Genomic DNA, 72,089 nt, shown 5'->3' with positions numbered 1-72,089 from the left:
ATTTTAAAATCCTGTATGTTTATTTTGTTTCTTTAATGGAACTTAGAAATAGCATTACTAGCTCTGAAAAGAATCTGAAATTAATAAATTTTATTAATGTGATTCTACTAAATTTATAAATTCATTTCAGGAAAATTTGCATCTCTATAATACTGCATCTTCTTATTCAAGAAACCGTTACAGCCTTTTGTTTATTCAAGTTCTCACTTGTATGCCTAAATAGAGTTTTTTAAAAAATTATGTAGGTCCTGCATATTTCTTATTAAGCTTTGCGCCTGTTATTATAAGTGCAATGTTTTCTTTACATTATCTCACTTGGTGGCGTCATTCTGGAAAGCTGTTGGGTTTTATGTTAAAGAGGTAACTGGTTACATTAGCAATTTCCCTCCTTTTTTCTAACTGGATTTTAGATGATTGACCCAGGCTGTCCAGAAATACAGTTACTCGCCTCCATTTACAATTTCTATGCCTCTGGTTCTTTCACTTCAAACTGTGTTGGTTGGTACTTCATGAAAATTTTTAAATAAAAGCAGTAATCATGGGCATGGACCTATTGCGTCCCTGGATTCTATTTGCTGATATGTTATATTAGACTTTTATATCAATATTTATAAGCGAGATTTGTATCTTTTCCTTTACTTCTCTATTTCTGCCAGAATTGTTGCCTAAACAGATCACTTTCTTTACGCTCTCTTTGTAAACAATCTCATATTTTAACATAATTAACCCATTGATTCTTTCCTTTTGAGGTTAGTACTATTTATGTCTGCTTCTGAAATATATCTTTGTCCCCAAAACAGAGTCTCCAACATTTTTTCCTAAAAGTTTTAGTTTCGCCTTTCAGATTACATTTTTACTCTACAAGTTCTTTTCTTTCCACATGGATTACTGACCATCTCACGCCCTTTATTAAACGGTTTATCTTTTCTTTATTTATGTTTTTGTCACATGTCCAAGATGCGTGTAGATACCTATCTAGCTCCTCCAGTACATTGTCGAATAGAATCAGTGACAGTGGGTGTCTTTGCCTCGTTCCTGATCTTAAAGGGAATGCTTTTAGTATCATACCATCAAAAATTATGTCTGCCAACAGAATTTTTAAAAACAGAAGATTTGAGGGGTGCCGGGGTGGCTCAGTGGGTTAGGCATCTGACTTTGACTCAGGTCATGATTGCGAGGTCCGTGAGTTCGAGCCCCACGTCGGACTCTGTGCTGACAACTTAGAGCCTTAGAACTCAGATTCTGTGTCTCTCTCTCTCTCTGCCCCTCCCCCCACTCTCTCTCTCTCTCTCTCTCTTTCTCTCTCTCTCTCAAAAGTAAATAAACATTAAAAAAAAGATTTGAATAAATATTTCACCAAAGATACATGAATGACAAATAATCACATAAAAAGATTATCAACATCACAAGTCATCAAGGAAATACAAATCAATACAAAATACGACATCTCTGTATATCCACTAGAATGGCAAATATCTGTCATTCAAATTTGTTACATGATTATATGGAATACTTAGCTTCTGTTATTATTTGTATTATATTTGGACTTATTCTGAAGACAAGAGGGATCCAGTAGAGGTTTTGGCTGAGATGCAACATGACTGTAATTGGTTTTTTTAAAAGATACCCCTGACAGCAATGTGAAGGTTTCTGAAATGAGTTCACCTTAGGGCTACAGAGGATCCAGAGAAGGGAGCTATGAGAAACAGGGCAAAGAAGAGAAAGAAAAACTTGAACCTTGGCATTAAGAAGTGGGGGAACAGATTAAAAAGTCATTACTTAGAGGGGCACCTGGGTGGCTCAGTTGGTTAAGCATCTGACTCGGCTCAGGTCATGATCTCAAGTTTGTGAGTTCCAGCCCCACATCAGGCTCTGCACTGATGGTGTGGAGCCTGCTTGGGATTCTCTCTCTCTCCCTCTCTCTGCCCCTCCCCCACTTGCCCTCTCTTTCCCAAAACAAATGAATAAGCTTTAAAACCAAACAAAAGTTTAAAAAGTCATTATTTAGAGAAAAATTAATAGCACCTGTTATATAATTAGATGCAGGGCATCAGTATTCCAGAATCAACCCATTGGTAGCTTTGTCCTAAAGTATCAGATATCGAAATATATGTTTCAAAATGGCAAAATTGTATAAATCACGTAATTCCCATACTAGGAAAAATATTAATGAGGTTTAGCTCCAATCGGTTTGGAAAATCCTTAAAAGATAATCTTGAAGTTTCCTTGTTTTGTTTTGTTTTATCAAATGGTTAGATAAACATAATTAAATTTATCAACATTTTTTTTCCATTTATAGTATGTACCACACGTGGTTTGGACACACCACACTTACAATCAAAATTGACATGTTGGCTCGGAATAAAATACATGAAGAAAAAGAAATTACAAGAAGCAATTTTTCAGTTCAAACAGATATGTCAGCTGTGTGCAGATACCCTAAAAATGGAATAGAAATTTCATACATTTTGAGCAGGAGGACTGGGTTTGTTTAATGTGTTTAGCATATCTTGGCAAGTTGAAAAAATATATATAAAACGTCTCTCCTTAAATTTAGTCTAAAAGACTAAGCATGTGTTTTCATGAGTCGCAGGGAATCATTTTTTCTTTATCTTGGTCTTCATCTCTGGTTCAAAATGTTTGTTTCTGCTGTTGAGGATGATCTTCTAAACTGAAACAAATCTTCCCAAATGATTGGTTTTTGCTTTTTCTTAATGTCTTCTTTGGTTCTGCATAGGCAAATATCACAGTGAGGAAAAAATTTAGGGCTAATAGAACTTATACATCTTATAAATGTTTACTTGTACAGCTCAACTTGAAATACTTTTGCCCTGATTTATACTCAAAGGGAAAAGCATATTGAATTACAACCAGGATTGCTTACAAACGAAACTGTATATTGGATAAGTTTGTTTAAATGGCGGCTGTCCCAATGCCATTACATAGAGATCGTTGGCAAATTTATCCGTTTGTGTTTTTATTACTAGATAGCACCTACGTCCTTTGGACCCCTGTGCTTCTTCCACCAGAATTAAGTACGAATCATCGAACTACACAACATCTTAGGTCAGCTTCTGGAAAACAGACAGCCTTCCATCTTCCTGGAGAAGGTCAAACTGAGAACCAAATTCCCATAAAAATAATTTCTAGTTGGGGACGTTTCCACCAGGACCCAAAGTCAGCTACGGCAGGGAGTGGTGCATCTCACACAAATACTTTCGCCTCTCCCACTGACTCGCTTCTTACCATCTAACCCATATTTAACGCTGAGGTCAGAGTTGTCACGTTCTCATACTTCCTGTTTTGCAGTTACTGGCTTTCCCAGTGAAAGTTTAAAACTACACCAGCTCAAAGTGGTAGTACCTAATTTGGAAGGAAAAGGAGATTTCTGTCTCTAAAGAAAATAGGCCTAGAAGGTTAAGAGCTGAATTTACAACACCAAGACCTGAATTTCAGCTGATTTTGAACTTGGTTCTGATAGTTATCTTTCCCCCGAGTTGAAGTTTTCTTTTTTTTTTTAAGTTTATTTATTTATTTTAAGAAAGAAACAGAGAAAGCATGCAAAGCAGGGGCAGAGAGAGAAGGCAAGAGAGAATTCCAAGCACTGTCAGCACAGAGCCCAATGTGGGGCTTGAACTCACAAACCCTGAGATCATGACCTGAACCAAAACCAAGAGTCGACACTTAACCAACTGAGCCACCAGGTGCCCCTGAAGTTTCCTCTTTAAATGAGAATTATATTATCCTCTTCCCTCATACAGAGGATTTTTGTGAAAAATAAATTAAAAATTGTGAAAGCCTTTTAGAAATTGTGAAGCATTTATAAAGTCAAGAAATGGTATCAGGAGCACTTCTCCAAAAGCAATGGTGCCTCTTGCCCTTTCAGTCTTCAGATGTGCGACTAGACTGGCTATTGGCATTTGATTCAAATGGATCTCATCACCTTAGAAGGAGAGCCATCAACGGTGGTTCAATCTTACTTCCTGAGGGCTTTCTGTTTTCCAATTTCATCCCATAAAATCATGTGACCGGATAGATAATTTCACAAATAATGTCTCTACATGTACTGTACATGTACTTCTTTAAACATGGGTTAAATTCACACACACACAACTCCAGATGATCCTATTCAGATGAGAAACGTCATTGTCAAGAAAATCCAGTCTAGATCATTTCCATGGCGTGTTCCAAAGGCTCTTTGTGTGCATGCCTGTGCCATATGTTCTCAGAAACTGATGCTGTTGACCACTGACTCTAGTTGAATGTTAATTCCTTCTGCAGAACTTTCAGGTATAAAATTACGTTGCCCTATTTGTACCATCTGAAGTAGAACCCACACCAGGGGAATGACATTCTCCATCCAAGGGTTGGGAGATCCAAAGAAAGCACTGTCCGGGTATTGATTTTATTTTCTAAGGAATTAACTCTGTCCATTTGAAAATTGCCATTATATGAATGCTTGCTTTGGAATTTGGCCAGGATAACGGTTTTCACAATTCGTCATCCTGTTCTTATGAAATCTGACACCTACTTTGTTAATGAATGAAATAGGTCAAAACCTGAGCATTAGCTCAAATCCAAATGCCAGAACTTCCAGTAACTCAGCATATTCTATACACTATTACTCAGGATTGTGCCTCTAGAATTCTCACCATGAGGACATGAGAATATCTATCAAATCAGCACGTGCCACTTTAACTGTAGTAATTTGAGAAAGTAAAATGTCCAGGGATCACAGTCCCATGCTAAACCAGCAAAACCTATGAAGAGTGTAGTATCGAGGTGCTCAGGAAATCAAGGTGGATTAATTGCTTGAAGATTTGAGTCCTAGTCTTAGTTATATGACTGACTTACTTTGTGACGTTTGAAAACCCACTGAAACTTCACTTTCCAGATTTGTAAACTGGAGGACACATCGTCCAACTGCTCCACAGAATGAGGAATGTATCTGAAACCCCTTTGTAAGCAGTAAAGCCCTATCTATCCACAATGCCAGTCTTATTATAAACGGAAGTTCATGGTAAGAGGTACTTTTTGCCGGTTGCCATCTATTTGTGATTGTTACCATGCTGTGGCTTTTTAAAAAGAACATTGGGAAGGGTTTTGTGTCTGCAAATTGCTAGTTGTGATGATTTATCCACATCCTCATTCTTCGCACTCTGCATGAACATTGCTCCTTGTTTCTTCACAAGTTGCAAGACAGACTTTCGGCTCTAAATGTGAAACAGAGTATAGGCTCGGGAGGTTGAACACTACCCTGACTAGCTTCCGCTGCTGTAGCAATATTCGTGTTAGGCTTATCAAACACCTGAATGCATATGCTTTACACTACAAGTTCACTGTAGTGTCTTTTGTTCACTGTTGTGTCTCCAGCATCTAGAACACTGTCTGGCAGAGAGGAGGCAATAAAACTTTCCCAGATCAATTAATTAATATTTCTCGAACCGGTACCGTTGATACATCCACCTTCCAAGTCAAACATTTTCTGCGAGCACCGTTATACAACACAGTAACAATCACAAACAGGTGCCAGCAGGCACAAAACACCTCTTACTTGGTCTTCCATTAACAAAAAAAAACGCCGTTGTGGATAGATAGGGCGTCGCTATTTGCGAAGGACTTTCAGATACCTTCCTCATTCTATGCAGCAGTCGGAAGATGTCACCTCTATCTTATACGTCTGGAAACTGAGGTTTTGACGGGTTTTCAAAGGTCATATAGTAAGTAATTTGTATAACCAGAATTTCTCAAGGGTGTTGAATGTGTAACATCTCATCTCAAGCCTGCTGAAGTTCAGGGTCTCCAAAGGAAGAGCACTGATCACCAATTTGTTGGATAAATGTCACGTATACTTGTACATTTTTATATCATCATATGCATTTTATGTATAGTTATATCATCATTTGGTACTTAGAGGTACTTGGAAATAAAAGCACTTCTATTAGGCGAAACGTTCATGGCATAGAATATCACAGCGTCCAGAAGGTCCTTCTAACAATGATTAAACAGCAAAACCTGTTAATTTCAAGCTTTATCGAGATAATCCTGGTTTGAATTTTATTTTATTTTCTCTCTTTTCATCTCTTTAAGGAAATTATGCTGTAAATATAATGAGATCTTTTGTGTTTGAAAATCTTACAGTTCCTAAAGACTGTCATCTTTTGCCTTTTATTGTGCAGCAGAATGAATATAAATTTGGGTTGATTTTTGTTTCAATCCCGTAATGTACACTATACTTGCTTTTGAGAATAAACCCCCTTCGCTTGTTTTACGCTTTTTTGATCTTGTTTTAATACTAAAACTGTAGGTACAGATAAAAAGAAAAACAAACAACGAAAACCTTTCCTCATTACAGAGACTTCACTGAAATGATTTTAAGTACACGTTTTACGCATTGCATTTTTTACAGCCCCATAACAATTTTTGTTTTCTCTGCACTCCATCTCCTCACAGTACAAACTATAGAGAAAAGAGGTAAAGCTCAAATCTCCCATCCCTGTGTCACCACCGAACTGTTTAGAAGCTTCCGGACTCTCTCATACCAAATTAGTATGACTGTAGCGTATTCTCTGCCCTAGAACAGTCACGACTCTTTATGAACATTCAAAAAAGACAATATGGTTTAGCAACAGAGTAAATATTTGGAATCTTTAGCTGAGGTGTTGCTGCATTTGAAGTAAAGGAAAGCCGCGTATGCCACCCCAGAATATGCCGCTTTGGCATGTTGGTTATTTTGAATTAAAGTAACAAGAATACTCTGACTTTCCTTTGTCCCCCCTCCCCAAGAGCAGGAACTACATCCCTCACATGAGGGTACCTTTCCGCACCAGAGAGGTGGAAGGCATCCTTGTCACCAGAGCTGGGAATTTAAGGCTCTAGAGGGTTTATGCTGACACTGTGGAGTCTCTGAGTGTGAAGGAGCAGGAAAGACGGCCCATGTTTGCAAACCATGGGCCGTGAGGACTTACACCATCTCCAGTGACAGAGGAACCTGGCTTGTATCTGAGACCATCCCGCCGTGCCTAGTGCCGGTGCCTGGCTACACGGTGACAAGATAATTGCGCATAAAAAGAACCCAGAGCACTTGCTCAGAGCTGAGTCATCGCGATCTAAATGCACAGAACTACTTTATGTCGCCTATAGTATTGGATTTTTAACAAAATAAAGCTGAGATTACCCAGCTGGGATGTGGGGACTGTCTTCCACCTGCCCTGCCTTCCTGGGACACATGGGGAATTTCATTTGCTGGGGGAAAGAGGAATGGCTCCGCCCTGGGTTCCCAGCTGGGCTGCGACTCTAGGACTCCTCAATCTTCCTGAACCCTCTTCCAAATAAAACGTGTCATTTTGGAATTGTTTTCATGGCCTTGTGACAAACAGTGAGTTGCCCACGTCAACTGTATTTCTTCCCATCCACCTTCTATCTAAGCAAAATTAACAGCTATCCCCTTTTCCCTTTTCTAACAGTTTGGTTAACGCTTAACAACCCAGATAATTAATTGGTTTGTGAGTCTTTTGCTCCCTGATAAAATGTGAGTGCCTCCAGACCAGGAGCTGTGTGTCTTCATCTCTCATCCCCAGAGAACAGCACCTGCCCCGTGCACAACAGGTTATTAAATGTAACTAGTGTGTGGAACACATATTGGAAATTGGGGGTGGGGATGGGAGATGAGAGGTCGACCTGCACCGGGAACCTGGTCACGTGGGACCCTACAGGCTGTGCTCAGTAAGGCATTTGTGGACTCAAGGAAAATGATCTCAGCTGTTCTTCACATACAACATCTTGTTTAATGTTTTGGTGACACTTTACGGAGGGTATCGTCATTATCCCTTTGTTATCAATGAAGAAGCTGAGCTTCATCAAAATTGTCTTGTCTAGGGGCGCCTGGGTGGCTCAGTCAGTTGAGCGTCCGGCTTCGGCTCAGGTCATGATCTCATGGTTTGTGAGTTCAAGCCCCGCATCGGGCTCTGTGCTGACAGCTCGGAGCCTGGAGCCTGCTTCAGATTCTGTATCTTCCTCTCTCTGCCCCTCCCCCACTCAAGCTCTCTCTCTCCCTCTCAAAAAATAAATAAACATAAAAATTTTTTTAATAAATAAATAAAAAATAAATTACCTTGTCCAAGTTTTCTCATTAAGTAAGTAGCTAGTCAGAACTAGAATGCAGTTCTTTGAGACACCAAGTCCATGCCCTTAATTATTACTGTAGACTCCCATTCCAAAACTTTTAATTCATGTCAAGGTGATGGCAAGCAGGTGAGTTAACTATCCTCACATGTCAGCACGGACATCATTTCCGATCCCACCAAGAACGAGAATTAAGGTCTTCAGTTATAAATCAGTAAGTCTTAGTTGTGTACTTGTTTCCAATTGGATTCTGAAAGCAAGATCGTTAGACAGACTCTAAATGCCTCTTTGTACAAATGGGTCCCAGGGAAGCAGAGGAAGTTCGATTTGTTCCTGCCTCCTTGTACATTTCCCACTGAAAAAGGTATCTCTGACAGAGCCCGTGGGTTGCATTCTGTGTCTATGAGGGGCCATAGCATCTTGCCTGACAGGAACAAAGATACAAAAGCAAAGCTTCCAAAGCCGTTCCCCTTATCCACCTTCTAAAGAAGATCCTGTTCGTGCTGCTATGCTGATAAGTGTAATAGGTTAGAAGAAGGGGGGGGGGGGGGGGGGGGAAGAAATTTGATTCACTAAAACAGAAAGGGCCTGATGTAGAAGGAGAGGAAAGCAGAAGGAGGGGAGGTGTAGGAAATGACCAAGAGCTTTGAGGGAGATATGAAGAAGAGACATTTGGGGAGAACAATTAACACAGTGAGCAAGTTTTTAGCAGTTGAGACATGTAAAGAGAATATTGAAAAATCTTTCATATTGTGTTGAGAAGTATAATTTACCTCATAGCCCCTCAAGGACAAATTTACCACGTTCTTCCATATCGTGAGGGTGGAATCTGTGCCCTTTGTATGTGTCTCCACAGCGATATGGGACTTCAGACAGATGCAAGAATCCAGTCTCCCTGGACTTCACTTACACCTGGCAGGATCTTCGAAATCTCTGTTTTACATTTAGGAAGCAAGTATGGGTAGGTGAAAAAAAAAACCACTCCAAGTCATGTGTATGGTCTGTTGTATCAGTAATATGTGAATGTATGCATAAACAGCCTTCTTTCAAAAGGAAAGTAAGGAAATTCACAGAATGATGTAGAAGTCACAATATAAAAGATAAGTCCATTTCCATTTCCTCATGGTGGGTTAAGTATACTCCACAATCCCTCCCTCCCAGACAAATCCCTCAAAGTAGTAGAAGAAATTTTAAAACAAAAGTGAACTATGTACCCCAAAACTTAAATATATATTTATTTATATATCTAAATAATTTGCAAATTAAATATATGTGTTTGAAACAAGAAGAGGAGCTCATACTGAGTAAGAAATTGAGAGGAATTTTGAAACACAGGAAGAAATAAAGCTGCAAAAAAACACGGCCATATAGGAAAGCTGTCATCCAGGATATGCCACCAGACAAAACAAAACAAAATCTACTTCAAAGAGACAGAAGACACCGTAAGAGTATTCTGCACTTGGGGAGAGGTCAAAATTCAGAGCCGGAAGGGTACCAGACCGAGGATTTGTTGGATTGCTCTAGAGAAAACAGTCATGTGAGTCAACTTCAGGACGCATATCACAACAAGAATGGCTGTCTCCAAGAAGAAACTGTGAGTGCTGTAGCTCGTGTTCAAGAGTCAGGGCAAAGTTTGGGTGGCATGGCCACATAAGAAATGGAAACATGTGACCAGATCATCATAAGCCTGGAGGCACAACCAGTGCCTCTCTCCAGGTCCTGGGAAGAGTACAAGAGATCCAGCCCATCTTTCAAGCTGGCTGTACAGCAAAGCCAGTAGGTAGCCCATACGAATGCCAAACACGATATGGTACCCAACAAGGGTGGTAGCAGCATGAGAGACGAAAAGAAGTAAGTAAGGAAATAGGTAAGAGCAAATTAGAAAAGCAGACAGTAGATAAAGTCAGAAGAAAGGGTAACATAAAAAGAAGGATATTCGATCTTCTGCATCTGCTAGACGTGCTTCGTGAATGTAGCCTTGCAACAACCAGTACAAAATGTACTATTTTTCTAAGGTTATCATAACAAAGTACCACAGATTGGGTGGCTTAAATAACTAACACGTATTTTCTCATTACTTTGGTGGCTAGGAGTCTCATTCAAGGTATCGACAGGATTAGTTTCTTCTGGGGCCTCTTTTTTCGGCTTATAAATGGCTGCCTTCTCTCTCTGTCTTCACATGGTATTCCCTCTGTGCTTTTCGATGTCCTAATTTCCTCTTCTTATAAGGACACTAGTCACAACGGATTAAGGCCCATGCTAATTATCTCATTTTAACCTAATAATCTCTTTAAAGACCCTATCTCCAAATACAGTCACATCCTGAGGTACTGGGAGTTAAGACTTAACATATGAATCATGGTGGGAGAAAGACACAGCTGAGCCCACAACACAAAGACAGAAGTATGATTGATTATATGGTTCTCTATGTCCACACGACAGAAATGAATCAGATGCTCAGGAAAAACAAGCTTATTGCTGCTACCAATGACTGAAAAAGAATACTTCATTCAGATTCTCAAAAAGAGGTTACTGAGTACCAAAGTGAGAAAATTCTTTAACAATATTCTTACAGTAAATACAGTGCATTTCATAACACCGTTTCTTGTAACATTCTTCAATGTAGGTCAATGGCATAATGCTAAAATGCAGTTTATAAACGTATATCTACAGGCATGCAAATTCCCATGATGCTTTGGCTTAACCCCAGAAGAGATTTTAGAGTATCTAACAGAATGAATAAATGGCTGTCTTTATGCAAAGCCTCCATCAATGTTTTTTCTCATCCAACCTTTCAGAAGTCTTGAGAGAAAGGAGTTTTAAAGTTTTACTTCCAAAAAAGAACCGTGGTCTATGTTGCTATTTCAGTGTAGACCCAAATTCAGCCAGGTCATCAGAACTGCAGTGACTCATTCTTCTGAGAAGACAGTTTTGCTTAGTGGCTCTCATCTGCTATTTACTAGAACTGTCACATGAAGCAGATCTCTTCACTGACCCATCCGGTTGTTCCTAGGCTATAAGATGGAGACAACAGCACATGAAGGTACGTAAGCCACTTAGAACAGTTTCTGCCTCACAGTAGCACTCTATTAAGTTGTCCTCATTAAGAAAGCTAAAGATCTTTCAACAATAGCACCTACAAAAAAAAAAGAAAAAAAAAAACCGGCTTGTTACAACTGCTGTGCCTTTGTATATATAATCAATGCCAAAGCAAAGATTAGAGCTCCACTCTCCCGACCATATTGTACTGCAGTGGTTCTCAAAGGGGAGGATTGTTAGTAGAGTCACATGGGAGGCTTGTGAGACTCACATTGTAGGGTCCCTCCTCCCTGGGGTTCCTGAGACAGTAGGCGTGGGATGGGACTCAACACTGTGTATTTTTAAAAGTGCACACACTCCACTGGGGTCATGGCTCCAAATCCAGCTCCACTCCACAGTTGGTGGACCCTGTGAGAGTTATACCGCTTCTCTCAGCCTTGTTTCCTTGTCTGTAAGACAGAGATAAAGACAGTCCGTACCTAACAGCGTGCCTGGGAGGGTTACAGAGCCCCGAACCCAGCGTGGCCACTTCTAGATCATTTCAGACAGCTCCAGTGCACCAAGATGCTGACCTCAGTGTCTGTGTGTAACAGAATATTTTTAATAGGATGTTCTTTCTCTCTCAGTTTTGATTCGAGCCTAGTAAACTGAGCACAGAGTGACAAATGCCAAGTACCATCCCTCCCCCACCCCGACCCATTTGCAAAAGGGGATCCTGGATTAACTCCACATAACTTGTAAAGATGACCAAGCAATTCTTCTAGGGTGACTCTGCACATCAACCCTCTTAAGGGTGTTAATAGCCTTGAGTTGAAAGATCAAGAATCCGATTTCTGAGGATGCCACAAAGCAATCTAGGTGAGAAGGTAGGCATACACATACTGCTCCCATTTAAGTATTCACCAAGATGAGAGAATGTCAACTCCAGATCACGGCAGTACAAGTCAAGGAAGACCTTTGGGGGCCCCATCTCCACCATCTCCAACCCCAGAGGAACCAGAGTCAGTCCCAAGAGGGGCTCGTCACCATGGAGAGAGCAGTGCCAGACAGAGAAATTGGGAAGACCCGCCCAACCCACTCTTCCTCACTGCAGCTTCTCAAACTGGAGGGGGAAACGGCTTTAACCTCCAGTCAAATTGAGTTGTCATGATTACAATAGGCTAGATAAGTTTGCTACTAAAATAAGACTTCTCTTATAATTAGAAGTGCCAGAGGACTTGCTATTGTTTTACAGAATCCAGAAAAACTAATGGATCTTCACTGAATTTCATCCAGGGGCAGGAAAGGCACAATCGATTGGGCAATGGGAATGAAAAACAAGCCGCTTTAAAGTCGCACCCTTAAAGTTTTGGTCTTTTAATATACCACGTACATGCACACACCTATGCATCCCAGGTCACCAAAGCATATTTCTTAGTTCTGAGATTTTGCTTCCTCTCAACACATACCAGATGAGGGAATGTGTTAATTTAATGCCGCTTTCAGAGAAAAGAGACATGATCATTTAGAGCAGCTCTCAGAAGCCCAAATATAGTGTCTTTAAAAATATATATTCTTCAGTGGCTATTTGAAATATTATGCAGACATAAGGAAATAAGCAAAATATGTTCTGTTTATAGTCAATAAATATAAAAAGACCCTCTTTTTTTTTTTTTTTTTGAAGCTCTAAGAAACTTAGCATAGTCCAGATCAGTCAACTACTGTTTTCAAGAAAATGCTTTGCTGCTATTGGCTTGTTGCCCAGCCCAAATCATTACTTGTTTCTATTCGCAATCCTGGAAGATGCACATCTGCCAGAAAACATCTGAACTTTTCAATATACAGAGCAAGATTTATATCCTCCTTATGATTTACAATCACTTTTCCTGCCCATGTGTGACATAGTGTAGGTAGTATCCTGAAGGATTAAGCTATGAGAAGCTAGGATTTAGGCAGTGAAGATCTTCTTGGGAACTGATTGCTACCGCATTATTTCCTGCTTAAGAACATTCTGAACTGCATTTTTTTCATCTGTTTCTCAGAAAATTTTCATTAGAAACCAAACGCTATTTGTCATGTTTAACAAAAAGCACCCATTGTAGCGCTAATTCACCTCCAAACTAAGACACGTTTGTACGAAACATAGCATATGTTTGTCTAATTTCATAATTAAAATAACTGCTTTTCCAATGAGAAGTAGTCCATTTGGACTTCCAAAAACAGTCCAATTAAATTTAAAAAAACAAAACAAAACAAAACGGTTATTCCTAAACTCAACGCATGATTTTGGCAGATTTAACAAACTACATGCGATAAACCTACTTTATCACGTTGTGGAGCCTACCCCGACTCTACATCGGGAGTTATCTGGTCATGAAAAAAATTCAAGGCATTTCTGCTGCCTCAAAACAAGTAAACACTATTTGTTGAAAGGCTCTATCCATCCTCATCCTTTCTCTTTAACTTGGGCCTAATACGACACTCTTCTCCTACCTTACTGAAGCTCAATAAATATGACAGCCTCTTCCTTGACAAACAGCTAGAATAGGGGTTATAGGGTAGAGATAAAAGTAATAGAATTGAAACTAGAATTCCAGTCACTGGTAATGAATTTCGACTGTAGAAATTCACTCCCACAATTATTGAATAGCATAAAAAGACACATAAATATTCCATAACTCTATGTAAAAGTGATTGTAAAATTGCATGAAAAGGTGATACGGTATGTCAAGCCAGGTTCTAATCCTGACCCGACTATCAACCACTTGTAATACCTCGGGTAGATTGCTTATCTCTGCTGAGCTTTAGAGTTAATAATAATAGCTTACCCACCGAGCAAAACTGTTGAGAGAATCCAGCCAGTTGGGAAAGTGTGGGATGATTTAAAAACACAACAAAATCTTCCCTTGGAAACAGTCAGATTTGGTTGAGTTCAAAACCAGGCTGTGACACTTCCAGCTCAGCTCAAGATCCTGGGCAAGTCTTTTGACTTCCCTGTATTTTTTACCTCCTCATCTGAAAAACGGGGCTCGTAGTAATTTAAAGTTTAGAGGGCTCTCAAAGTGGTTAAATGTCCCAATACATATGAAGGATATAATACATAATAGGTGCTCAATAAATAGCCGTTGAATTTACTACTCTTCTATGTGAAAAGGTTTGGGAAATATGAAGGGATTTTATATGCAAGTCATTAATACCATGTCATATATTCATGTAATTAGACAAAGGACATCACTCAGGGTAGCTGTACTCCTACATCTGCTTCTACTTTTCTCTTTTCCCATAAACTCTTTTTAGAAGGTCTATTTCTTACATCTTATAAAAATCCGTGATTCCACTCAGCATTGACCACTAAAACAATAATGTCTGCCTCCTAGCTTAACACCTCCTCTTGCAAACAAAGATAACTATTAATTTAATAGAGTGGGTCATTATAAGCAAACATTTCCTTTCTCTTAGCTGTTTTCCTCATACATTTCCAATTCAGGGAAACCTCACTGTCAAGCCACGCTGTTGCTCATACTGAACTTTGTCTACATCTATAGTGTGACTAACACGGTTTCACGATCATAACACTTAGTTTAAAAATGAATCCCACAGACTTCTAACCTCCAAACCATCCTAAGTAAGAGGATGAATGATAATAATTCCCCAAAACATGCAAGAATGATATGCTGCAAATGATGTTTAGTGGGGACTGGAAAACACAACTCAAGCCAATGCCCTTCTCTGTACTGCCTGTTACAGTACAGACCATTTGCAGGTTTCCCTGTGCCAGTAAAACGTTGGAAGGAGGCAGCTTTTGTAATAGGATCATTGGCTAAAATGAAATGAGTCAATCTGATCAATAGAAATTGCACATGCAGCAGAGAGCTCTTAATGGATCTTAATCTCCATTAGGCTGAGTCGGAGGAAGTTGCCGGGGAAGCTGCATCACATTTCAGCCATTGATAGTAGCATCGTGGTCCGTGAGCAGCTTTCAGGGAATGGGAGCATTCATCCTGGGGTGCCCTGGGACAACCATCAATGGGATGGTAAACTCTTGCATCATCGGTGTCCAGGAAATGCTCTGGGGGATACTCTGGAGAATAGTCTCCAAGGCTTATGAAAATTTTAGCAGGAATTCATGGTGGGTCAACCAGAAGAACATTAGCACATGAAGCTTTTCTGTCATGTGTAATTAAATGTGGTTTAGAATCCCTTAGACATGATTTATAAAACCAAAAGGAGCCGTTCCAAGTTTGTTACCAGAAGCCCATAAAGTCTGTGCTGTGGGGAGAACAACAGAGATCAAGTTTTCCAGAAGTAGGCATACTTTGCACATGACATAGAGATTTAAAAAACAACAACAACAAAAAAAAAAACACATAATGTTTGGATGCCCAGAATGTGAAACTAACTGCCTCTCAATTTAATATATAATAGGGAAAGCTCCATGTGGAAATGCGAAAGAAAAGGAAAATTGCACACAATTTAGAAGACTACCCATTGTACATGCACTTGGAAATTACAGCACAATATCTCCTAATTAATGCTGATTGAGTACTTTGATTTCAAAAATTGAAAAGCATAATACATGGACACTGCATTACACAATCACACATTCTCCTCACAAAGTCCTTGATGTCAGAGACCAAAATAGAAAAGCCAGTAGCAGATTACTTCATTGCTTTTTTTTCTTACTCTAAGTAAAACTTGATGATTATAAATTCAAAAAGTCCAGGATTAATAAAAATGAAACTACTTTGTGCTATGGCACAAATAATTTATCCCAAATGTTCGGGCTACTTAATTGGAAAAGTGAGGGTTGTTTTCTATACCGTATCAATAATTTCAAGTGTAGATGCCTTCTTCCTCTGTGATTCTATGACACGTCACTATTTATTCTATTATTACAACATTCATCATTGTAGACCACGTTCATTTTCATGTCTGATTCTCACCTTGATTGTGCCTGGATGAATGGTGAATTCCTTGAAAATCAGAATGCATCTTTTTATCATGTTATGCTCTCTGCCTAAAACAATGCTAATATAAAATGAACAGACAGTACATTTTTATTGAATAAATGTAAAAACAGCAATATATTGTATATGCCCTAATCTTTCTGTGAAGCATTTAGAAAATGCTACCTACTAATGGTCTGAGAGACCTTCGGAAATGGGTCAAAAGATCATCTTGACAAAATAGGAAAAAAGGCCAGATTCGTATATGTATCTGGACACTTTCACAATAGAGAATAGAATGACATATATGAACTCTTCACGTATGCTACTTATCGTCTTCAGTTATGAATTTTAAAAACTGTCACAAAGTTTTAATGTCTTGGATTTTCCCATCAGTAAGTATTCTGAGAATTATTTAAAAAAAAAAAAAACAACCAAGTAGCCAGATATGTTTTATTCTCTTTATGACTGAAGACAGACAGGAAATAAAGTGCATTATGTAAATCAATTATTGATGTCAGAAAGATGATCTAATAATTTACATTTTTAGTTATCTTACCATTATTATCTATTAATTGCTTCTACTCATGGCACTTTTGAAACAGACGGTCTTATATGAAGTGCCTAGCACATACAGTAGGGACTCAAATATATATTGTTGAAATAATAATGAGTGAATTTCATTCCAAGAAAAAATGGAAAGAAGGGTCCAACTTCCTTATGGTATCATACCATAGTCTCTGGTTACCAACACTTGAGACAACTTTTCTTTCGGTTTGAAAAATATCACTCGAACCGGACCACCTTGGACTATCAGAATGCCTTTACCTGCCTCCAGCAACTTGCAAACATGTTTAATCACCTGGGAGTTGAAGGCACATAGAGAGAATATGCTTTTGATAATGAAATTATTGATGGCATAATACATTTCTAATAATTTTCATTTTAAATTATCTTATTATTTATTACAAAAATATGAAGGCTGAGTCAAGTGAGAATTTTCCAACTCTTTAATTAATCTACTCTACTTGATTTGATAGTACTTAACTCATCCTGTCTTTGGGGAGAAATTTCTTCTCTCTATATAATCTTGATCATAGATAGGCTTAAATCAGCTTTATTATACCATTACTTGGAAAGTGGGAAAAGAGAATTTGCCAGTGTATGTCTTGGCTTCATAAATATTGATTGTCTAAAACCTAACCAATGTAGATTTTATTTGGTATAGCCAAAAGATCCTTTAACCAATAAATTCTTTCAGTTAAAAAAAAAATTGCATCCTGGAGTGCAATAATTACAATAGACCCCAGTGGGAGGTTTTGGGCTCAGCTGTAAGGAGCAATTAAGTGCAGGTTCTGAGACATTGCGTGACTTTTGTGAAAAGAGCGTGGAAATGCCTGTCTCTGTCGATGACGGGGCAAGTCACTTCACTCAGCCAACATGGTCTCTCAGTTTCGTAGGTTCCAGGAACTGGCCCAGCTGGGAGCCTGGAACTCCATCTACTCTAAAATATCTGATCAATCACTCACTATTAGAAAAGATGACCCCAGGAGAAGGTCTCTTATCAAGGAATCTCTTAAGAATTTATCTCAAGTAAACCCAATTTTTAAAAATTATGTACCCTAATTAGCTCTGTGGGCACAATCCCCTTAGGAAAAGTATGAAATCGAGTTTGCCTTGTCTCCCAAAAGAAAAATGCTTTATCTGTTCCATACAATAGGCTTATTGGGCTACCAGACACTCTTTTCAAATAACATGACAGATTAATTCTAAACAAACTTTAGGACCACATTTTTGTCTCCAAACGGAATGACTTTATGAGGAATAAGAGAATGTTAGCCATAATTTTCTTACTGTGATCAATTTTATAGAGTGTTTTATCTCCATGAAATATCAGATCAAAGCAATTTAAGACCATTTATGAAATTCACCAATCTATGACTACAGCAATATTATCTAGTGGTTATGAGCAGAGATTCGGAAGTCAGACTGCCCTGGTTTGAATCCAGGATTCTTCAGTTACCAACTGTGTTAATATCTCCGTTCTTCAGTTTCCCACCTGTAAAATGAGGATAACAGTAAATTATCCTAATAATTTATATTAGGATATTTATATATTTATATTTTATATATATTTATATTATAATATATATTACATATAATATATAACATATTATACATTATAATTATATATTATATATATTATATTATACATAATATAATATACATATAATAGGATATATAATATATAATATGTATAAATTTATATTATATTTATCCTAATATTAATTATTATATATTGTGAACAATAATGCCAATGGGTACCAAATCTAGGGTAGTCATGATATTAGACTCTATTATAATCTTGATCTTAAAGTGAAAGTCAGAATAAACAAAAATATTTTTACAGTACATGTAAATGTCAATGTACATGATGTTAACCATGGTTATGTCCTAATTCCCTCCTTGTCTTACTGATTTACACCAAACACCTTGCTATAGCTAACAGATACACCCAATATATGGCATACCTCTCCCCTGCCACACACACAGGAGACTGTACTTCTTTTAAAAAAATTCTGGTGGTATGTTTTAATTATCATACAAAATCAATTCACTTCCTAGCTACTTTCAGGAAATGCACCTCACTATCAAGCATCAAGCATAAAAGCAAACTCACTGAATTGAAAGGCATTTCCAACATTAATTACATTTCAATTAACTGCACCAATTTTAAGTAACTCCACACAATGCATCAATTCTTTCAACTATAAGGAAACGTCTTTTACAATTAATTTCATTCTGTCTAGTTCATCAAGACGTAGTTCCTTCTCAGACAAGATGGTCTGTTGGTAACAAATGCCTTTAAAATCGTTTCATGCTAAAATGAATTCCTTCATGCTATATGGTGCAGAACTCTAGGATCTCTGCCAACTGGTGGTGCAAGAGCTTGAGAAGATTTAAAGCTCTTCTTTGACCAAACCACTATCTTTACTGCATGTGGCCCTGGAGTCCCTGCCCGTATTCAGGTGGGTAGGCCTTCTGCCTCGGAGAAAATAAGAATTGGGTTTTTAACCAAATGAGAATATCTACTTGGCTGCCTACACATTTAGTATATAAAATATATGGCCCTGGGTTAACCACAGAAGCACAGAACACCTGCTCTACATTTAAAGAAACAGATCATGATCTAACTGTAATTTAGATGGCTTACTCAAGACGTCTGGTATTAAAGAGAATGTTTAAATGGGCATGCCAGTTCTCCACACGACGTTCCCTAAAGTCTATCCCTATATTAATACCGATTATTTTTTTAAAAAATTACTCAGCCCTTCATGATGAATTCAGTATTCTGCGAAGTTACAATTTTATGTTACCACTTAAGCTTTTACAGGTCAAAACAAGAAGCATTCTTTTGAAAAGCGTTTGTGGCTTTTGCAAAATCGTGACTGAAAAAAGTTTTCTGCATGTTATCACAGTGCTTCAGAAAAGTACAACATAACAAACCGTCCCTTTGATTTAGCTCAGGAAAGTGTTGCTTTCTACCCATCAAGGTATATATTTTCTTTCATCAGACAACAGAGTTATGTGCCTCAAGTGTTTCTCTGTGTTCCCTGTTAGGAAACAAAGACATGATTCATGGAAAGTGCCACTGCTGGCCACAGTAAGCACTCCGTTACAGCTAACTCTTATTATTAGCTGTTATTAATAATTACAATATTGTTTTAAGTGTCAAGTGACATCTCTCTGATCTGTTGTTTTAGATGGTGTCTTTTAATTTTATTCTTAATGGTCCTGTTTTGTATTAGTTATTTGTATAAGCCACCTTAAAATAGAAAAAGTGTAAGTTCAAATTAAAGGTTTTTAAACACGTAGGACTTCAACACAGTATGTGTGTTTCCAATAATGGCAGAGGGGTTATTTTAAACTAACAAATTAGGGCTGACGAAAGAAGTATAAATAAGACTGTGATCAAGAAGTATGCTAATTTTCCTACCACCATGAGAATATTTTCCCAAATTCAGCGTGTAACTATAATTTTTGATTTATGGTCAGGCATGGTAAAGCCTCAATAGGTCAAATTAATTTGGGAGTTGTGGAGAAAAGCTAATGCAATGAAAATGAAAGAAGAGTTTAAACCATAAAATACATAAATAATGTAGTTGCATTATTTCAAGAAACATGAGAGCGGCAGCGACCTGGGTGTAAGCAAGGGGTGATGGCCGGCTGAACCAAGGTCGCGGCAGTGGGAGGAAGGAGAGTGCAGAGGAGAGTTCCGGTGAACGGGGCAGGCTGCACAGGGTACAGGAGGCTGAGCGTCCTCGCTTGGAACTCCAGGAGACTGCAGGAAGGTATGCATGAGCACAGGCTGCTTGCAACAGAGATGGAGGTCTTTCCAGATTTCTAGGCTGGGCAGTCCCTATCCCAGCTGCAGTACCACCTTTTAAAGACATTCCACGAACTCTTTCTTATTTTGCTTCCATTCCAGCCACTGCAAACAGTCTTGAAATCATGGGCTGTTGAAGCAGGAAGGAACCCCGTGGACCATACAGCCAGAGCTTTCGTTTTGCTGCTGAAGAAACTGCCATTCAGAAAGGTTATTCGAGGCCACACAGCTGGTCAGTTCAATAGCCCAATCTTCATATCAGGGTTTCTGATTCTCAGTTCAACACTCTACGCTCCGCTGTCCTCCTGTGATAGGATGATATTTGTCTGGGATTATTGTAGTTTTAAAATGGAAAATCTCATATCCTACGAAAAAACCCCTCAGCCTCAAGCAAAACTCATTAGGGTGAGTCAGTCACCCTAATGGAGGTATGAGTTATTATTCATATTTCCCTAATCTTCGAGAATAGTTTTCATGGTTCATCTTGGCAAAAATTCATCATCCAAGAGGTTGGGCAAAACAACTCCAGAATAAAGGGTAGCCTTGACATTGAGGAGTGGTGTCTTTATGTCAACATAGTGTAAAGGAAGAGTAAGAACCCCTTCATTTTCCAACCCACTTGTGATAGCAATTCCACCATCAGTTCCAAGTCATGCTATCAAGACCCCATCTCCATCCCTTTGCCCAATCATATTAAGGGTAGCAGATCACTGGTAAAATTTGCAGAGGGTCTCCTTTTCCCAACACCAATTAAAATCTAAAAAATATTCCAAAAGGTCGGCGAGGAGTGGGATTTGAAACCTGCCAGTTTCGCTCCCCACCATTAATTACTCCAGGAAAACATGGATTGACTTAAAGGGCATCAAGCAAATAGACATACAGACTTTAAAGAAATTAAGCTATCTGCTTCCCTCCAAAACCACCAGAAGCAAAAAGCAAGCCGTCTTGAACATTCCACGTGGAGCAAAATGGAAAGCCTACTACAAGGTCATTTGGGGTTTTTGTTGGGGAGGAAAGACAGGCAGGGGCGCCTGGGTGGCCCAGTCTGTTGAGCATCCGACTTCGGCTCAGGTCACGATCTCGCAACTCATGAGTTCGAGCCCCGCGTCGGGCTCTGTGCTGACAGCTCGGAGCCTGGAGCCTGCTTCGGATTCTGTGTCTCCCTCTCTCTCTGCCCCTAACCCACTCGCATTCTGTCTCTGTCTCTCTCAAAAGTAAATAAACATTTAAAAAAAAAAAAAGAAAAGACACAGGCAACATCTAGAAGTCCTGTGTAACCCAGCAACAAGATGCCTTCAAACAAAAGACTGTGATTTCCATCCCAAAAGTCTTTCCAGCCAGTCACCTTTGATTTGACCCTGTCCTTCCTCATGAGTCATGCTGGCAGGCACTGTCCCCAGGCAGCCCAGCCTCCTCTTCCTCAAAGTCACTGCATCCATCAGAGATTCAGTCCTGGCAGCCACATCCCAGGACAACTCCAAGGATCTGAACATCCACCTCCAACCTTCATGTGGAAGGTATCGGGGATTTTAATTTCCGATTAAGCTGCCCTGACTTTATGAAAAAGAAATGCCTAGTGAGAAGCTAGACAGTAAGAGAAATAGCATGTTGTCCTTGCCCCTGGATTCACACTCTAATAGGAAAACCTTCCTTCTCTGGGGAGATGGATAGGTTGTTTTTCCTTTGCCCCTTCGTCCCCTTTGATTTCATTTCAAAGGAGCTTGTGAAATAAAAGGATGTCTTTTGAATCAATTCCATTCACACTGAAGAAACCACAATATCTTACTTTTCACTTCATTAAAAAAAAAAAAAAACACTCTTTTACTTAGCCTCCATGAAGCTACAGGGTATGGAACCAAGCCTTTTATATGAAAGTTGCTTTTCTTAGAAAAGTTTGTAGTTGCTGGCCATGTGTCAGTAAAGGTGCAGCCCATGCCATGTAGATGCCTTTAAATTTCCTTTTCTGAAAGTCAGTGGGAGCCTGCAAAACACCAAAGGTGTGGATGATCGTGGCTCAAGGTAACATAAATTATAGCTAATGCACTTTCTGTGGATTGGAAAGATGAAATTATAATTTCAATTGGAAGCAGCCTCCGGCTCCATACCCCCAGATCATAGTAAATCTCCCATTTGAACACTCGCACCTCTGAGGCTTCTAGATTGAATCAGAGCCCCAGAGGCCCCCTGCCTTCCCCTGCTTTTGCAGACTGACTTTTCCACTGAACACGTACTGTGATACGCCAACATATCCTCACCCCTATTGGTTTAGTTTTGTGTAGTTGTTCCGTTTTTGTTTCATTCTGTCTTGTTTTAGGAAGTCTCTCCGGAAAGCATGCCTGACTTCAAATTTGAATTTGAGCCCCAGCATACCACTAATTGCCTGGAACTTCAGCAATCTCCTGAGCCTTTCTGCATGTTCGTCTCCTATCTAGAAAATAGCAACAATGACACAATTATACAGGTTTCTGGAAGAATTACCACAGCACGGGTGAAAGCGACTACACACAGTAGGCGCTCAGATATTTATGCAATGCTGCAGAGCAACTATCACCTGGATAGCACACAAGACTGACCTCCAATAGGTCGCAGTCTCATGATAACTACCATCTATCAAGCACCTATTATGTGCCATGTGACGCGCTGGGTATTTTCATAGGCACTGTCTTACTTAATTCTCACAGCAACATTATGAGGTAAATATTCCGTAGATGAGAAAACGAAGATTGGAAAAGCTAAATAAATTTCCTAAAGTCACAAGATTAATGCATGGCAATGCTGAGACTAGGATACAGGCCTGTCTGTCTTCATACAGCCCTCCAGTGCAAGCTGAGAAAGCATTAAACACATGCGCACGCGCACACGCACACACACGCAGAGCTGATCCTCTTCCAGAATATTCCCCACTCTTGTCCAGGACTCGGAGGGTTAAAAAGAAGATGACAAAATAGCATAAACAGCTGGTTCCAAGGTGCTAGTTGCTCTTCTGTGATACCGTTTTGTTTGTGCTTCTGCAGCTGTACCAGAAAGTTTTTGTTCTCTGAAGAAAATACTGAACTGAAAAGATAATTGGAATTCAAGACACACATGTTTTCTACCAGCAAATAAGAAGAAAGCACAACAGGATTCTTGAAGAAGGCTGATTTTTTTGTGTTTTGCAATTCTGCATTTTCAAAAATGACATCTGTTTTGTGAGTGACTAAAAACTCTGGAGGAAGAATTTGTAAAAGGAAATAAAATTGTGTTTCTGAGCATTTTCCTCCTTACTGCCTTCAAATGATGTTTAGTTGGCCCATTTTCCCCAAAACATTGTCAAGGCAGAAGTTTTCTATTTCCTGCTCACATTTCTGACAGGTTTGAAATGATGTTCCAGTGGCAAATGTTTTAAAAGTTTCTTTTAGCACTTTTCCTCCATGTATCAAATCATTCTTTCTTTTGAGCACTCCAAAAAAAAAAAAAACTGTGCCTTCTAGGAGCATAAATGAATATAATGCATCACATTTATATCATGCATTTCTAGAAGGAACTCAGAAGTATTTTACTGTCTTCACTTTTCCAGGCTGTTTATTTTTTGCTGGTGCATCAACAAATACAAAAGTTTAAGGGAGCCATTTCTTATTCATTCCCATCTCTTTGATTTATCACTTCCTGTTCCATAAATTTCCAGTCTCTACTTCACACAAATAAAAAGATGCCGTAACTCATGTAGTTTGTCAGCCAAATCCCAGTTTTAGAGAAGAATGAATATTATCCAAGGTCATCTGAAGAGGTCCCCACTGTAAAAGGTGCGGTGTCAGGTGAACCCCCATTCTCCCAAATCTGCGGGTGGCCACTCCGCAAGAATCACCTTCCTCTTCCAAAAAACATATGAGAGCTTCCAAGCTGTAACTGGCAGAATCAGCACCCTTCAAGGTGAGCAGGAACTTCTAGACTGCAGGTACAAGTCTTTCTCCCTCTGCTTTGCCCAAAATTTATGGAGCCATACATCACAGAGAAATGAAATATAAATGAATCTTTGGGAACTCTCATGAGGCAGAAATCTCCCAAGTTGTCCTGACGATTTAGCTCACATTTATCTAGCCCCATAATTCACAAACCATAAACGCTGTTTGTACAATGCTTCTTTCTCAAAGCTCATATATGTCATGTTTGTTTGTGATATCTTAGTTATGCACACTTGAACTTCCTCTGAATTTTATGCATTGGCTAGCCAAGCACACCCGCCTCAGTGTTTGTTTCCGACACAATCCGTCTGGCCCCTCGCTATGTGTTGACTTCATGTTTCTTCTTCAGAAGTCCTAAAGCAGAAAGTCCCAGACTTCTTCACATATAGGGTGGCTCTATCTCCAAGCCTGGAGAGACCAAAGCTACAGTGAGCCTACCAAGGAAAAAATCATATACCTCATTCTTGGTGTCAAAGGTTTCATCAACCAAGGCCGCACAGAATGCTACTCACAGACAGAGAAATCTAGATACAAATAATAAAAGTAGCATATTGGTCAGGAAACTGAGGTGGAACAAGAGTCTACCATGCCTGATAGTTTGTGATTGGGACCTAGGGTAGGCATCATTCTCTCTCCCTTTGAATAGTTTCTGGTGTCACCAGTGAGACCCTTCACATTGTAAGATAGACTCCACCAGCTCCCCATCCTGAAGACATGCTTCCTCACAGAGTTGTTCTTCTGGAGAAACTCCTGGGATTGGAAGCCCTGGTTCAACCCAAAGGACAGTCCCCATGTGTCCAGTGTAGGGAAAATGGTAGGTACCAGATTCATTTTTAAATCATGATGAAGCACGGGAAAAGTTAAAATGGGCAGAGTGGTCTTACTCATCGTGCACACATGTCACATCATACATAGCTTCCTTCTTTAGACAAGATGCTCTCAGACCATTTAGACAAACTCATGAATTTGAATATTTTCGTTTGTTTTTTGTAGTTCCCACTGCTTACACCCTATTTTTTCCATTTTGTATGACAAAATTATTTTCTTAGATGTTGCCAAGGGTCTCATTTATTTTCCTCCAAAAATTATCTATGTATTCTTCCATACTTATAGAAAGCCACTCTTTTCAATTCACTCATCTTTTTTTTTTTTGTTCACCCTCCATTCTCACTGTGAACTTGGCCTCTTCCATAAACATACTTACTTAAACATTGACTGTGAATGACATAGTCCCTCCTCACCTTTCTAAACTGTATTGGACCCTCAAGGTCTATTTCAAATCCCAGACTTTTCACCTAGGTGTCTAAGATACTAACCAGTGTTGATCTCGTCACGTAGGAGCTGTCCATAGCATCACAGCATGAACCACAACACATGAGTTTGTGTTATATTGCCCCATTGCCCAATCAGAAACCTATGACCTCCTAATAGTAAGCACAGACTTAGGCACAAAACAAGCATGCAATAAACACTTAAACTGAACACAAGTGGCCATAGAAAAATTAGAAATGTGGACACACTCAAGAAATTTTCATTTATTCATATATATATCCAAAAATGTTTATGAAGTCCCTAAACTCCTGTGGTAGGCAGCAGGAAAACAAACACACATAGGTCATAATCACTGTTCTCTAAAGATCTAGTGGGAAGAATACAAATGTGAACAAAGAATGCATTAATGTGCCGCCACATTCTGTGTAGAAATGATTAAAGGGAACAGTAGAAGCACAGTGGAGAGAGTGATCAGTTCCAACCTGACTTGGAATTGAAGCGATATTTAGCTGGATTTTGAAAAAATGACTAAGATGGAGAAGGAGAAAGGGAAAATGTTCTGGATAAAGGGAGAAGTTTGAACAAAGTCAGGCTATAATATTAACAATTGGGGCACCTGGGTGGCTCAGTTAGTTGAGCATCCAACTTTTGATTTCAGCCTAGGTCATGATCCCAGGGTCGTAGGATCGAACCCAACGTCAGGCTCCACACTAAGCATGGAACCTGTTTAGGATTCTCTCTCTTTCTTTCTCTTCCCCTCTGTCCCACTCACGTTTTCTCTCTCCCTCTAAAAAACTTTTTAAAAATATTAACAATCTACAAGGATGTTAATTCAGTAAGTATGATATAGGGTCTAGCAATTACCTTCTTAAACAAGCATCCCCTGGGTAATTCTGATGCAGGCGGACCCAGAACCATACATGGACCCAGAGGAACATCAGTCCACATTCTACTTCGTGAAAAACTTGCTAAGAAACATTTGATAGTGGGTAAACGTCCTCTGTGCCTCATTTGGTGAGAGAGAAGATCCACTCTGGTGTGGACAGGTCTCGCCTCTATATCCCTGCTTGAGTGAACCGTCCAAGATATGAATCTGGATATTACCTCTAGTTTATAATCCTTCAGCGACATCCGCTGACCAAAGACTGCCCAAGGCTTTAGTAGAGCATCCCTGGCCTCACATGAATTGGCCCTTTCCCTGGCCTCGCCTCTAGTCTCACTGCTCAAACTCTACCTTATGATTATATCAAATGTCATGCCTTGTGCTGCTGTTTATCACTGTTATGAAGTCATTAAAATTTAAAACACATATAAAGGGCTTTCTGTGGAGAATATCCAATTAAATAAGATTATTGTCCTTATACAAGTATAGGATCAATTTAAGTGTTAAAAATTAAATACCAGAGCGCTTTCCTTTTGTCTACGGACTGTTAAACTGTCTCATAAATGCAGTGAAACCAAAGGACTTCAAAATTCTGAGAGAAGGTTAAAAGGTATCCCATGAAATAAGAACACAGTCGCCAAAAGTATTCTAATCCCCCATCCTAACAAATGTATGTACACACACACACACATATATGCGTGCACACATACACACACACACAGATGTCTCATACCACTGGAGGGCATCCTGGAATCTGTGCATCACCAAAATATTCAGTGATAAAGACATTTTCTTCCTGGCACATTAGAGAGAGAAACTGAGACCAGACAGCTAGTAAGATAAGACACACTCTCCCTTCAGGAGCACATGCTGCTTTGGCAAACACAAATATCACTCACTCACACACACATGTACTCAAGCCTGCGCATAATTCTCTTGACAACTCCAACTTATAACATTAGCATATGAATGCCGAGGCTTACAGTGATATTCGCCCACCAAATGGAATTTATAATATAAACGCAGTAAAAAGTATCTGAAAGATTACTCTTCGGTCTGAATTGAGTCTGTCAGAGCTTGTATGTAAAATATATGTAATATCTGTATAGAACCCAGTGTAAATATATTCTTCCCGCATACTCCCACAGAGAAAAGCTCCCACAGAGAAAAGCTGAGATGGTTAGGACAATACTAAATTCATACCTCCTTCCCAAATAATGCATAAAATAAATGGCTCCAATTCCCCAGCTTTATGCATGTGTGTCTCCCCATTTCCAATATTTCACATGTATTAGGCCAAATGTGAGTTTTTTCAAAGTCGCTCTGTCTTCATTTTATTTTTGTGAGAGGTCCTTTTCCCAGCTGCCAAGAATTATTCACAACTCCAGGAGGAAGAGTCTACAATTGTATCCATAATCTACTCAAACAAGAGCCAGAAATTATTAGTATACGTGACACGTCTTTCCCAGTGGATTATAAGTTCCTCAAAGGGAATGACACTGACGTGTTTATTTTTAAAGTCATGTCATCTTTTAAGTCCTGTGCCTGAAAAAGCAACAATTTATTATTTCCTGTGATTCTGCATGCTGGCGGGTGGTTCCTGTCGGCCTCTACCTGGACTCACTCAAGCAGTCCCATTCGTCTAGAACGGCTGGGGGGGCCGGCAGTATCTGGCTTCACTCACAGGTCTGGCAGGAAGTGCCACGGGTCAGCTGGGTTTCCTTTGTCCTCTTCCTCATGACCCCTTGTCCTCTGGTTGGCTAGACTTGCTCCCTTACACTGTGCCTCAGAGCAACACCGAAAGGCCCCTGACAGCCTCCTGCAGCAGTCACACACCGTCACTTCCACCAAGCTCTATTGGCCAAAGCAAGTCAGGAGGTAGCCCGGGTACATGGAGGCGGGTGGGGAATAGATACCACCTTGTGGTAGGCGGACTGGCACAGTCACCTGGCAAGGGGGAAGGCCCCCAGACATAAGGGAAGCTTTGGAGCCATCCTTGCAAACAATTTACCACACCAACAGAAACCTGAGACCCACACGGTCGTCAGAGATTTTTTTGTTTAGCTATGCGTTCATTCATCCATCTACCAAATATCAAGAGCCTACAATGTAGCGAGCCCTTGATTTGGTTCTGGAAATAGAGGTGGCAACAAGGAGGAACCAGTTCCTGCTCTTGTGGAATGTATGAACAGAAAATGAAGAAGCAAGAGAAAGAAAAGTGATAGGCAGCTGTGGGGGGCTGGGGGTGGTGGTGGAGGGAGGTCCTTGCAGAGATATGGCTGCAAATTCTCGGCTCCCTTCAGAGTTAAAGGTTTATAAATTTTAAACTGCCTGAATACCTTATTGGAAGTGGGAGACTCAAGCCAGGATACTCTCAAGGGACTCGAGTGACAGTTGCACTCCAAGGGGGTTAGGACTGGGACAGCAAATTTCTATTGAAGTCAGAAGAGTTTGCAGATGCTGGAGGGACCGGCTCAGTTTTCCTTGTGAAAGACTCCGAGACCACTGATCAGTTAAGGTCTGGTAGAAAACAGAAAGCAAACTCAGAGGGAATTTGGGGAGAATTAATGAAGAGACCACATATAGTCATGGGGCAAATTTAAAAGAAACTACAGGAGATACTTAGATACCCAAGGACACACAATGGGAGGAAGATTTTAGCTAGCCCTGAAGCAACAGAAAGAGGAAATGTTTCCTTTTGGTGAGGTTTTTTTTATTTGGACAAATGTATTTGAATTGAGCACTTCAAGATAACAGCAAAATCTTGAGAAATTCCACACCTCAACTACCAGATTCTTTTTATTTGTATCTCTTAGGAGATTTAATTTTTATTTCTTCCACATTATACTTATACATACACGTTTGTTTCTCCCAGTACACAGTGAGCATCCTGAAATCCAAATGCATTTTTAAAAAATTAGTCTCTGAATCTTCACAAAGTTTAGCTCACTAGGTACTAATATTAAATATACATTTGGTTAGAAAATGGTTGACTTTATCCTCACTCTTTCACTAAAAGGGAAAAAAAATTACCTTTAGGATACCTGGAGTCTCAGTCGGTTGACCGTCCGACTCAATTTCAGCTCAGGTCATGATCCCAGGGTCATGGGATCGAGCCTGAAGTTAGGCTCCACACTAAGCATGGAGCCTGTTTAGGATTCTCTCTTTCTCTCTCTCTCTCTCTTTCTCTGCTCCTCTCCCCTGTTCATGTTCTCACTCTCCCTCTAAAAAAATTTTTTTAATATTAACAATCTACAAGGATGTTAATTCAGTAAGTATGATATAGGGTCTGGCAATTACCTTCTTAAACAAGCATCCCCTGGGTAATTCTGATGCAGGCGGACCCAGAACCATACATGGACCCAGAGGAACATCAGTCCACATTCTACTTCGTGAAAAAGTTGCTCAGAAACATTTGATAGTGGGTAAATGTCTTCTGTGCCTCATTTGGTGAGAGAGAAGATCCACTCTGGTGTGGACAGGTCTCGCCTCTACATCCCTGCTTGAGTGAACCGACCAAGATATGAATCTAGATATTACCTCTAGTTTATAATCCTTCAGTGACATCCGCTGACCAAAGACTGCCCAAGGCTTTAGTAGAGCATCCCTGGCCTCACATGAATTGGCCCTTTCCCTGGCCTCGCCTCTAGTCTCACTGCTCAAACTCTACCTTATGATTATATCAAATGTCATGCCTTGTGCTGCTGTTTATCATTGTTATGAAGTCATTAAAATTTAAAACACATATAAAGGGCTTTCTGTGGAGAATATCCAATTAAATAAGATTATTGTCCTTATACAAGTATAGGATCAATTTAAGTGTTAAGAATGAAATACCAGAGCGCTTTCCTTCTGTCTACGGAACGTTAAATTGTCCCATAAATGCAGTGAAACCAAAGGAGTCATGAACTCCTGGTTGTGGAATCGAGCCCTGTGACAGGCTCCATGTTGGGCATACAGCCAGCTTAATACTCTCTCTCCCTCTCCCCCTCCCCAACTTGTGCTCACTTTCTCTCTCTCTCTCTCTCTTAAAAGAAAAAAGAACTTTTGAAGAAATGCTTTTAACAAAAACCAGATGAGAGCTAGAGGCGTGGAAGAGAGCACTCTCAACAAGACGTACAGCCGTGGAAGAAGCCACTGCCAGAAGAGCAATTCCAAGACACAGAAGTAGCAGGGTAACCCAACCTTTTCTCTCTTCCTGCCCTTTTCTCTCCTGCCCTCCCCTCATTGGTCAGATCCAACCAGAAATCAGAGGGCATGGAATCCTCCACGCCAGTACGCCCACTAAATCATGGGTCAACCATGATACCACTACACAAAACAGAGTACTGAAAGGAGCTGGAACTTGAGAGTTACGGAAGTGACAAATTTACTATTGAAGTCTTGAGCTTAAGACGCCTGCAGCCCATCTGATCATGGACCTCCTGTAGGTATGAACCTGGAATTCAGGGGCCACAATGTAGCTACAGATCAGGATTTGAAAATAATCAGCTTAAAATGGTTGCTACAGCCATATGAATGTAACATGGTCCAGACCAAGTATGTAGAGAGACAAAAGAACAAAGTCAAAATTCCAGTTCTGGCATAGTACGGACATATAAATGGAGCGAGGACGGCAATAGACAAAGACAATGAGATAAGTTAGAAGAGAACATGAGAAAAATGAAATCTGGAAATTCAAAGGAAAAAAGTGTTTCAAGAAGGTAATCACCAATGTTGAATGTGATAGTTTAACCAGAAAAGAAATGACTGAATTTGGTAATTAAAAGGTCATTGCTGATCTGCATACATACAAAATGATGTCCTCCAAAAGGCTCCTGCAGCTGGTATTATTTGACTAAATAAAGTTTAGATTTGTGTTCATTATATCCGTAGATGACTCCTTATTGAATACGATTAGTAATAATTTAAACAATAGCTCACAAGAGCCAAACTAAGCATGGAGCCTATTTGGGTCTCTCTCTCTCTCTCTCTCTCTCTCTCTCTCTCTCTCTCTCCCTTCGTCCCTCTCCCCTGTTCATGCCAGTTTAAGGGGTGCCTGGGTGGCTCAGTTGGTTAAGCATCCAACTCTTGGTTTCAGTTAAGGTCTTGATCTCACAGTTTGTGAGTTTGAACCCCACATCAGACTCCATGCTGTCAGCACGGAACCTGCTTGGGATTTTCTCTCTCTCTCTGCTCCTCCCCTGCTTCCTCTCTCTCTCTCTCTTTCTCAAAATAAATAAATAAACTTTTTAAAATGACCAGCTTAAAAATACATGCATACATACATACATACATACAAGACAGGTACAAGGCATATACCTAGGTACCAAACATAAATATGTATCTATGGGAAATAAATAAACATAAGCAAGGAAGAAAACTATTTAAATAATATATAATTTTATATCAATAAGACTGTTATTATCATAGCTATTGCTATTATGTTCTATACTATTCAAAATGATTTACTAAGATACCAACATATGACCCCTAAAATAATAATTCTTTTTATTGTATTTTGATCAATTCATGGTACACATAAGGGAAAATAACATGGTTTAGCATAGGTGAACTGCTATAATTGTCTATGCAGATTACTGCATCATGTAGAACACATAGGACACTTTAGATAGTTCCCTCGCTCCTGCTGTATATAATCTTCTTATTTCAAAATTTCCAAAAATTTCTCGTTTAATTCTCTGCCCTCTTTGAATTTCTCTCAAAATAACTTACTCTTCACAAACCTTGAGAGCCCTGGACTTTTTCCCGTACATTTTAAAGACTAGGATGGAAAGGATAAAGGACATGGAGGAATGGGAAAGAGAGGATGCCACATAAATGGAATAGAGGCGTCAGATGGAGCCCCTTGCCTCTTGGAGAGGGAGGCTTACTTGGCCTGAACCCCAGCTTACTCCTCAGCTACCGGAAGTCTGATGATTACCCCGTAATTCCTGCCCATCTCCAGGGATCCTACCGGCATCATCCTCATCTCCAAGCACTTCCTCAGTTTTAAAAGAATTCGTTCAAGCTGCATTTGGTTGTGGGGATGGGCCACGTCACAACCTCCTGCCATCCTCTCCCTACATGCCCTTGCTTCCTACCTTCTCTCGCAGAAGCGTTTGCTGTACCCCAGCCCTGGCCCTCTATGTTCTTCCATACAGATTAGCTTTCCCTTTCTTCTGAAATCTTAACACGAAAGGAGGGGGTGGAACTCAACTTCTATCAAACTCGCTTAGCCAGACTCATGGAGGCTCTTGGCAGAACCCAGGCCTAACACTAACATGACCAACTATCTCTCAGAAGCAGAGAAGGTAGAGATAACATGTCCATCACATATAGCTTTTCAACATTACAGTACACCACAGTTGTGCGGTTATACAGCTCGCTCCAGATCAAATTCTGTCCCCTAAAATAGAATGTAGTCTTGGAGAGAAAGTCTAGCAAAGAGAGAGTTGGTCTTTGTAAAAAGCTTGAGACGTATTCTCCACAAGCATCTTATGTAAACATTCCAGTGCAATTTCTACAAGAAAGTATACCTAAGCTACCAGAAAAGGTTGGAAATCCAGGAAGGGAAATTAAAAAGCCATGTGCTTCTTAAATTTACTTCCTGAACCCTCAAATATGTTAATGAGGCGAGAAGTGAAAACAGGCAGGTCAGGTTCCCCCTTCTTCTACTGAAATGTTATCACAATTTAGCATAAGAGAAAGGGGGCATGCCTGTGATATGCTAATGACTTCCAACTGGGAAACGTGTGAGTTTCTAGACTTTGGGAAAAACTCATTAAGCCTTTAGCCTAAGAAAGAAGTTCATTTTGGTCTTTCCTAAAAACTAGATCCTTCCTTATCCTTGCCCATGTCCTGCTCTTATATGTTCCGGGAATTCTCCCTGCAATTTGTTATTTTTTCCTGTAAACCAAGCTTTGTTTTGCTTCCCTGCTGGGCTTTTTTTTTATTTTGTTTTTGTCTTTTGAAAAAGAATTGACCTCTATAGTCACCTTGAATCCCTTATACTCTAGCACTCCTCCTTTAGGATTGGGGAGAACTACGATATAAGATATGATTTTGTAAAAGCTTCTATAAGGGGAGAGATTGCCACTTCAGCCACATTTTTTAACATCTTATTGATGAGGGAGCTTAGGGCAAGCTGAGGGAAAATACAGGCTAACAGCTCCACCGTCCACCCCCAGGTGAAATATGTGTGATATTCCTTGGACACTCCTGGCTACCCAGGAGCAAAGGAAAGGGGTTTAAGTACTTGCCATGGTAATGTGGGAAACTAAGGCAAATGAAAAATTAAGTTGCCTTACTGCCTATAACCGATAGACAAGTCCTTGAAACTGGCAGAGCGACCTCGCTCTAGAAGCTCAGCTGCCTCAATGATGACCCTTTGCTAGGGGCAAAAGTGAATCTTAGCTTAACATTATCCCAACCTCAAGGATCCTGAAGTCTACTTCCTTTATCTCAGCTCTCGCAAGATATATATTGGCAATCATACTCCAAGCGTATGGCCCTCCGATATACATCTGTAGGGTCTCATGACTGAGGTTTTATTAAACGGCAATAAGTGGCATTTCTCTAGCAACAGCTAGCCCCTCAAGGTCCTGGAAACCTTGTTTCCAAAATATCTTAGAGACCTACTCTAGCCCTAACCCCCTCCCTACCTGAGGGTATACAATGAGTTACCCGCCAAGACCCCAGTGCAGCTCTTCCTGCTCATGGGTCCTGTCCCTGTGTTTTAATAAAATCACCTTTTGGGGAGCCTGGGTGGCTCAGTTGGTGAAGCATCCAACTTCGGCTCAGATCATGATCTCACGTTTTGTGAGTTTGAGTCCGGCATCAGGCTCTATGCTGACAGCTCTGAGCCTGGATCCTGCTTCAGATTCTGTGTCTCCCTCTCTCTCTGCCCCTCCCCCATTCACTCTCTGTCTCTCTCTCTCTCTCTCTCTCTCTTAAAAATAAATAAATGTTTAAAAAAAAATTTTTTAATAAAAAAAATAAAATCACCTTTTGCACCAAAGACGTCTTCAAGAATTCTTTCTTGGCCATCAGCTCCGGCCCCCACAAACCCCCCATCACCCCAAAACTTCATCACTATGATGATGGGAAAGAGTGAAAACCTAACAGCTAATGAGTATCTATTTGCCCAAAGGCCTACACTGTTTTTTGAAGCCCTAATCTCTTAGCTTTCTGGAAATAAAAAGTTCTTTCTTGTAATCTGTCATTGTGTTTTTAATTGGATCCTTTTCTTCTCCCCAAACATTTGTGTTCCTAAGATTGCAGACATGGACAAGTGGGCTTCTCACTCTATGCTCTATTCCCCTATAATTTTATCTAAAAGTGTGTGTGTGTGTGTGTGTGTGTGTGTGTGTTAAAGTCTAAAGCTGTGGGGAAGTGAAGGGCTTGAGAAATAAGTTTAGGAAGTATCAATTTAAAGAATTGAAATGACATAAAGTATGTTTCTTCTAACAAAAAAATAATTATATTAGAAATCGAGTAATAGTAAAATATAATTTAAAAGTCCTCAAAATTTTGAAAAAATTAAAACAAGTCAAAGAAAAAATAGACAAATTCCTTGAAAATACAACCTATTAAGATTATCAGCAAAAAGGGGATGGGGGAAATCTGAAGAGTACTGTTCTTATTTTAAAAATCAAATCTGTAATTTCAAACTTTGTACAAAAAAAAAATTTCAAGCCTAGATGGATTAATTGGTACATTCTTCAACATTAAGGTAAAAAACCACCAATCATACACTGATCCAGAAAATAAAAAATGAGGAAACAGCACTATCTGCTTATTTTATAAGGCCAGCATTAAATTTAATACCATGATCTTCCAAAGACATTTTGAAATAGGAATACCACAGACCAATCTCTCTTCTGAACACAAGTATAAAACTCATTTATATTAGCAAATAAACGAAAGTTATATATATATAAAAAGACAATATATCATGGCAAACTGGTGTTTATAACAAGAATGCAAGGTTATTTTAACACCATAAAATTAATCAATCAGTAAAAATGACCATCTCAACAGACTAAAGAAGAAAAATTGCTTTAAAAATATGCATTAAAATATTTGGCAAAATTAAATTTCTCAATAATCGTATTAAATTTAAAAATTGAACTGAAGTAAATCAAAAGAAGCCTCAGAAGCTAGTGATCATGTAATAACATGGAATATACATTTCCAAAAAATTAAAAATCATAATAATGATGAAATGTTGAAAACATTTCCATGCAATCAAGAATGAGACAATGCTGGGGCACCTAGGTGGCTCAGTCGGTTAAGTGTCTGACTTGATTTCGGCTCAGATCATGATGTCACCATCATGAGACTGAGCACTGCATTGGGTTCTGCATGGGCATGGAACCTGCTTAAGATTCTCTCTCTCTCTCTCTCTCTCTCAAAAAATGAAATGAAGAATGAGACAATGACACTTTCTATTACTTCATTTCAATCATTTTCTGGAAGAATTAGCTAATGCAATATGACAAAAAATACATGTACAAATAATGATTTTAAAAGGAATAATAAAACATTAGTTGCTTAAAGACAAGTTATTATATATGTGGAATATCCAAAAGAATATGCAGATAAACTATAAGAATTAATAAGTGAATTTAACAAGGTCACTGGATGAAAGTTTGTTTTGGATAAACAGAACATAACTGTATTTCTAACATTAATAATAGGAAATGAAATGTTAAAAGTGATATCACTAACAGAAGCACCAAAAACATCAAATACCTAGCAATAATTTTGTTAAAATATGTGTAAAACGTCCTCCCAGGAAACTATAAACTTTACTGTGATAAATTTAAAAAGACCTACTTAATGGCAGAACATATATAGATTAAAAGGTTCACTTTGGTAGAATTATCAGTTTCCTCAAACTGATCCACAGATATCATGCATTCTGTCAAAAGCCAAAAAACAAAAAAAAAAATTCTTTGTGTGGAAATTGACAAACTGTACATCTACACAATTCAAAACAGCTAACAATAGCAAAAATAATCTTGAATAAGAACAAAGTTGGAGGGCTTACTATATATGAAGACTCACTATAAAGCTACAGTAACTGATGGAACTAGAGTGTATTATGCTAAGTCAGTCAGAGAAAGATGAATATCACATGATTTCACTCAGATGTGGAAATTAAGAAACAAAACAGATGAACATAGGAGAAGGGAAGCAAAAATAAGATAAAAACAGAGAGGGAGGCAAACCATAAGAGACTCTTAAAAATACAGAGAACAAACTGAGGGTTACCAGAGGGATGTCGGGTGGGGAGAGGGAAAAATGGGGGAAGGGCATTAAGGAGGGCCCTTGTTAGGATGAGCACTGGCTGTTGTAAGTGATGGATCGCTAAATTCTACTGCTGAAATCATTATTACACTGTATGTTAACTAACTTGAATTTAAATCTTAAAAAATAATAGATAACTATAAATAAAACTACAGTATGTAAAATATTATAGACCAACAGAAAAAAATATAAAATGTAAAATTATATCCACATATATATAGTCACTTGATTTATAATAAGGCCAATAAGTTTAAATCACTATAAAAGGATTAAGGGGTGCCTAGGTGGCTCACTCTTTTCAACACCCAACTCTTGATTTCTGCTCAGGTCATGATCTCATGGTTCATGAGATCCAGCCTCCCTCTCTCTCAGTCCCTGCCCTGCTCATACACTCTCACACTCTCTCTAAATAAGTAAATAAATAAACTTTTTTTAATATTAAAAAAAATTTTTTAAGGATTAAAATCGTACAAAATATGTCTCTGACCACAATGGAATGAAATTAAATTTGGAAAATTCACAAATATATCAAAACTAAACAGTGCACTCTTTAAATAATCAATGGATCAAAGAAGAAATCACCAGGAAAACTAGAAAATACTTGCAGGTGAATGAAAACAATAAAACAACCCGCCAAAACTTATGGGATGTGGGTGAAGTAGTGGTTAAAGGAAAATTTATAGCTGTGATTGCTTACATTTTTTAAAAAATATTATCTCAGGGCATCTGGGTGGCTCAGTCAGTTAAGCATCTGACTTCAGTTCAGGCCATGATCTCATGGGTTCGAGCTCTGCCCCGTGAGTCCCTCTGTCCCTCCCCAACTTGTGTTCTCTCTCTCTCTCTCTCTCTCTCTCTCTCTCTGTCAAAAATAAATAAATAAAACATTTTTAAAAATAAAAAAAATATTATCTCAAATCAATAACCTAAGTTTCATCTAGAGAAACTAGAAAAGGAAGTGCAAATTAAACTAAAATCAAGCAAAACAAAGAATAAAGAAATAAATAATAATAATAATAATAATAAATAATATTATGAAAATAATAAATAATATGAAATATAATAAATAATAATATGAAACATAATAAATAATATGAAAACAACTGAGATAATTAGGAAAACCAAAAGTTGATTTTTTTAAGTTTATGTATGTATGTATGTATGCATTTATTTAGAGCCAGAGAGGGACAGAGAGAGAAGGAGACAGAATCGCAAGCAGGCTTTACTCCATCAACACAGAGCCCAATGCAGGGCTCAAACCCAGGATCCGTGAGATCATAACCTGAGCCACCAACAAGAGTCAGACGCTTAACTGACTGAGCCACCCAGGCGCCCCCAAAAGTCAATGCATTAAAACGATCAACAAAATTGACAAAACGTTAAGTATGTTGATCAAGAGAAAAATAGAAGATAAAAATAATTAAATCAGGAGTGAACGAGGGGACATTACTACCAATCACAGAAATAAAAAGGACTATAAGGGACTATTATAAACAATTGCATGCCAACACATTAGATAATCTAGATGCAATGTAAATAACCTTAGAAAAATGCAAACTTCTGAAAGTGAAAACAGGATAGAAAATCTGCAGAGACCTATAAGTAAAGACATTAAATCAGTAATGAAAAAAAAAAAATCCACAAAGAAAAGCCCACAGCAATAAGTCTTTGCCGGTGGATTCTACCAAACACACACACACACACACACACACACACACACACACACACACACACATTAATACCATTCTTTAACAAATCTAAAATATAGAAAATGAATGAATAATTCTTAACTCATCTTGTGAGGCCAGTATGCCCTTGACACTCAAATCAAAGACATCATAGGAAAAGAGAACTACAGAACATCTTTTATGAATATAAATATAAAAATCCTCTACAGAATCAAAATCCAGCAACCCATAAATAAGATTAGACACCATGACTAAGTGGGATTTATCCCAGGAATGCAAAGTTGGTTGAACATATGAAAATCAAGCAATGTATTACACTATATTAATAGAATAACAGACTAAAATGATGGATCATCTCAGCAGACACATGAATATGCATATATATATATATATATATATATATATATATACACACACACACATATATATAACCTAAGGAATCTATAGGAAAAAAACAGCAGAAGTAATAAATGAGTTCAGCAAGGTTTCATGATACAAGATCAAGATACAAAAAATCTATTATATTTCTATACATTGGCATTGAATCATTAAAATTATATTTAAGAAAACAATTTCATTTATAATTACATTGAAAATATACTTAGGAACAAATTTAACAAAAGAAGCCCATGGTTTATACAATGAAAACTACAAAACACTGTTGAAAGAAATGGTTATTTTGAGGAAGATAATGAGTGATAGAGTGCACTAGGGCAACTTCTGGGGTGCTTGTAAATTATTATACCTTATTAACAAAGGTTGTTACACCAGAGTATTTAATTTGTAAAATTTCATTGAACTGTACACTTAACATCTGGGTTCTTTATTATATGTATGTTATATTCAATTTTTATAGGATGCCAAAAATAATCAAATCATATCATACTTTGTTTCTACTCTCATTATTAAACATAATGCACTTAAAACAGGAAAGACAGAAAACTACATTGTAATGAAGATATTGAATTTCAGAAAGAGAACCAATAAAGAGTATCCAACAATGGAAAATGAGTTCGAGTCACTGGATCTAAGTGAAATACGTCTTAGAATAATAAAGGATCCTTTTAATACAATCCCTAAGAGAATGACAGTGATTATAAAGAACTTATAGAAGACCTCAATAAGAGAGATATTCTTGTTTTCGAAAGGAAAAAAGGTAGATTCCAGGAATAATTCATTTAGAAAGGTGATATTGATTTCTATCAAAAATCAGTAACATTTTGGTCTCTAATACCATTCTGTACCACACGGAAACAGTTCTTTTCAGAGCAATGGTGGACCCAGACTGTGGCATGGAGGGAACAAAATGAACGCTGGATATCCTATTATTCCCCCAAGTGAGTAAATGTTAAAACAACTAGCAGCAACAACAAATCAGCATGCATTTGTCACAAGGGTATGAAGGAGCTCCCACTGGCCAAATCAGGAATAAATTTAAATATCAAAATAATTAAGGATGGTAAATAATTATAGATATTGCAAAAATAGGAATTCATCATATTATTGATAATTAATAAATAAATAAATAGGAAGAGAAAGCTCTCACTTTTGGTATGCAGTATAATTTCAAGAGCAACCAGGAAATATGGTGGGAAAGGCAGAGTTAGAAAAGGACCATTTAGCGCCACTGGCACACAGGTTGTTTTAGGCAAGAATTATCTACAGATGCTAAATACAGGGAAAATTTGTGATGAGGACCACAGTATTTGCATAGCTTTAGAGTAACTCCTAATAGATTTCTAGTAGTTGCAAGAGAAAAAATAATAACTATTCAGTAACAAAATGGATAACACTTTCACCCAGTAATCAAAATTAATATGCCAATGTGGGGCAGATAGACATAATCTTCCTCTAGAAATGATGCACTTAGAAGGCTAAAACCTCTCTTCTGGTCCAGCCTGGCATGTATAACCTGATTTTAACCATGAGAAAACCTCAGTCACTCCCAAAACAAGGAAAGTTGTATTTTAAAAAAGGAATAAATGCGGTGCCTTGGTGGCTCAGTCGGTTAAGCGTCTGACTTTGGCTCAAATTGTGATCTCATGGTTTGTGAGTTTGAGCCCTGCATAGGGCTCTGTGCCGACAGCTTGGATCTTGGAGCCTGCTTCAATCCTGTGTCTCCCTCCCTGCTTATGCTCTATCTCTGTCTCTGTCTCTCCCTCTGTCTCAAAAATAAACATTAAAAAAAATTTTTAAGGAAAAAAAACTTAATTCTTCAAAAATGCCACTGTCATAAAAAAAATAAATAAAACCAATGGGAAAATTTTCAGATTAAAGTAAATTAAAGAAATATAACAACTAAATGTAATACCTGATCCTAGGCTGGATTCTTTAATGACAGGGAAAAAAATCATTAAAGGGCATCATTGAGACTCTTAACAAAATTGGACTATAGACAGTAGTTTAGATAAACTAATGATGATATTGTTAATTTTATTAAAGTTGATAACAGCATCAGAGAGAAAGGGAGACTGATGATAAATGATAAAGCAAATGAAAGCAAATGAGGTAAAACAATAAAATAGGTAAATCTGACTAAAGAGTATATTGACATTCTATGTACTATTTCTATTGTTATAACTTTTCCATGGGCTTCAAATTATTTCCAAATAAAGGATGTTGAAAATTAAAAATCAAAACAAAATCTATAATAGTTGTAGGGGAAACTAACATTAATCAAGGGTCTTCACATTCCAAAAATTCTTTAAATATCTATCCACACAACATCACCCAAATGACTTAACAAACTTAGATTCTCCTTGGCTCTTTTTCTCAAAATTTTATTTACCGTCTTGGTTAACTAAGTTCTCGATTTAACAGTGATCAAAGTTCTTTGTCTAAAAAATGTATAGGATACAGATATGCAAACACACACACACACACACACGATGGTTTGCATATATAGAAAATCTATCTAGGTTTACTCAAGTAATACATTGTTAAAAATAAAAAAATTATAAAAATTTTTTTGCATAGCAGAAAACTGGAAGGGGTACATAAAATAATAAATAAAAGACATTCACAAGTGTTCTAATATTCTGTAATGCTCAAACAAAAGGCTTTAACATGAAATTTAACATTTATAAATATAAAATTCAATATTTTTATTGAAGAACCCAATTACATGTTTAAGATCGGGGAAATAAGGTTGAAATTAGACCCCACTGAAAACAAAGAAACCTTACTTGACTACAAGCATATTAGGTGCTAACGGTCATTAAGCAAATAAAACCCATATCTGCCATAAAATAAATGATATAACCTTCCATAGCACCTATAAAGTATTGCAGTAAGATCTAGAAAAGTAAATATTTTCACTGTTACATGCCAGTTGTCGATTTCTGGGAGCCACATTTCAAGAAAGGCAATGCCAAACTCTGGAGTGTCCACGGGATAAGACGTGGCTACAAAGCTTTTTTTTAAATTTTATAAACACCAGTATCTACCCTGTGGCCAACACTTTTCTAGGAATATTCAAGTGAACCCATAGTTTCTGCCTTCAAAGAACATCGCGAACAATTATCTGGCATATTCCTCAAGCATACTGCTCTCCTCAGGACTCTGCCCACTCAAACTCCACTAGCTGACTCAATGCCTCTCTGGGCTCTGCTCTTACCCATTCTAGTGTAGACAGAACTCAATGCATCCAGAAGGCAATCAAGTTGGCCCACGTGGGGCTGCTGCTGGAACTCTTTGCTCTTCTGTTAAGAATTAGGGTCCTTCCAGGTACAGTGACTAAGGCCCTAGGATTACTGCCTGTTATGCAATTTCTCCAAGGCCGATGTTTGGCCTTGCGTACTTTTGTCTTTTAGGAGATAGATCCTTGCCTCTAAATTTGAATTCTTCTACTGGAGCCTTCGTGAATGGTGTTAAGAATTGCCTTGATAATGACCATCTGCTTGGCTTGCTGCTAACGATCAGCTGAAGAGATTCAGTGTCCCTGCGTTTCACCTATGCCTTGGGGTATCTTCTAGACCTCTTAGATACCAGCAGCCTCTAGATCATCTCCTACCTGAAACTATGCCCCTGGGCATGTCCCTGGAAACCGAATGTGGTACATCCGCTCCAGGTCCCCATGCCCTCCATGCCCACCTTTTCTGCTTAAGACTCGCATTTCTCTGACAATCAAGATAGGCAATAAAACATATAATGCAGAACACTCAGAAAGAAAGAAAAAGAGGCATATTTTAGTAATGATTTTAAGGTGTTAAAACAAATCACGGTACAATTCTAAAGGAGCTCTTACCTGATTAGGGATTCAGGAAATAATTTATAAAGGAAGTGACATTTGATCTTGGTTTTGAGTGATGAATAATTTTTATTAACAGGATTGCTGAGAGCAAGGGTGGATCCAGATTTTGTGGGGCCTGAGACCTGTAAAAATGACAGAAGGAGGGACTCTTATAGAATGCAAAGTGACAACACAAAATTAACTATTCACCATTCATTAAATAATAATGATTATTCATTAAGCAATCATTTAACGAGAATGAAAAAAGAAATCTTACTGAACTTTAACTGGTAAGTACCGAAAACATCACAACAACCAGAAAAATAACATATATTTCTATTAACTTACTACCTGACATTTTTTGGCTACATACCTTTTAAATCACTTATTTATATGACACTAATTTTGCAATATTTTCTACAGAGAATCGAAAGATGTTTCCATCTTTTATTGATTTGGTTGACCAAAATTTGTTTTTCATTACTTGGAGTATACAAGGGTTCCTTTGATTTCATAACTCATTACACTTAATGTCACATAAATTTTTAGTAGTATTGTCAAATTTGGGGAAATATCTGCCACGTTGTTTTCTTATAAAAGACCTACTTACTATAGTATTGTTACAAGTTTGCATCCTAAAAGCACAAGAAGTCTCATAAATTCTATTTTGTGTAAGTCCATCAAAAAAGAAAAATATAGATATATATTGTAATAATTTTATATACTGTATTACCACGTATATATTTGCCAAGAGAAAGCTTTGTTTTAACTGTGTCAGTAAGGATAACATTGTTCTTACTATATTTGTACATTTACTACAATTGTACACAGATGATTAAAAGAACTTCTCACAGGGGCAACTGGGTGACTCGGTCAGTTAAGCATCCAACTCTTGATTTCAGCTCGGGTCACGATCACACGATTCATAGAATCAAGCTCCGCATTGGGCTTGTATGGTTAAGGCCCTCCCAGCGCCTAGAAGGGGACCAAGCGAGAGAAGGCCTTGAAGCTAAAGCTTCATTACCTCGCAGTAAAAACAATGGCTTCAAAGCATTTTCAGGCAGAAGAAACTGACAATTTCACCGCGAGCCCTTTAACTGAGTCTACGATCCCATCCAGTAAAGTGTCAGTTTTGTCAGATATCCTGTTTCACTTAATAGAGGCATAAATTCAGAATAAGGAAGGCAGACATTCCTGTCATCCTCATAAGACCGGTTTTGAGAATCAAACTTTATGAGGCCATTTGTCAAAACTAGAGGAAGTCTAGGGGACCGTGATCGAGAAAGTCAGAAGACTCAAGAGAAGAATAGTTATTAGAACTTGAGTATTTAGAATGTCAAAGAGATGACTTAGGAAGGAAATAAGACTTTTTGCAAAATGTGGGAGGGATTGTCCTATGGATGAGAAATTCAACTTGCCCTACATTCCTTGGGGCAGAAGAAAGACTAGGAGTGGCTTGAAAATTTAGCACAAAAAAATATAGACTATTAATAGTGTTTATGTTGATTACATGTTGAAATGATAATATTTTGGATAAGTTGAGGTTACATAACATGGATTAATTTCACATTTTTTTTACTGCTTTGATTTGGCCACTAGAAATTTTTAAAGTATATATACAGCTTGCATTTGTGGCTTACAAGATATTACAGGTGGTTGGCACCGGTCTAAGGTTTCAGCCCACTGAGATACTACCTAAGCACTCAAAGCTATTGCAGTTGTACCAAGAGCTGAGGCATCCAAACCATTGCATATTTAGGTAGCTTTTATTTGAAATCCTTCTTTTTAAAATTTAAGCCATTTACTTGTTTTATTGGTGTCACTTGGCTTTTTTTTTTCTATTGAGGTATAACTGACATACCACATTACATTGTTTTCAGGTACAACATAATGATTTATGTATATTGTTGAAATGATCACCCCAGTAAGTCTAGTTGACATCCATCACTACACATAGTTATAGAATTTTTTCCTATGATGAGAACTTCTAAGATTTACTCCCTTAGCAACTTTCAGATATGCAATACAGTGTTATTAACTATAGTTGCCATGCTGTACATTATATCCCAATAATTTATATTATAACAGCAAGTTTGTACATTTTGACTGGCTTCACCAATTTTGTCCATGCCCCATCCTCTGCCTCAGGCAACCACCAATCTGTTCTTTGTATCTATGAGCTAATTTTTGTCATTTTTCTTTTAGATTCTACATATAAATGTGATAATTGTCTTTCTCTCTCTTTCTCTTTCTGTATCTCTGTCTCTCTTTCTCTCTCTGACTTATTTCACTTAGCATAGTGTCTTACAGTTCCATCCATGTTGTTGCAAATACCACGATTTCCTTATTTTTCATGGCCAAATAATATTCCATTGTGTATATATGCCACATTTTCTTTATCCATTCATCCACTGACAGATAATTAGATTTTCTATACCTTGATTCTTGTAAATAATGCTGCAATGAACATGAAGATGAGTATATATTTTCAAGTTATGGCTTTGTTTTCTTTGAATACCCAGACAGAATTGCTAGATCATGTGGTGGTTCTATTTTTAATTTTTTAAGGAGCCTCCATACTGTTTTCCACAATGGCTACACCAATTTACATTCTCACTAATAATGCACAAGCGTTCTCTTTTCTCCACATCTGTGCCAACACTTATTATTTCTTATCATTTTTATAATAGTCAACTAACAGGTGTGAAGATTTATCTTACTAGGTTTTGATTTGCATTTCCCTTATGATCAGTGATGCTGAGCATCTTTTCATATTCCTTTTGACTATCTGTATAGTTGTTTTGTTTTGTTTTGTTTTAGAAAAATGTCCATTCAGATCCTCTGGCATTTTTTTGGTTAGAATTTTTTTTTGCTATTAAGTTTCATGAGTTCTTTATGTATATTGGATATTAACCCTTTATCAGATAAATGGTTTGCAAATATTTTCTTTTAGTCAGTAGTTTGCCTTTTCATTTTGTTGATGGTTTCCTAAAAACTGAAGTTGTGTAGAAGCTTTTTAGTTTCACTTGTTTATTATTGCTTTTACTGTCTTCACTTTTGTTATCAACTCCAAAAAATCATCCCCAAGGCCTATGTCAATGAGCTTACTGCCTATGTTTTCTTCTAGGAGTTTTATGTTTTCAGATATTACTTCAAGTCTTTAATCCATTTTGAGGTAATTTTGGTGTGCAGTGTAAGATACTGGTCTACTTTTATTCTTTTGTGGGTGGCTGTCCAGCTGCTCCAACATCATTTATTAAGCAGACTGTCTCTTCCACTTTGTAGATTCTTGCCTCTTTTGTCATAAACCAACCAACCGCATATGCATGGTTTTATTTCTTGACTCTCTGTTCTATTCCATTGATCCATGTGTCTGTTTTTATGTTAAAACCATATTGTTTTTTATTACCATAGCTTTCTGACATAATTTGAAATCAGGGAGCATGATACCTCAAGCTTTGTTCTTCTTCCTCAAGATTGCCTTGGCTATTCAAGGTCTTTTGTGGTCCCATACAAATTTTAAGATGGTTTTTTCAATTTCTGTGAAAAATGCCATTGGAATTTTGGTAGGGTTCGCACTGAATCTCTAGATTGCTTTGGGAAATATGGACATTTTAAAAATATGAATTCTTCCAATCCATGAGCATGGACTATCTTTTCATTTATTCATGTCTTCAATTTCTTTCATCAATGTCTTATAGTTTACCCAGTACAGGTCTTTCACTTCCTTGGTTAAATTTTTTCCTCGGCATTTTATTATTTTCAAAGCAATTGTAAATGGGATTTATTTTCCTAATTTCTCTTTCTGATAGTCTACTGTTAGTGTATAGAAACACAACCAATTTCTGTATATTGGTTTTGTATCCTGCAACTTTACTGAATTCGTTTATTAGTTCGAAGAGTTTTTTGGAGTCTTCAGAGTTTTCAATATATACTATCATGTCATCTGCAAATAGTGACAATTTTACTTCTTTCTTTTCACTTAGATACCTTTTATTTTTTCTTCTTGCCTATTTGTTCTGGCTTGGATTTCCAGTACTATTTTGAATATGAGTGGTAAAAGTGGGCATCCATGTCTTAGAGGCATTGATCTCAGCTTTTCATCATTGAGTATGTTAGCTCTGGACTTGTCATTTCTGGCCTCCATTTTGTTGCAGCATATTCCCTCTATACCCACTTTGCTGAGATTTTTTTATCATAAGTAAATGTTGAATTTTGTCACATGCTTTTTCTGCATCCATTGAGATGATCATATGATAATTATTCTTCATTTTGTTAATGTAATGTATCACACTGATTTTCAGATGTTGAATCACCTTTGCATCCCTGGAATAAATTTCATTTGATCTTGTTGTATGATCTTTTGAATGTATTGTTGAATTTGGCTTGTTACTATTTTCTTGAGGATTTTTGCATCTATGTTCATCAGAGATATTGGCCTGTAAATTTCTTTTCTTGTGGTATCCTTGTAGAATATCCTTTCCTTGTGGTATCCTTGTGGTAATTCTGGTTTCATAAAATGACTTTCAAAATGTTCCCATCTCTCTATTTTTTGAAAGTGTTTGAGGATTGGTATTAATTCTTTGAATGTTTAGTAGAATTCACTAGTAAAGCTGACTAGCCCTGGACTTCTGTTTGTAGGGAGTGTTTTAATTACTGATTCAGTCTCCTTACTTATAACCAGTCCGTGCAGATTTTCTATTTCTTCATGATTCAGTCTTGGAAGGTTGTATGTTTCTCGGAATTCAACTATTTCTTCTAGGTTGTCCAATTTGTTGGTGTGTAATTATTCTAGTAGTCTCTTATGATCCTTTGTATTTCTGTGCTATCAATTGCAGTGTCTCCTCTTTCATTTCTGATTTTACTTATTTGAGTTTTCTCTCTTTTTTTCTTGATGAGTCTAGTTAAAGGTTTATCAATTTTGTTTATCTTTTCAGAGAACCAGATCTCGGTTTTGTTGATCTTTTTTATTGTCTTTTTAGTCTCTATTTTATTTACTTCTGCTAAATCTTTGCTATTTCCTTCCTTCTGTCCTTCTGTTAACTTTAAGTTTTGTTGTTGTTGTTGTTTTGTTTTTTATCTTGACGTATAAAGTTAGGTCATTTGAAATTTTTCTTGTTTCTCACCATGAACTTCCCTTAGAGAACTGCTTTTTCTGTAACCCATAAATTTTGGTATGTTACATTTCCATTTTGTCTCAAGGTATTTTTGCTTTCACTTTTAATTTCTTCGCTGACCAGTTGGTTTTTCAGTAGCATGTTATTCAGTCTCTACGTATTTGTGAATTTTCCAGTTTTCTTTCTGCAGTTGATTTCGAGTTTCATACCACTGTGGTGTGAAAAGACGCTTGGTGTAATTTCAGTTATCTTAAATTTCTTAAGAGTTGTTCTGTGGCCTAATTTATATTCTACCCTGGAGAATGTGCCATGTACACTTGAGAAGAATGTGTATTCTGTTGTGTTGGGATGGAATGTTCTGTATATATCTATTAAGATCGTGTCTGCTCTCTGGGGTCTCAGGAGTTTACAGTCAGCCCTTAGATGTGTGTTTAATTGGAAGCCTGCCCCTCAGGCTGCAGCTATGATAATAAGCTAATAGGCTTTTTTCCAGAAAGATTGAGCTCCTGCATCTATTGTCTCTTGCTCCCAGGCAGGGGCAAGCCAGGGAGGAAGAGCTTGCTGCTTAAGAACTATTTTTCCATTGGTTACAGCCTTGAGGGACCTATGAGCATAAGTCTATCTGGCCACCAGAGGCAGGTGATACAGAGATGTCCCCTAACAGCAGCCCCCAAAAGCAGGGTACCAGAGAAAAGCATAAGCTCCTCTCTATAAGATACTGCTGGACTGGACCGAGGCAGAGAAGAGTGCAAAGATGGCATTATCAGCTCCCGCTTCCAGAGAGCCTCTGCATAGTCCCTAACAACTGTCTGTCCAGTTGTTACAGTCCCATGGGACCCAGGAACACAAACCCTCTTGGCCTCCAGAGCCAGGGGATCAAGGGGCATTCCTTAGGTGGCAGCCTCAAAAACTGTATCACCAGACATACAAACTGGGGTCCCAAATGTGTGTAAAGGATTCCCTTCAAGAGATAATGGCATTCAGGAGCACTGAGAGGGACAGAACATGAAGATGTCACCCACTCCATGGAGTGAAGCAGAGGGTGAGTGGAAAGATGGCGCATGTGCACGCGCACGCACACACACACACACACACACACACACGGAACAAAAAGAAAAGAAACAAAGAAAACAGGGAGAAAAGTAAGAAAAGGCAAAAAGGGAAATAAAAGAAAAACAAAGAAGATGGTGCCTACCAGGGTTAGCAAGGCAGGGGAGAGCAGGAAGAAGGCGCCCACCAGGCTCCCTTCAGGAAGAGTATCCCCACCCCTTAGACCAATGCTTTAAAATTAGGAAATGAGTATCTTTCCCATAAAGTCTGGGCAATTTTCAAAGGGCTGCTTCTGTGCTGGGCCCTGGGGCAGGCGAATCAGCACATAGGCCCTTTAAGAAACATTCCTCATTTCGCCACAGCCCTGTGGGTCTCTTGTGTATGAGCCCTGTTGGTCTTAAAACTTGGCCTTTTCTTAAATAAGGCAAATGAGCTCCTATAGTGTTCAAAGAATAGTCCAATCAAGATATTTCACTGTCCCTTTACTCAATAGGAATTGTTGGGTCATAGCAGTAGGTCTGACATTGGCAGGTTTATACAGTAATTTTTTTTCTTATCAGCTACTTAATGAAATGGATTTGTATCATAGCATCTTTTAAATGTTAATACTCTTACAGCTGTCTTCAAAGACCTATTTTGAACTAAATATGTTATCAATCAAAATACTCATTAAAATTCGATGCAAGCTTATGTGGAGAGAGAGATTAAATCATTGAGGCATCTGGGCCTCTTATTCCACTAATGTGACCTCATTATACCATAATTTGTTATTACAGAAATTTAATATTCTGATGCCATAGAATTACTAAGGGCCTTCCCGTTTCCCTGGTTTTCATCTACCCTAATCGCAAACTTTTTGATCATTTACTGGTTGGGTTCTTAGATATTTCCAAGATTTGTATTTCTGGCAGACCACACGGTGTAACGTGAGAAAGCAATACTCTCTGACACTGGAGATGTATGATGGCACCAATCCCTGAGGGAACTTGGAGACTGTGTTCTCTGATGAGATGAGGAAATATTTGGAATATTTTGTTTCCCGTTAGCCACCATTAATACAGGTAGATCCTGACTCTGACACCTTCACACGCTATAGCTTATCACTGAATGACATCCCACTCCCATAGATGAGTGATGGACTCAGAAGCACAGGGGGTACTTCTTAGAGCATTAAGCGGTTTCTCTATCCACCACGGAGTCCTGACGACCAAAGAAGGGGATGTGCGGAGCTCTAGTAAGTGCCTCACCAAAGTAAGTACCAAGCAAATTCTCTCCCAACCCACCACTTTAATCTAACCATTCAACCGAACATGTCACTTGGCTTTCTCCTGCCATTTAAGTAGAACCCAAGAAAAGCCAGAGAAGAGATAGAACGTTCAGAGTGTCAGGAATCAAGGACATAGCGTTTAAAAATTTAGTTCATTTTTTCATACAGAGACAATTATGAAAATATCTTAATTTAGAGGCAAACTCAGAATACATTCTGAAAGAGTCATCTCTAACTCATATACCTGTATCCAACACTGCTCTTAATGATAACAAAATGGTCATTCTTCCCAGCTGTGATGTTTTTTCTCCCTATTAACCTATTTCTTCAACAAAAAAAAGCCAACCTTTGTGGGCCTAGTTGACATTGGTGGGGATAAACTTTGACCAGATCCCAGAACCCAGAGATGCAGAATTAGTACCACTCAGTTCCTAGTGATAGCAAAGAAAAAACCTGTACGGAAGACGAGTTGCCCATCAGATCAACAGCCTCCTAGCCTCAAGTTATTATAACACTTATCTCTTTTGATAGACGTGAGCTATCAGGAACTAGGTATTTTCATTATATACATCCCCAAGTACATCTGCTGTCTCTCCTACTATTATCCTCCCCTTGCACCCTATGGCAGCGACACTGGCTTCCTTTTCCTGCTTCCACAGTCACTTACCATCGTAGGGCCTTTGCACTTTCTGCTTTCAGATGCTATAATGCTCTTCCCCCAGATCCCACATGGCTCACTTCCTCTCATTCTTCAAGGCTTTGCTCAATGATCACCTTTGCAACGTGGCTTTTCTCATGACCGAATTGCAAACGGAAACCCCTTCTCTGCCCAGCACCCCCATCTACCTCTTTGCTTGATCTTCCTGGATGGTGTCTACCACCATCTGCCACACTCCATATTTCACACACCCCTCCTTGGCTGTCAATCTCCCTAGCTCAAGTGTGAGGTCCCCAAGGTGAGGACTTAGGGCGGCTTCCTCGTTGCCACATCTCAAGTACCTATAAGAGTGTTTGGAACAAATGATAATGAGTGAGTAAACGAAGAGAGCATATAGTAATGGATTTTTGTCATTTTGTTGGAGTGCTTCGAATAGAGTTAGTCACACAAAGAACATTATTTTAAAACCCATGCAGTGCATCATTTTGGTGACGTGATTTATATGTACATGTCTATTTGTAAATATGAATACACTGCAGCCTAAATTGTTGGGGTTGTTGCTGTGCACGTTCTTCAGTCACTAAAAAAACAAATGGCTGTGAATTCACATAACCTTCAGCGCAACTCCGAGTAACAGATGACAGACTACGTTCCCATTGTTTTATGTGAAATAATGAAAGAGAAATATGTAGGAGAAAAAAAGCCACTTTGGAGTGAAAAGAAATGCCTGAGTTGGCTCGGCCCAACCAGCAGGAGCCCAGGAAAACAGAAACATTAGATTGCTGAGTGATGGGCAGATTCAAGTGCTTCCCAAGCAACAAACCTTCAGTTTGGGAGATGCTACAACCAACAGAGCAGGGAAATTGGCGTCAACACCACGTAAAGAATATTAAATCCCTTAAAGCAAAGGCATGACATTTCTTCTCCACACCCTCTGGTTTGTCCTCTATTATCATTTGAGAGTAAGCCTTAGTGCCAAATGAAAAAAAAAAGTAGACAATTCTTTGCAGACGACTTCAACAACCTGATAAGTATTCATTTCAGCTTAAAGCATGCTTGTAAATATCATTTCAAATAAAGCACTGACTTGATTTTTAATCAATGAAAACTGACATTTGTTGAAAAGCCTTTCTGAATAATTACCTTGCATTCTTATTACTAAAGCGGATTTAACGGAAAATCAAAACAAACGGTATTAATTACATCGTATCCTCATTATATATTAATAGGTTCAGAAACCAAACATTGAGTGTCTCATAGAGCTGGGTGTAATATTTATATGAAGCTTTATGATGGAAGCCAGCTTAATTCTAGTACATCCATTTTAGTGCTCTGACCTTCTGTTCTCTGGACACATGATTTTGGTCTCCACTAGGAGCACACATATCTGGAATCCATGTTTTGGGCTCATGTCTAAGAAGCCAGAATGTCCTAGGACATTGACTTTCTCATGCCAAGGGACATGAGTTGTCTGACTGATCAGACATCGTCTACTTTTCACTCAGAGTTGTTACTGAAATACTTCTCTGGGTGATGGGTTTAGAACATCAAAGGAAGGGATCTCACTGTGTGACTGTGCCCTGAGATCTGCTATCATCTGCGTGTCCAGCAAGCAACTGGGCAGGTGCAAAAGCATGGAAGTGGGAAGAGCATTACAGGAGAAGGGGTTTTCTTAGATCTTCATCCCCTGGACTGGCCCCTGGACCATCGGGTCTTTTACACTCATGTTCAGCCCTAGCTCCGGCTCCTTAGTTGTAATTAGAACCCAGCAGGTGGGTTCCTAGCTGTGGAAACCTTTTAAGTTGTACAACACTTCTAAGTATCAGATTTCTCATTTGTAAATTAGAAATAAAGGGGCGCCTGGGTGGCTCAGTCGGTTAAGCGGCCGACTTTGGCTCAGGTCATGATCTCGCAGTCAGTGAGTTCAAGCCCCGCGTCGGGCTCTGTGCTGACAGCTCAGAGCCTGGAGCCTGTTTCAGATTCTGTGTCTCCCTCTCTCTGACCCTCCCCCGTTCATACTCTGTCTCTCTCTGTCTCAAAAATAAATAAACGTTAAAAAAATTTTTTTCTAAAAAGAAATAAAGATAATATTTGGTTGATGCAAAGATTAAATGAAACAGTTGTTATGAAGATTAAATGAATAATCTTTCTAAAGTGCTAAGCACAGTTTCCAATGTGTACTAGACTCTCAATAAATGTTAGTTATTAAAATCATTATCAAAGGCCTCTTTCCGTCCTGACATTCTATGACTATTCAAGTGCAATATGGAAGCCCCACTGTGAATATATAATCGGACTTCTTACTTCTTTAACCTTTTACTATGGCACATGTCTTTCAAACCCCTGAGCTTGCTACAAAACACCAGCATAAGCAGAATGGACAAACACAGAGAATTGATTAAACTTTGGACATAGAAGGCCTCCCTACTGGAATAGAGACCACACACAAAGCAGTGAAATTTCACCAAAGTAAGGAGCGTCCAGACAATACCATCATCCTTGGAGATGACATTTGCAAAACTAGAATCATTCATTCAGCATATATTGAATGTGCCAGGAGAGTTTTAGGTACCGGAGACCCAGCAGTGAACAAAAAGACAAGTGCATCTTGGGAAGCATATGTTGTTGTTGGGAGATAAACATGATTGGACAAGAAGGGAATGGGAGGTGACACAGTGTCCTCCATCTTTCGTACGGGCTCCTGAGAGCCTTCCCTGAGAGCCGTCTCCACCACTCCTCTGGGTGTCTTAGTCAGCATGGGACTGTCATGGATTTTCCTTCCTCATCTAAATCCCCCACTGCCGCCTCCTCTCCAATCCCACTGACACTTCCCTCTGCCAGGTTTTTCTTTTCTCTTGCTTTGGTTACAATTTGATTCCATAAATTCAAAAAGCTAGATGAATGGAGGGATGGGTGAAATTAAAAAGCTCCAAATCAAAGTTCTAAAATTAAAACGACAATGACAGAGATGAAGGATGTAAGTGATGGGATTAACGCAGATTTGAAAACACAGGGAAAAACACCAGTGAATTTGAAGACATGGCAATAGAAACGACTCGAAGTGAAACAAAGAGAAAAAAAACTGACAAAAACATGAACAGAGCACCAGTGAGCTGTGGAATACCTTCAAATGGCCTAATATATGTGTAATTGGAGATTTCAAAGAACAGGAAAGAGAGTAGGTGACAGAAAAAATATCTTTGAAGAGATAATGTTTAACATTGTTCTATACTTGATGAAAATTATACACCCACTTTTGCAAGAAACTGCATGGAACCCAAGCAGAGGAAACAAGAAGAATATTTCATCAAGGCATATCAGTGTCACGTTGCTAATGATAAGGAGACCAAAGCTCCGAGCATTTACCTAGTTTTCTTGGTTATATAACAAGTACGGGGTCCATTCACAGTGAGTGGACTTTATACATATCTTAAGGAAGTCATAGATATGGATTGGTAAGGACTAGATCAGAAGTGAAAGCAAAAAGAAAAATACCACCTAGGCATGAAGGCAGGGATGTTGCCAAAGAACTTTTAAAAAGTATATTAGCACTTCATGCACTAAGCCAAGGTCAACAAGACCATGCCTCTGCAGGCAATGAGCTCTACCAACCACACTGAGTCTGAAGCCGGGACCGAGGGCTACAGTCTACATTCTCATTTCCTTATTCCGTTGCCTGTTTCTTCAGTCTGCCTTCTTCCTCTCAGGCCTTCATATTCTGCTTCTTGGGAGTACTGCCCCGTTCAGCGTGGATTTTTATGTTTGTTTGTTTATCTGTGTCACTGGGTTTTCTCCTGTTCTAAAAAAAAAAAAAAAAAATGCTTGAGAAGTGGGATATGTATCATCTCCAAAGCTTATAAGACCAAGAAGTTTTATCAATTATCTTTCCTTTTGCTCTTTTTGTGCTTATAAATATACAATTTTTAATGCCTATTTAGTTATTTTGAGAGAGCGTGTATGCAAGCAGGGAAGGGGCAGAGAGAGAAGGAGAATCCCAAGCAGGCTCTGCACTGTCAGATATGGGGCTTGAACTCACAAACGGCAAGATCATGACCTGAACTGAAATCAAGAGTCAGATGCTTCACCGACTGAGTCACCCAGCCACCCCGCTCTTTTTACGCTTATGAAGTAGAAACTCCAGGCACTCCCTCAGCACTTACCACTCAGACACTTGAAAATGCTGATTTTTTTTCATTATTTGTTGGATGAGTAGTCTGATTTATTTTTATTAAAGAGTCTTAACTTCCCAGCTTGAGTTTGCCTGTTTTGCGATTTCATATATGTTCCTTCTAGATGATAATAAATAAAAGGAACTATTGGTAAAAATCTGAAATTAGATTTAGTACTGAGCTGAGCACACTTTTACAAGTCTTCATACACCACTCCACAACTTCCAAATATGATTTTTACTGAAGTTGAAATACCGAAAATATGTTTTAGATCTTACTCGGCTGACAATCACTCTACCCTGTCGTGCACACACACACACACACACCCAGGTAGGCCTGCTGAAGGGTGTAGAGAGGAATGACATTGGCACTTCCCACAGGAGGGCTGTAACAGGGACAACGAGACAAGATTAAACTAAGCAAAATCCAAGGCAAACAACGACAAGTGTTTTCATTGTCAATGGCTATCCTGAACAGTTTGTTCAGATACAAAACACACACACACGCCACGCAAGTTCCAAAATCCTGATTTCAAAACGACCCCACATTGGTGGGAGCAGAATGCAGGCCCAGACTCTTGAAACCACGCACGTATGTCTGTGTCCTCAGACAGCGTTTCTGGAGTTTGAGCCTTACCTAGCCCTGCTGCATATGAACTCTGCGACCATACACCAAAAGCATAGTACACCAAAACACAGACAAAGGACTAAACTTTCATTAGCACTGCATGAAACCTACAAACCTTAGAAAACTGGTATCAGTCAGCAGGCCAAGAAAGATGAACAAACCCCCAGCCAAGAAGTTTCTAATTCTGGAACTACACCTGATTGTAAACAACCCGGGTAATACTTGTGTGTTTCTATCTCTACAATAATTTGAAAGAACGGTCGTCTTTAACAGTATCACAATTCTTGCCTCTATTAATCTCAACCTAATCTGTGGTATTGAGTCAGATACAGCTAGGAAGCCGACCTTGCGGGGGAAGCTAGGACATCTTGCCTTAAAACCCCTTCTTGACTCCCTCACGTTCCTGAAAATTGCACAGACCAAATAAATAGCCGTAGTGTGCACTGAGTATAGACAAAGAGGAAGGTGCCAAGCGGGACTACTAAATTTATTTCACGATCATTCATCCTTTCCGTTTTCCTAGACAGTCCACAGGCAGATCGGTAAGGCAGCAATCAGGACCCGTGGTTAAGATGGCTGAACAATCGGGGTGGCGCGGCTGCCATTGCATTTGTCAGACTGAGCCAGAAGAGGATGGAGCCTGAAGGAGCAGGGCAGAAGAGGGTGCACGAGTTATGCTCTCTGGCCTTGGCAAAGGAGATATATCCAGGGGCAAATGGATGTCTGGGAGCAAACAGAGAGAGAAGCACCCTGAGTCAGAGAAAAAGCCATGAACAATGGGGTGACTAGGAGATGCCTGGGGACATTTATTACTTATTTCCTGAAGAGAAAACTAGTCGTAGGAAAATAGCTTCATTTCCGTTCCTGACTTGTTTTATGGGAGATTTCCCTAGAAAGATCTTCCTTCCCTCCGGACGGTTCAGCATACACACACACACACACACACACCCCCCAGGATTTTCTCATTTCTCTCCTGACAGGAGTGTTCCCATCCTAACCCTCCAGCAGTTAAAAGCTCCCTACTCTCCGCTCCAGCATCTAGGTCTGCTCTCTTCCCTTTGTTCCGAATGCTCTGCCAGCGGGAGAAAGGATCCTTTCTAGAAATCGCCGGATGGCAACGGGCTAGAAATGGAGGGAGAGAGAAGTGGGAACAGAGTGAGATAGAAACAGAGACGGGAGACAGAGAGAAGGAGAGGGGGGAAGAAGAACAGCACCGATGCGGGAAGCCCCAGCCTATTGTCGCCCCGTCTTCTCGCCTGCCCTTCCCGGGAGCTGCAGCTCAGGTGACAGCCTGCTGCTGGGGCCGCTGCTACTGCTCTTTCTGCCCTTCAGACTCCCTTCACCATGGTGATACAGTAATGAAGGAGAGCTGCCCTGTCAGACCTCATCAGCAGTCCTGTGAAGGCAGGATGAAATCACTCCTATTGACCCCCTGGCATATTTATAGGCTCTCTCTTTCTGCTGAGGCTGGTGGTTATCACCTTCCCGTCCCGCCGTGTGTTTATTCAGCAGCACGCTAAATCACGCCCGTGTGCAAGGGAAGCATTCATCAGGAGCCACAAGCCCCTCTTTCAGGCTGCCAAACCTATCCAATTACTGGAGCTGCAAGGGCCTGCAGAAACCCCTTCGGCCAGGCAAGTTCTCTTGTTTGTACCCTCTAAAAATAATACCTTCTGAGCTCTGCACGCTTCCTCTGTCCAATCTGCACGTTGCCTTTGAACTAGCAGAGCGCTCATTTATCCTTCATTGGCTGCGTCTCCAAGTTCCCCCTTTTCTTCTTAAACAATGAGAAAGAGGCGCTGCATCTCTTTCTGGAGAGGTTGGGGAGAGGATGCGGGCATGCCCGCCACTTCTCTCCCGGTCTTGGCTACCCCTTCAGACCTGCAAGTTAAGCAGTCATGTTCTCCTGAAGGGCAGCTAGCACTCTGGTCCCGTGCTGCCCTCTATCTCTCTGTCTCTTGCTAAACAAGTGATTTGCAAGAAACTATTAAAATAACAAGGGAAATTATATCATTTTGGTTTAAAGGCACGAGAACCAGATTTAGACATGCCTTTAAAATGTTCACAGATGAAGATGGCACATTGTTTAAAGTACCCGTCTCTTAATATGTATTAATTTAATTAGAGCTGTGGGTTGTTGTTTTTTTTACCAATACTTTTACATTTTCTATTTCTCTGAACGTACCTTATTTTTCAGATTAGAAAAAGAAGCAAAGATTGATGCTATTAGACCTCGTATTTTATTCCGTAGCCCGCAATGTTTTCTGAAGCTAATTACAGTGGAACATTTATGACTTAGGACTTTCTAAATTATGGGAGACAGAGTGAAGAAACAGCAGTGAAACCTACCTGAGACTTAGAAAACCTGGATTTCTTGTCCCAGTTTCACTTCTAACTAGAATTGTAACCTTGTAAGTCATTAATCATTCTGGGCTGTAGCTCCCTTATCTACGGTTCTGTCTACAGCTAACATTTCCACACTCCCAAGCATGGCATTGAACAAAGGCAACGAGGCTAAATGACCACTTGATTAATAACCAAGCCATTTGTGAGACCTGGGGCAAAGGTTGATTGCTTCCCTTATCCCCAGAGGCCAACGCATAATAGCTGTTGAGGGTGCGGCAGTAACATGCAAAGCATAATAAGAAAGACACCCAAGCCAAGCATCAACCTTATAGCGTGTGCTGCTACATACTTACAACTAGCTCTCAGAAAAACAAAAAGCAAAAAACAAACCCCCCATCTGTAGCCCTTGCCAATTTCTGCGGTGTAACCCGACCACAGTCACTTTCAAGCTCCCAATTTGATTTCACTGATGGAGGAGTCAAGGAGGAATGCTAGAAGCTGGTTCTCCAGAGCCCTCCCAATGGTGTTCCAGCACGGCACAGCTTCTGTGTGCTCAGTCCATCTACCTCCGACTCCCGTGGGTCTCCGGACATCAGCTGGCCTTTGAGAGAACAGTGGGATTCCACTGAGACGCACAAAATAAAGGTGGTAAGATTGTGAAGAAAAGCTTGTCCTGGCTTTGAATACTTCTCAAAAATGTCACAGAGGGGCACCTGGGCAGTTCAGCAGGTTGAGTGTCTGACTTTGGTTCAGGTTAATGATCTCACGGTCCGTGAGTTAGATCCCCTCATCGGGCTCACCGCTGTCAGCTCAGAACCTGCTTCAGATCCTCTGTCTCCCTCTGTCTGCCCCCCTCTGGTCTCTCTCTCTCAAAAGTAAATAAACATTCAAAAATATATCACAGAAGTATCTCTAATGACAGAAAAGGAAAAAGAGGGGAGGAAGGTCTTGTGCTTCTAGTCCTTCTGCTCTACAGTCCAAAGATACTTCAGAAAACATTTCTTTAAAGTTTCCTGTGAGTTTTACATTCTATTTTGGAGTTATCTAGAACTATTTTAATATAATAATCATATGAAATAAGGACATAATATGACAACTTTAAAACTAAAAAAAAAAAGATTTTCTATAACCCCTATCACACCAAAATGTGCGTCAATAAAAGACTCTAAAATGGAACCACAACTTGAGGGATTTTGAATGTTTTTTTCCATGAAGGAAAGAAGAGAAGGAGAGAAAAGGGGAAGAAAGAGAAAGGAAGGGAGAGAGAGAAAAAAGAAGGGAGAAAGGAGGGGAGGGAGGCGTGCGAAACAAGCTACAGCAAAGCACCATGACATGGAAGAAGAATAGGTTTGAAAAGAGATAAGGCAGTGGGGACATCCTTCTCATGAATCGGTTCATCACCACTCTCCCCAGCAAGAAGGCTCCACATTCCTGGGCTCTTTAGCTCACTAGAGAAATGAACGCTTTCTTATTTAGATGAATGCCTATTTAGGAAAAACACGAATCAACACAGGAAATGTGATAAAGACCACCCAAATGGGTGTGTTCAACAGGAATAAGTTGAGAGAGACCACCGTGAGAGTGGTAATCAAGGACAGACACACAGAATTACGAGGAGGTAATAGCTTTGGCATTCACATCCTTAGACGGAAAAAGTGAACAGTAATCTAGAAGCTTCACCACCTCAGTGGGAAAGGAAACGTTTTGAAGAATTTGTACTAATGGGTCAAAAAATTCCCAAATTGATATCGGACCATTCAATTTAATCTCATAAATATTCATGGTGCACCTGTGAGCACAAAATCCCAAGTGGAGCAGAAATTGGTGCAGGAAAGGGGGCAGGCATAGGAAGAGTGTTTGAAGATAAATAAAGACGTGATAAGCACCCTAAAGAAGCTAAGAATATAGCAGAGGTTGATGAACTGCTATCTAAAGTATGAGGAAGAATGACAGGTATTATAAGAGAAGTAAAAACACAGTGCCTGAGTAATAACTCCCAGTGGGGAATAAGGAAACGCACCATGACCTGATTCCATGTCTATTCGTAAATTCCTTTTTTTTCCCCCTATAAGTGGTATATTGAGCTTAGGCAGAATTAAGGAAGTCATTTCTATTTCAACTAGATATACCCAGATTTACCGCACTTTTCCTTTTCTCAAGTATCATTTAGCCATGGAAAAGGGCTTTTTGCATATTGCCAGCTAAGACAAAAGAAGGTTGCAAATGGCCTGCCCTTCTAAAGACCTTGCAGACCAATTCTTGGCGATGAGCTCATGGAACTGTGTGGTCGAAAATTGTTTCGTATACCTCTCAGTGCTGAAGCGAAGGCTTTGCTTTCAGGTTCTAGTCATGAGTGTAGAAATATTTATGAAAGATTTTTTTTTTTATTAAGGGACATAATTCTGAACTGAACTTTAAAAATCTGTTACTGTCCGGGGTCGCCTGGGTGGCTCAGTTGGTTAGGCACCTAGGTCATGATTTCAGCTCAGGTCATGGTCTCACAGTTCGTGAGATGGAGACCCACATCAGGCTCTGCACGGACAGCACGGAGCCTGCTTGGGGTTCTCTCTCTCCCTCTCTTTCTTCCCCTCCCCTGCTCATGTTTCTCTCTCTCTCTCTCTCTCTCAAAATAAATAAACTTAAAAAAAATAAAAAATAAAAAAAATAAAAACCTGTTAATGTCCTATTAAAATTGTCTGTCATTTTAAAATTTATTAATGCCATTCCAGGGTTTATTATGCAAGGATAGAGGAGCATATGGAGACTGCTAAAAAGAATACCATCTGGTCCACTCGTTGGCTGACCTGGGCATTTTACACCCATTATATATAACCACCTATGGCACTCAAAACCCAACACCTCATGGAAATCTAATACATCCAAGCAGTCAGATGTGCAGCCAAACATCTAGATATTTTGAAATTTCAGGTGTGAAAACTGAATTTTAATTTTCTTCACTTACAACATTTTTTGGGAACCGCAGCTAAGGGCCAAATTCCAACCATCCATAGTGGATAAATTAGCAAATTCATGAATTGTGTATCAAAGCATATGTTTGAACCAGCCTTGAAAGGTATAACGAGGAACATAGGCTCCAGGGCCAGACTTCTTAGATGCAAATTCCAGCTTCCCCCTTCCCAGGCTAGAGAGCCATGGACAGCTTACTAATCTCTGAGCATTCCTACGTGGTGAGGTTGTGATAATTAACAAGTAAACATGTGTAACACACAGAAACCATCCTCCAGCACTGCAGTAAGTGTGAGCTGTTACTATTGCCACATGTCTGTACTCCCCCAGTTGTACATTTCCCTAAACACGGACCCTGCTATAGTTGGGCTATTACCGAAAGATCTGTTTATGTTCGCAGGCTTTGAAAAATTCCAGAAAAGAAAGTTCAACCGATGTTTTAGAGAATGACATCTGTGAGGACACTGAAACAAGTTTTCCGGGGCGCCTGGGTGGCTCAGTCGGTTAAGCGTCTGACTTTGGCTCAGGTCATGATCTCGTGGCCGTGAGTTCGAGCCCCACGTCGGGCTCTGTGCTGACAGTTCAGAGCCTGGACCCTGCTTCAGATTCTGTGTCTCCCTCTCTCTCTGACCCTCCCCCATTCATGCTCTGTCTCTCTCTGTCTCAAAAATAAATAAAACATTAAAAAAAAACAAAAAAATTAAAAAAAAAAAAGTTTTCCATGCTGACCCTTAGACCCCACGAAAAGGTGATGACAGAAGGGGGTCATTGATGAACTTTAGGGAATCAACGACCCCCTCAAAAAATGTTTATGCAAAAATGATTACGTCCCAATGGACCCTTTGGAGAAAACTTCCATGGCTCTCACCAGATTTGAAGAGAGACACAAAAGATGATAAACCCCCTGCATTTGACCCAAAATACCACCGACCTTAGAATTCAAATAGAACCTAATTCGGGTATTGTCTAATTTCTCTTCTTTGCTCAGACCTAACCCTTCATCTTTATGTGCTTGCCAACATTTTACCTTATGTGGCAATATTGTATTTCTACCACCTGTTTTCTTTAACTTTCAGTTAAAACATAGATATGCAAACTATTATCAAACCCATCGTAAAATTCAGGTTTCTTTTTTTTTTTTTTTTTTTTTTTTTTTTTTATTTATTTTTGGGACAGAGAGAGACAGAGCATGAACGGGGGAGGGACAGAGAAAGAGGGAGACACAGAATCGGAAACAGGCTCCAGGCTCTGAGCCATCAGCCCAGAGCCCGACGCGGGGCTCGAACTCACGGACCGTGAGATCGTGACCTGGCTGAAGTCGGCCGCTCAACCGACTGCGCCACCCAGGCGCCCCAAGTTTCTTTTATTTATATTATTTTCAACTTAACAGTTAACTTTCGTTTAGAATTCTTATTACTCCCCTTTCTCCATCAAATTTTTTAGAGCAGCATCCTATAAACACATAGAGGGATAGCACGATAAATGGGCTTTAGCATCAAACAGATGCCTGGATCCCAGCTTTCCCGCAAAAGGAAGATAGGAAACCTGCCCTAAAAAATGGCTCTGAGGAACGTTACAGATGACATACATGCAAAGCACATGGCCTACAGACATAGTAGAAATGCAGAGATGGTTTTCTTCCCCTTTCCCCCCTTCTTCTGGCCCTCTATCCCGTGAGAGGAAGTATCACAGCTTTGAAAATGGCATTTACTCCCAGACTTCATCGAAATTAGCATAATCTCCTCTGGTTTTATTCATTATGTTCACAAGCATATTTTCCATGGAAAAAGGAGAACTGGTAAAAATAAATAAAAGGCTTTTAATGTTTAAGTGCAGCAATTTGTTTTATAACCAATTCATGTTAATAAAAAATTTAAAGTGTACATGGTGTAGTAAGTTAGAAATTATTAGTGTAATATTGCTGAAAATGACCACATTCCCAGCCAATTATTTTGTGTGCCCTTGGTGAAAATAAATAAAATAAAATTACACATTTATTTTAAAATGCTTTCTACATAAACCTCATGTCTTTCCCATCGGTGCAATGTTTTTTAGAAATAGACTTTTATTACACAAACATTTTCAAAAATATTTCTAATACTCCAGTGTTGGAAAAGATACATGGAAAAGAAGGTCTGTGACTCAAAGGTTCAGTTGTTCTTTGAAACACAACTCTTGTCTCCTTTGGAACAAACTTTTAAAGTTGCCTCAAAACTCAACTCCAAAAAGAAAAACGAATGGAAGATTTTTTAACAACTGACAGTATTTGCTATAAAAAGACAAAGCATGAAAACCAGGTTCTAATTATCACAACGGCAACAGTTTGGAGTTAGCCAAAAGGTAGAGCTCAGATTTCAGGTTCTTGATTACACAGGTATTAGATTTACTGACCTTAGCAAATAGCTTCCCTGTGTCATTTACATTGAGGGATCAGTAGTAATAGCATTTTATTGCTACCTAAGACAAGACCTGCACGTGCATAATTTTCTCATTTCACAATGAATAAGGTTCTGAGTTAAGGCACCTGGGGAGCAAAGGAAAGGATAATAATGGGTCTTCTGGGGATCCTCAAGGGACTAATAACTCCAGGTGGTCTTAGAAATCATGGAGAATATCCCATCAGGAGCTCTTGGGAGGAAGCCAGGGATAGGCAGCTGGTATAGCGTTCAAGTCCCCTTCACAAACAGCTTCACAAAAGTGCCCTGTCACTTCTCAGGGCAGCCCTTCAGGGAGCCATAATAACGTCACATCCTATAGATTATCACCCTACAAGTAGTATCTCAAATGTTCTCACTAAGCGGTATCTCAAAGTCACAGCTACCAGCTAGGAAGAGCCAATGTGAGGGATGACTGGTATCAGCAGAGGGCGCTGTGGGCCCCTCACCCAGCTCTCCTGGTCCTTCCCTCCCCTTCCCCTGGCCTCCAAGGCGGGAAGGGGGGAAACAAACAACAACAAAAACAGCCTTTGACTACTCCTAAAACTTCAGGTGCAGGAGTAATGCCAAGCAGGGGTTCTCCTTCAAACTTCTTTGAATTCTGGTTCTGTCCCCTAACAATCATATGACCTTTAGTTATTATTCCTTAGGTCTCAGTTTTATCCTCTGTGAAACAGGGAGAAGACCTACTTTCTAAGGTTGTTGACTAAAGGCACTTTAGTGACTAAAGACACTGGGCACTAAAGTGACTGGGCACTTGGTTAACTTTCTCAACCAGCCTACAGGAGTGTGGAGGACACACAGTACTGACTAGGATACTTGAGGGAACAAAACTAGGAAGGCAAAAATTGGGAGTGGCTTAGCTGTGTCAATACAGGAGAGGATTGAGAGACCCCTGCAGCCACAACCCAGTTTGAAGTCAGTCACCTCATGGCTGGAGCACAGTCTAAGGAGCCTGTCAGAGATCTTACCTATGACTTCTCCAGCTCTGTGGCAGCCAGACTAAGGCCTTAGCCCAGACGTTCTACTGCAATCTCAACTCTGTGCTTTTCTGAGTGAATTTGTAATGAGAGACAGATCTAATGACTAGCCATCTTTTAAAATCAAAAAGCACTTCGGCCTCATTAAATGCTTACAGTTGTGTGATATAAATGTTTACCCAGCACACAACATTGGATTGATCCTCAGGACAAGCCAATGACCTGCCAGGAATGACTGTTTCTTGGGCCCAAGTACTGTTCGCAAGATGTTTTAGAGACTTCCTTATAAATATAAGCTGGAAAACCAAGATAAGCCCTTGTTTATAGCATCCAAAAATCTTAGCAAATATTCCAGCCTGTGAGTTATGAACTAGCAAGATTTCATTATTTGTCTGCAAGAAAATGAGAGGCATCAGGTCCTACAGAAAACCTAAACAAGTCCTCAGAACAGTCGCATTAAAAAGCCTGTCGGTATTTTTAGGGCTATATATACAGAAAGGTCAAGGCCTTGAGAAAGCACACCATTTAAAAGAACAAGGCATAGAGAACATCAGCAATTTCTTCTGAAAAGTCTGATATATGTCCTATACTTTGTTCCCCAGTGAAGGAGCAATTTTCTTCATCACATACAGGGGAGAAGTGTCCCACTTGCCCTTCCAGGTAGAGGGGAATAGGTGCTTAGCTACGAGGCTTATCTTCAGCATCCTTCCCCTGCCCCATTTATCACCCTTCTGCCATCTCTTGGAAACCTCTGAGTCTCTAGAGCTACTTTGCTGCCCTATGACCAGATCTTTTTTTTTTTCTCATGTTCCTCATGCCCACATTTTCTTTTGTCCCATTCTGCTGTTCAACAGGAGCTTATGATACAGAGAAAGAGGAGAAGCCCTGGACCTAAGGTCAGAGGTCCTGAGTTTGGGTGGTTTGACCAAGAATGGGCTGCAAGCGTCAGCATTTTTTAATGTTTTACAAGCAAGTTGATATGCAGCTAGGGCTGAAAATTAGCTTGATGTTAACTGATAGTGGTAATACTCAGTAGGACTTCTGATAGCAAGCAAGTAAATAAACGCCTACTTTCCATAATATAAGTTCATTGTGCTACCCAGTCTAAGGGATAAGTGGCCCAAGGATGACTGTTAGTGCTTCATGGCAGGTCATTGGGAAAGCTCCCTACATGTTGGTGAGTCACGTAAACATTCTCAGATCTGCTATTCCATCTACCCAGCAACTGGTCCCAATTCAGAAAACACCTGTACTGCCTCATGTTGCCAGTTAATGAGGCTAAGGGACGGTAAAAGATAATCCAAATGCCATGGGGTCTATTCATTCAATGTATTCAGAGTTGAACTCAAGTATGATCTCACAGGTCTAGACCTTTTCCAATTTACTAGGAAACAAGAGTCTAGTAAGTTTCTTCCTTCCCTAAAAGTAAAGCACTTTCGTTTTCAAAGAACAAAAATATTACTCAGCTTGTAAAATAATATGCTTGAATGTTTTAGATGAAAAGATAAAACTACTCATATTACCCATAGAAAGCTCAAAGAACCATTTGAGGGGTACCTAGTCAGCACATAAATTTGCTGGTTTTATATCTTACCAATAGAAACCAATCCAGGCAAATATATTACTAAGCCTCTTCTGGAGAACAGCTGCTTCCTCCAAATAAATGGTAAGCTTCCAGCCAATTATTTGGATCATGTTCCTTAAGAAAAACAAAACTCTCTCACCTTCACCTCCAGACTGAGCCTCCTTGTTATGACTTACAAATATGGCTGCACATCCAAATGGCCTGTCCCACCAAAATGTACTAAGTAATATTAATAATAAAGCTGAGTGTGGCTTCTGGGAATCTGTATAATTGAAAATTTGTTTTTGTAAGTGTTATCATTCAATAAATAGAATTTGGGTAACTGAGAAACTCCGAGGGAAAAAAAGTGAGTTGAGTCCATACCTGACATATTGAAACAGGATGAAGTCAAATGGTCTTCATATAACCACAAATGAACAAGAAATGAACTTTGCGCTAATTCCTCTACCATCTAAGAATTGAAACAGCTGTAACCTATGAAAAGATTGATTCAGCAATGTAAAATATTTTAAACATTGTTATAAAAACTGTTGAGATAGATGTAGATATATAGATAGAGAGAATAAGAAAGTCAAAGGATAACAAACTGACAAACTGAGGGGGAAAGGTTAATTTATATGACACCTAAAAATCTGGTCTCCCAACTGTAAAGTATTCCAACAAATTAATAAGAATATATGTGGGCGCTTGGGTGGGTCAGTCAGTTAAGCACCTGACTTCCGCTCAAGTCTTGCTCTCGGGGTTTGTGTGAGTTCGGACCCCATGTCCAGAGGGAGCCTGCCTCAGATTCTGTCTTCCTCTCTCTCTGCTCCTCCCCCACTTGCATTCTGTGTATCTTTCTCTCAAAAATAAATAAACATTAAAAAAAATAATACATAGCTTACAAGACAAGACTAGGAAATGGCTCATAAACAAAACATATGAATATTTTTATTTTTCAGAAAAAAAACCCATAAATTAAAACTACACTGAAATGTCTTTTCACAGTTCAGAATGGAAAAAATCCCAAAGTTTATGGGAATAAGAGTGCGAAGATAATGCACTCTTATTCAACAAGGTGGGGAGAACCTCCTTGTTTACTCATGGAGAGTGTAAATTACATGTCTGTGGAGGACAAAGTAGCAATGTCATCAAAATTGCAAGCAGTCCTGTCATTTGACCTAACTGCTCTCTTCTTTTTTATAGACACGCTCATATGTTCAATTATAGACACACTTTCATGCATATGAAGAGACATATGTTCAATTATTTTGCAACATTGTTTGTTATAGTAAAACACTTAAAAATAACCCAAATGTCTATCAAAAGGGGTCTGTTTTATTAAATTATGGATTATCCACTCATTGGAATGCTTGGTTGCCATAAAATAAGACCTAGAAGTTTCTTTCAGTACTGACATTTGTAGGTATCTGAGGAAACAAATAAAAGTACAGCACTGTCTGAGCATAATTGTACGATTTGATTTTTTTTTTTAAGCAAAGGGTGGGGACCACTGGTTTTTCTAGCTAGCTGATCTCCCAGTCTCATAAGTCACTATAATGCCTGCCAAAAATGTTTATCCAATATTCCCTATCTAAACTGAAACCCCTTGGGGTTCCTGGGTCATTCAGTCGGTTGAGCATCTGACTTTGGCTCAGGTCATGATCTCACAGTTCATGAGTTCGAGCTCCACGTCAGGCTCACTACTGTCATGAAGCCTGCTTTGGGTCCTCTGTCCTCTTCTCTCTCTGTCCCTCCCCCTCTTGTACTCTCTCTCTCTAAAAAATATATAAAACATTTTTAAAATTTTTAAAAAAATAAATTGAAACGCCTCTAATGAAGCCACATGAAAGCACCAACAAACAGAGTGCCTGATTCCAGACAAGACCAGAGTAAGCTTCCATCATTTCTCAGGTTTTCTCTAGATAAAACTGAGTCTCTGTTGATGTTGTCCAAAGAAGTTCTGCATTATTATCATCATCTTCCCCATATTTTAAGTGAAACCGTCTCCTAAAATTGGAAAAGGAGAAAATAGGTGAGCCTGAGAAATGCCCACACATTAGAGACTGATAAAGCAAATCGAGAGACAGGACGCTAGCAAAACAGATTCTAATTGACGAGATTTGGGTTTGGATCTGAAACGTGGCATTTCAAATAAGCTCTCAGCTGATGTTGATGCTCTACCTCATGGATCATATTTTGAGTAAGTGTTGTTATCAACACAAATATACTCTTTAATGTGTCCATTAAGCTCCTTGGTATTTTATTGTGCTATCTTTGGTGAATTAATATATAAACAACTGGAGAAATAAACTTGAGTGTCTGTTTGCCCGGGAACATATTGGTTTTTTTTTTTCTTTTAAAACTAATGGATTATAAATTCCAACTATCCAAAACTTTTTATTCCCACAGGTTTTCAGGAATTCATATGTGTACACATGCCTGTGTGAGTATTAGCTTCTATGTGCATAAAATCATTCTGGATGCCTCTGGAAGTGTAAGAATTTTACCACTGAGTAGAATGGGGAGCATAAATAATGTTCATTAGTTCAACAGTTCAATAGTGCTCAGACTTCATTATATTTCCTTTTGTGTCTTTCGAATTTGAATCAGATAAATACATTACTTATTATTAAATAATTTTTTAATTCCCTTCCTAAAACCGGTGACCTCTTGAAGCCAAATGGAAAGAAAGGAGAATTTATGCAGGTCTAAACACACAGAAAGCTTTTCCAGGAAAGACTTGCTGCCGAATTCCCTCGACCAGCTTAGAATAGCTTAAATCTACACACAGAAGCAAATAAATGCACAATGATTGTATCATCAGTGAATGAGAGACTTCCATTCTCCTGATAGCGTTTTAAAAAATATTCATTAAGATTATACATAAACATGATTTTAAAACCACTTCGTATAGTAGAGCATGATAAAAAGAAATAGTACCCAATTCACCACCTGTCCACCTAGGAGGGATCCACAGGAAAAACCATTTTTAATAATTTTCCTGTGATTATGTCTATGCTGACAAATAGCATGTTTATACACCTATTTATAAATTCAGGAGTTTTATGCATTAACCATACACTCCTTGCCATAATGGATGAAGATTAAGCTCACGGTTCACCCCCAACCTTCTCCTATCATCCACTTAAAATAGTTTTATCACGACTTTTTAGGCTTTTCATAACTGTAAATAATATGTTTTTCATTTATTTCTTATCCTATCAACTGATAGTTATCTCTTGACTTGTCACTCTGTATTATGAGAACATTCTTGTCTTTTCCCTGCATTTTAGTTCTCTCTCCACTTTTGGTCCTCTCAAACAGTCATCTGTCAAGGTGATAATATTTACATTCTATTTTTAATCACAAGCGCATAAGTCACATTTTATCCTAAAAGGCTTATCCTGGGGTACCTGGGTGGCTCAGTCGGTTGAGCGTGTCCAATTTGGACTCAGGTCATGATCTCGCGGTTTGTGAGTTCTAGTCCCGTGTCAGGCTCTGTGCTGACAGCTCACAGCCTGGAGCCTGCTTCGGATTCTGTGTCTCCTGCTCTTTCAGCCCCTCCCACGCCGTGCTCTGTCTCTGTCTCTCAAAAATGAAAAAATGTAAAAACAAATAAAAAATAAAAAAAGGCTTATCTTCCATGTTGAAAACACAAGGCAATATGTATGTAATTATGACCATAAAACTATTGTTCACTATGCCCAAATAGTATAATAGTATAATATGATTCTTTTATTTCTTATATAGCTTTTTACTTTTCCTAGAAGTCCTAATTATCCTTTTATTTTCTTTCCATTATTTAACTTTTTCATAATTTTAAGACTTCGGGATTTTCCCTAATATATTCATTTTTCCTCTCTAATATCAAGCCATATTTCCCCACCGTCTTTTCCTTCCCAGAGCATTCCATTTTTACTGCCATTTGTATGGCAGTCTAGGCTTGCTAACCCAATTATCTTCCTAACTTCCCCTTCTTTGCTGTCCTGGGTTGTATTCCCGCCACTGTAGGGCTCCTTTGACTGGAGGAGAAGCTCTCGGCCAACATATCCCTGCAGCAACCACAATGAGACACTCTTCAGCTCAACAAGGGCATCTTGAGGAAAAGGATTAATAGCAAAAGTCTAAATACCATCCTCCACACTCCTCTTTTGCATGCCTCCAGAGTAGCAATCTGCCTTTTCGAGAAGTTCCCCAAGCTGGTGATTCAAATAAGGCAATTTGGAAGTTGATTTTAATTTAGTTTTTTTAATTCATGCCCATTATGATTCACTCCGTGTCATATTGAAATGTTGCACTTTATTTTTCTTTCAAGAACTATTTGACAGACACCAAATAGAATCTCTTTTTTTAAGAGCAAAGCATGCTTAATTGTCAAAGGAATTAAAAATATCATCCATGGACCAATGACTAAGATTTTCCTATATTTTACTAAGGTGCTCTGATTCAGTTTCCTTAATAATGACCTATTCTTTTAGAGTCTAATTCTTGCGAGCCTATGAGATAGGGTAGGGAAGGAGGTCTATGATTACTCACAACCTGATTAACGTTTTTCTTGACGAAGTATTGTGTCACGGTTATGTACAGCCCCGATTCTATTTAAATATCTGTGTGACAAATATTCTGCAGAGGAAAAAGAGTGGAACTTGAGTAATGTGACTAATTCAGCAGACATAATTTGTTAATGCCATTCGTGCTGATTCTTAATGGAAAGCGTAAAAGATGGACAGTCTAACATTTCTTATGAAGGTTCAGTTTACATCAAATCCTAACGTTTTACACAGAGGTAAGTATCTTGAAGTCATTTAATGTGCGAATGGCTTCTTTTATTCATTTCCATTTTTAAAATCTGACCTGGGAAGTTTAGTTTGTTCATGGTCCTGTGTTGTACTTTTGGTCAGTGAATATTTAATAAATGTTTAGTATTTAGAGTTCCCTCCTATTTACCTGGCACAGTGCTAGGTTCTTGAGGGAATCAGAATAATTAAAGACCAATATCTCACTCTGAGTATCTGGTAATATAGATAGAGACAGAAGAAATGTAAATATGAAACAAAAAAGTATTCAAAACGGTCAATCAAGAGCTACATTGTGTGGCACAAAGAACTGGGAGGCATTTAAAGACATCTGAAGAAAAGGGAAATGAGAATCAGAGAACCCATGGAAGGCTTAGTGAACAGAGATGGGATTGTATTGTTTACCTGTGGATTATTTTGATGCAAACATTTCAAGCCAATTTGTTGACTGTGCAACAGAAAATTTTCTACTACATCTGGAACATTATTTAACTTCTTGGGTATGTTTTCTTTCTCTCTGTATGATGGGAATAAGATAGAAAGATTAATGCTTGCTTTTGAAAGTTGACTCTGAATGTCAACATGTGTGTGTGTTTGACTTTGAATAGAGCCTCTCTTTTTTTTTTAATAGAGAGTGCAAGCGAGGGAGAGGGACAGAGAGAGAGAGAGAGAATCTCTGCACTGAGCGTGGATCCCGACACGGGGCTCGATCGCACGACCCTCAGATCCTAACCTGAGCTGATATCGAGAGTTGGATGCTTAACTGATGAAGCCATCCAGGTGCCCAGATTAGAAGCTATCATTCTAACTAAAATTCATGTTGAGTAAAATCATTTATTCTTTGCAAGTAACTTCAACTCAAAGGGCATTATCATTTTAGAAGATGTGTTCATACCATTTTATGACCAACCTTAATGCAGTGGAGAAAACATCACCTCAAGTCAGTCTGGGTAAGTTTATTTTTAAACACAAATCCCATGGCCAAGAATTTATGATAGAGGAATATTTCACTTAAGGAAAGAGATATTTCCTAAAAACCTGGAAAACTGAAAAGCAGAAATATTAATTTAAACCATAAGAAACTGCCAGTTGTATAGGTCAGACTATGAGTAATTTTATATGGTTCACCATAGAGCATGAGACTCTTTTCCATCTGGTTCTTCTGGTAGCCACTACCTATAGACTTGTTCCCCCACACCCAAACTAAACTTATAAAGGAAAGGCTACTTTTCTTTCTAAAATCAAAATATTTAAAGTTAGAGGTAGATAAATCATCTCCAGGACAGTTAAAACAGATAACTGACCTTTCCTTAATTCCGTGAAGGTTCTT

At 38.9% G+C, this 72,089-nt stretch overlaps 1 long non-coding RNA gene and 1 other non-coding gene across 3 annotated transcripts; one reads left to right on the top strand and one right to left on the bottom strand.

Moving 5' to 3' along the window:
* Positions 1 to 24,697: 24,697 nt before the first annotated feature.
* LOC109250245 (uncharacterized) lies at positions 24,698 to 57,621 on the bottom strand. 2 transcript variants are annotated; one of them, XR_002072939.2, is made up of 6 exons: positions 57,339 to 57,621; positions 54,485 to 54,671; positions 50,882 to 51,213; positions 43,580 to 43,755; positions 42,796 to 42,923; positions 24,698 to 24,824 (listed from the first exon to the last, which is right to left on the bottom strand). It is a non-coding gene; the product is annotated as an uncharacterized LOC109250245 (long non-coding RNA). The 2 variants fall into 2 exon arrangements; XR_008419956.1 differs by lacking the exon at positions 24,698 to 24,824 and adding an exon at positions 40,468 to 40,710.
* A 3,845-nt stretch (positions 57,622 to 61,466) lies between these two features.
* On the top strand, positions 61,467 to 61,550 carry TRNAQ-UUG (transfer RNA glutamine (anticodon UUG)). Its single transcript has one exon. It is a non-coding gene; the product is annotated as a tRNA-Gln (tRNA).
* Positions 61,551 to 72,089: the final 10,539 nt, after the last annotated feature.

This window comes from Panthera pardus, unplaced genomic scaffold (assembly GCF_024362965.1).
Source record: "Panthera pardus isolate Hobbes unplaced genomic scaffold, ASM2436296v1 HiC_scaffold_7, whole genome shotgun sequence".
Lineage (NCBI taxonomy): Eukaryota > Metazoa > Chordata > Mammalia > Carnivora > Felidae > Panthera > Panthera pardus.
This window is presented reverse-complemented; position numbering and strand designations above follow the sequence as displayed.